Below are 72,089 nucleotides of genomic sequence, written 5' to 3'. Positions count from 1 at the left end.
CATCCAGAGCAATGGACAGTGTAGAAAAGGGGTGAAGAAGAGGTTGCAGGCAGGATGGAGTGGATGGAGACGGGTGTCAGGGCTGATGTGTGACAGAAGGATAGCAGCAAGAGTGAAAGGGAAGGTTTACAAGACAGTAGTGCGTCTTGCTATGATGTATGGTTTGGAGACTGTGGCTCTGTCTAAAAGACAGGAGGCTGAGCTGGAGGTGGCGAAGATGAAGATGCTGAGATTTTCGTTGGGAGTGACAAGACTGGACAAGATTAGAAATGAGCAGATCAGATGGACAGTGAAGGTGGAGCAGTTTGGAGATAAAGCCAGAGAGGCCAGGTTGAGATGGTTTGGACATGTGTTGAGGAGGAATAGTGGATATATTGGTCAAAGAATGTTGGAGATGGAGCTGCCGGGCACAAGGAGAAGAGGTAGACCTCAGATAAGGTTTATGGATGTAGTGAATGTGGACATGGAGATGGTTGGTGTAAAAGTAGAGGAGGCAGCCGAAAGAAGAAGATACCACAAGGAAGGAAGTGTCACAGAGCAAGTTGCAGCATAATAAACGACTGCCCCTTATCTCCTGATCATAAAACTGTATTTTAAGACGCTGTAGAAATCCAAGAAGTGGTACTGCATCTGCTCACATAAGAAACACCAGTAGGTCCTCAAAGCTGAAAGGAGTTTTTTTCTATTAAAACAGACAAACAAAACCAGGAATTTACTGTTGTACAGCTTTGATATTGTGAACATTGTGCTCCGTCTTCAAATACTGTTCCACAATAAGATACAGGCTGCAAAGTAAAACGTACACAACAGCATTATCAACTTCACAATGACAGCATTGTGGATTTTACCTTGCACACTGTTGAAGACATTCCAGTACCTCTCCACAGTTTTCCAAAGTTTGCCACAAGGGTTCATCCCTTGTTTAAACTGCATAACCATGTTTGCAGTTCTGAAATAAAAATGAATAAATTAAACATTTACACTAAATGAATAAAAGAAATAGTCTACAGTGAAAACTAGCTATAAGGATGGCACCCACTAGTCAATCTGAATAAGCTGTAATTAGCAATAAGCAAGTCAACAAATCCTGTCTGCTATTTTATCACAGATTGCTGTGCAATACCTGGAGTACATAAAACACTATGTCCTGAAAGCACTGGGAACAATACCTGTGAAAGATGAAATGCACAACTTGGGAACATATCTGAGGAACGTCATGGACTTTGGCGTCATATACCCCTGGCACACCACAATCTGCAATCCAGTCACCAAAACCATCCTGAAGATTTTTCCATGCCCCCTCAGTTTAGCGTTCTTTAATATAAGAATACAGCAGAAGACAAGGCACAAAAACCGAAACAGAAATTTAGGCTACATTAAAATAGTACAGTGTTTGTTTCTGTAGAATTTAAATGAGCTCTAACTTCAAAACCAACAAAGCAAAAAACGGCATAGTGCCAGAATACCTGCTGATGCTTGTCCTGCACAAGCTTGTCTGGCAAGATGGAAATATCAAATTCAAGATCTGGAGCCTGACCACACATTAACTGCTAAAGGATGGGATGTAATGCCTTAATGCCTGGTCCCCCATGCAACAGAGACCAGGCTATCAGCTAGTGCTGCCTGATCATAAGGAAAAAAAAAGGAAAAAAAAAAAAAAAGTTGTCTGGCTGTCCCTCGAGTATGCCCAAAGTGGACTGCAGGTCCTTCATTAAAAGCCTACCAAAGAGACGAGAGGAAAACTGCTAATACGGTATAAAGTTAACTCAAAAGAAAACATGTAATTGGGTCATCTTGTGGCAAACAGTAAGAAAGAGAGAATATGCCTTGCCTTTTATTTAACCATCCTTAATGTTGGCTCCACAGTGTATTAGAGCATACCAGGGAAGAAGAAAGAAAAAAAAACAAAAAAAAACAAAAACAAAAAAAAAAAAACCACACACACACACACACACACACACACACACACACACACACACACACACACACACACACACACACACACACACACACACACACACACACACACCACACCAAAACCCACCACCACCGTCAAAAGCAAGAAGCTTTTACATAAAACTGTTGGACAGTGAAGCACCGATCAAGGTTGGGACAAAAAAAAAATTAGCTGATTTTATTCAACCCATAGAACAGTAGAATTAATTACAAAAGCTGAAAGAATTAGACACAGCTACAACTGTATCTGGATATCAGCAGCTTTTCACAATCAACATAATCTGGTCTGGAAACTGGGGGAATCTGAGAACATCAGCAGTTTGTCTCCTTTTCTCAGTGGGCTTCTTGAAAGCTGCACATCCTTTCAGACCCACAGGACTGAGTTAACTTTTCACAATGGAAGGAAGGACAGAAAAACCTGTGGATTTTTTTCAGATCTAAAGCAAGAGTGGAGCTTAATTTTATCCACTCTCTCCAAGATCAAAGCTTTAGTCTGTTTATTGATGGGGATAGTTTTGGTGGTTGTTAGGGGAGTCCCAGATAAGCCTATTTATTCTGCACCTTTCAATTAAATTTTGAACTCCAATCTCCATGAAAATGAATTGCTTGCACATATTGCCACTTTGACTGCAAATGAAATAAATGATAGACAGTTGCTGACTTTTGCATGGCACTGTATAAAATGTTTAAATATGATAAGTTTGACTACAAGTACAAAATTAAAAAAAAGGGAGAATGTAACACTGACCTAAAGAATTCTCTTGTAGGCCCACCGTAATCAGCCATCTCACCTACAAATTCAATCTGGACGTTTGTGCCAGTCAAAATAGCCCTTGTTTAGAGCTTTGATGGCGCTTTGTAGAATTCACCTCCTTCTTGCCACAACCGTCAATGTAGAATGCTCACTGATGTTCTCCCTCTTGAAGTCTCTAATGATATCTGCAAGGTTTGCCATCTCCTTTAAACAAGAAAAAATAGCCATAACAATAGTAAACATATAGGTTGATTACAATGTTTTGTCTTTCTGCTCTGATCCTAGCATATATTGAGTATACAGGTAAATTTTTCACTCACATCACAGGGACTATGGGGTGTTTGAGAGGACAATATCTGGGGGTCCTCATCTGGTTCACTGTCAAGTAATATCACTATAGGTACATAAAAGAAAAAAGCTGAATAAATAAATAAATAAATAAATAAATAACTATGTTGCTATACATTAATCTACATGCATTAACAAACATGGTGTGCCAAATATACATCATGCTCCATTTGCAGTTTTGCAGAAACATTTAAACTGTGGTTCAGTTAGACATAGGCCGCAGCATCAGCTTGAGACATATCTTCTCAGACTGCTCTGTAAATAACCACCATGGTTTATACTTTTAAGAAACAGTGAGCTCTCTAAAGAACGATAAGTAAAATGAAGGTGTCATGTGTAATGTTTCACACAAACACCAAAAATCATGAAATTCAATGTAATATAAACAAAGTTCACTAGCTTTAGTGACTTCATGAAGGACAGAGATAGGTTTTCTCTGGAAAAGAAAATATGCAAAACGGTAGCAGATTAATAAATGTTTGAGAACCTGATTGTTGGGAAATGGCTATGAGACACTCCTCCTGCTACTGCCAAGCTCCCCCTTATCTGCTTGAAAAAAAAAATTAATTAGGGGTCTGCATTATAAACCCAAGGCAGACCTGCTGCATATTTACTAACAAAGTCATTATGCGTATGTGTAAATAGTGTGTCTAAATGTCCAAGTACTCATGTCTGGTACTCACAGGAGAACTTGTTAGGGGACAGTGCACTAGTGTGTCTTCCAGTATACTTTCAGAAAGAGAGGCCTGGTCAGTTCTGCTGGGATGGAACAAAAACAAATACACAAAACACATGCACATGCACACACATGGGAAAAAAAGCTATGTAGGCTTAAAAGGTACTTAATATCAACCAACAGGTCTAACAGTACTTAATAGGTCTTTAGTAAAGAAAAATAATATTGCAATCTTGAAATTAGATATACCTGTTCTGGGTAGTTGTCACATCTTGAATTGGCCAATCAGTTCTATAGAACACCTGATTCAGAGGATTACGTGTCAATTTTAAGATAGTTATAAGTTATTTATGTTGGTAAAAAGAAATGTAGCTTACACAGGTATTCTACCAAAATTTAACATTTCAAGCAATGTTCACAGATTTACAAATAAGGGGAACAGGAAGAGGAAGGAGGAACAGGAAGAGGAAGAGAACAGGAAGACGCTATGCTGTAGTAACGCAGACCTCAACGCGAACCGCGGCAGTATTGAGCAAGGCAGCAAGTCAGTAAGTCAGTAATCTATACACTACATGGATTAGTTTTCTTAGCCAGCCTAGTTATAAAACAACTTTAAAAGCTATAAAATTTATATTAATAAGCTACTCACTACCGGAAGTACACTGGAGGACGGTGAAGAAGATCTGGACAGTCTGCAAGCATACATCGACGAGTGTTTCGACCGAGTCGTAATGGGAAAACCAACCAACACGCCGACTCCGTCCAGCAGCAAAGGAGCTCCATCCACCAAGAGGAGTCGCCCAGAGGATTCACCAGGGGCTTCTTCTCAGTCCAGCGAAATGGCGGATATTTGAGTTGATATTGATAAGAAGCTGTCCAGTTTCGACGCTCGCCTCTCCATTTTGGAAATTCTTCACAAGGAGTTTCAGGCTCTCCGGGAGTCGGAAGAGGTCAGCCAACAGCACTCGTGGAAGCACTCGCTGTGGAGAACGCTGCTCTCAGAGAGTCGGTGAATTCCCTCACCAAGGGAATGACCCGGCTCTCGGAGGAGAATAAAAGAAATCAGGGAAACCGTCACCGAGCTCCAGGCCCGCAGCATGAGGGACAACCTCGTGTTTTCGGGACTACCGGAGAAATCGGAAGAAAACCCGGAAACGACAGTGAAGGAGTTCATGCAGGCCCACTTGAAGCTCCCGGAGGACACCGTAAAAACCATCAACTTCAATCGTGTTCACCGTATAGGAGCTAAGCGACCCGGGGCACACAGACCCAGACCAATCGTAGCCAAATTCGAACGTTTCAAGCAGAAAGAGCTGGTGAAGAGCCGCGGACGGGAGCTGAGAGGAACGGACTTCAGCGTCAACGATCAGTTTCCTAAAGAGATCCTGGAGCGACGCAAAATCCTGTTCCCTCTCCGGAAAAAGCACATCCAAGAAGGTTCACGAGCTATCATCGCGGTGGACAAACTCTACATAAACGGACAGCTCTATCGCGACCAGGAAACCACGCCATGGCTATACTGATCAGGTGACCTGTGTACACAAACTCCTTTTTTCTCTATCTTTGTTTTTTTTTCTTTTTTTACATGTCTGTATATAATAATTAATGCCGGTTCAGTCAGCATAGTGGACTTTGTTATGTTAAGTAATTATTATTATTATTTTTTTTTTTTTCTCCTCATTCTTTTGCTATATTTGTCACTTTGGAGCACCCTTTCCTTTTCTTTCTGCGCCCAACATGTTTGCTACACAACACACACAATGCTATACAGGACACACAACATGCAACGTACACTCACACACACACACACACACACATTCAGTGAGCACACAACACTTTCTCGATTAATTTCAATATGAGCATACTGAGGTTTGTTTCATGGAATGTGCGTGGAGTTGGTTCAAGGGAGAAGGTGAAAATTATTAACCGGTTAAACGATTTACAGGCTGACATTGTGTTCCTACAGGAGACACGTGTCCAGAACATCTGCACACACTCTCCTCTTCACAGTTTCCTCATATGTACTCAGCCTGTTACAACTCTAAACAGAGAGGTGTAGCTATATTAATTAACAAAAGGATAAACTTCTCTATTAGAAACACGATATCAGACCCCGAAGGCAGATTTATAATACTTAATCTATCTATTCAGAATATAGATTTATGTATTGCCAGTATATATGGACCAAAAGTTGATGATCCCTCCTTCTTCCATACCTTCTTCACCTCACTTGCTGATCACTCTGACACCACACTTGTAATAGGAGGGGACTTCAACCTGGTAATTAATGCAGAGATTGACAGGCTCAGTACAGCAGTGAGTCAAAGGAACTGGCAGTCTGCAGACATTCTTAAACAATACATGAAGGATTTTGGTCTTTGCGATGCTTGGCGCTCACATCACCCCACTCTGAGAGATTATAGTTTCTCACAAGTACATCACCCCCACTCCCACTTGGATTACTTTTTAGTCAGTAGCTCCATGATGACGGAAATCACAGACACTCAGATACTTCCTATCACTATTAGTGATCACGCACTTGTATCTATGTCTGACACAGAAACGAGTTACACCACCAACTAGGAACTGGAGATTTAATACATCATTACTTAAAGAACAAGATTTCATTAATTATTTTAAACGAGAGTGGGCTATATACTTAAAACAAAATAATCTGCCGGAAATATCGCCATGTGTTCTATGGGAAGCAGGAAAGGCAGTAATGCGGGGTAAAATAATTTCTTACTGCGCACATAAGAAAAATAAAGAAAAAACACTTATTAGAATTAGAACAGAAAATTAAATCTTTAGAAAATGCCTATGCTGCATCACCACAAGAAAATCTAATTAACAGCCTGAGGAAACTTAAATTGGAATTAAATGAAATACTTGATAAGAAGACAATTTATGTTGCAGAGGTTGCGTTTGGAAAACTTTGAACATGGAAATAAATCTGGAAAATTCCTGGCCAATCAGTTAAAACTGAATAAAGAAAAAACAGCTATTCACTCTATTAAAGACTCGGTCGGTAATATTACTCATGACCCACAACAAATAAATAACTCCTTTAAAGACTTTTATGAAGCCTTATACACATCACAGATTAATCCATCTGATGCTGAAATTGAAGAATTTCTTAAAAAAAAAAAAACAAAAAAAAAAAAAAACACTCCATATATTATACATTCGGACCAAACAGGTTTTATCAAGGGCCGGCACTCGGCCGATAACACACGCCGACTAATAAGTATAATAGATTACTGTTCCATTAACAAATTAGAAAAAAAATAGTAGTCTCTTTAGATGCAGAGAAAGCATTCGACAGGGTAAATTGGAAATTTCTGTTAGCAGTTCTACATAAATTTGGATTTGGCCCATCCTTTATAAACTGGATCGAAACATTATACAGCTCCCCAAATGCACAGGTTAGGACAAATGATCTTATCTCACAAAGCTTCAGTCTGCAAAGGGGAACTAGACAAGGTTTCCCACTCTCTCCCTCAATGTTTATCATCTTCATTGAGCCACTAGCAGCAAAAATCCGACAGAATGTAAATATCAAAGGAATCCAAACAGAAAATACAGACCATAAAATAAGCCTTTATGCTGATGATGTATTACTTTTCCTTGGGAACTCACAAACCGCTCTTCTAAAAACAATCACACTTATAGATAAGTTCTCATCTGTACCAGATTACTCCATTAATTGGAGTAAATCAACAGTTTTGCCTCTGAATTGTAAATTTCAGAACATCATAACTACATCACTACAGTCAGGCAACATTAGATATCTAGGTATAAATTTTTCTCCCAGGCTGTTAGATCTGGTACGACTGAACCATATTCCTCTACTAAAAACAATAGAGGACGATCTCAAACGTTGGAACTCTCTACCTATATCTCTCATGGGGAGAGTTGCCACAATAAAAATGATTCTGCCTAAAGTAAATTATCTGTTCTTAATGATCCCTAATAAACCTTCTATTGCTTGGTTTAAGTCGCTAGACTCATATATTTCTAAATTTTTATGGAAAAGTAAAACATCTAGAATAAGCTTGAAGACTTTACAAAAGCTAAAATGCAGCGGTGGTCTAGAACTACCAAATTTTTATCACTATTTTTTAGCCAATAGACTACAGTATGTTTCAAGGTGGATGAAATCAAACCGTTCAGACAGTCCATGGCTGGATCTGGAACAAACACTCTGTGGGAAATTGAAAATATCTGACTTGCCTCTCATTAGCTCCAGCATTAAACATTACAACTGCTTTAAAAGCCTTACAATAAGCACCACCCTGATAGCCTGGTGGGAATTCTTAAAGATGGCTAAGTCTTCACTAATACCTTGTAAATTAACACCCATTTGGAACAATCCCGATACATGTTGGAAAAAGACAGTACTGAATTTTTCAGAATGGCAAGAAAAAGGAATAAATAATTTAGAACATGTTATTCATGATGGGACCTTTATTTCATTTGAAGATCTTATTTTAAAATATGAAATTAGCAGTAGCAAATTTCTGGAATATCACCAATTGAGGTCCATCATACAGGCAAGATTTAATCTAAATAATCTAAATCTAGAAATCCCTGTGTGGATAACAGACTTTCTAAACCTCTATACCCCTAAACTGTTATCAAAAATATACAAGTTATTATTAAAAATTAATGATTCAATATCCCTTCCAATTACAAAATGGGAGAGAGATCTTTCAATCATCCCAGATGAAAACTTCTGGACACAGATATGTCTAAACACTTTTAAAATGACTAAAAATCCAAATTTACAACTTATACAATACAAAACTCTCCATAGAATACATTATACAGGGCACAGAATGTTCCAAATGGGCCTCAGAGAAACAAATATATGCACTAACTGCTCAGGTAATTATACTGAAAATTATATGCATGTTATATGGTCTTGCATGCCTGTTCAGAGATTTCGGCAGACGATATGTGAAGACTTATCCACATGGTTCCATTGTGATATCCAAATCTCACCAAAACTGTGACAAAACTTTTAGACCACATTAGTCTGGAAAGAACGTCTGCTACCACTAAAAATCAATTGAGTACATTTGAATCCCTCTGGTCCCCACTGATCAGCTCCTTCACGTGATGGGGGTAACCGGCTGTAGTCTTGTCTTGTGGTGTACCTAGCAGGTGGCTGGGGGTCGCCTAGGTGTTTTGGGTGTCTGATGGCTCTTGGACTGGATACGGGGGCTACAGCTCTGCGGTTTCTGTGTGCGGGCCCTGGTTGTTGATGGTGGGGGGCCTGGATGTGTGCGCTCACAGTCTTGGGGTGGGGATCTGGGGGCCCGTGGGGGTGGGTGCTGGCCCCGTCCGGGGGGCTGGCCTCCTCTGTGTGGGCCGGGGTGCGGGGTCTAGGGCCTTGGCGCCTGGGGTCGCCCGTCTCCCGTTTGGGCTCCTCCCTGCGCTGGAAGGGTCTGTGCCCCCCTGGGCGCACCGCCGGGTGGTGGGGGGTCTGGGGTGCACCGGGTGTCTGTCTGGCATTCCGGGATTCTGGATGCCTCCCGGGAGGAGGGGTGGGGCACTCAAGTAGGGGGACAACCACATAGGGCCGGTTGGTTCTGGACCCAGGACCACTGTGTCTGCGTGTATATGGGTGGGTGTGAAGTTTGTTGCGGGTGAGTGTGTTTGTGTTGGTATGTATGTGTGTGTGTTTGTATTGTCATCGTGAGTATGTGTATGTGCGATAATTGTTGTCTCTTGTGTGCGTGTATGTTTTGTGCTGTGTCAGCTCTGTTGGCGCGGTCCTGGGCGCCGGCCTGGAGCGCGGTGGTGTCCTGGGGGCGTGGCCGCTTCGGGCCCTGGGCCGGCCTTCCCTGCGCCGCGGCCGGGTGTAGGAAACCGGGGCGCCTAGTGAGCTAGCGTTAGCTGGCTCTCTTCCTCCGAGGGGTAGTCCTCTGCCTCTCGGTTTTCCTTATCCTGACCCTTCCCCACCTCCCACTCAGTCAAACATCACACTACACATTCTGGGTTCTGGGGGAGGGGGGCCCATGCTGCAGTGAGTAGGGCCACCTACCTGGCTCTGCTCGCTGTGATGTCCACTCCTCCCCTTCCCCCCCCCCCCCCTTTCTCCTCTCACACCCCGGTTTATGCACCCTGCCTGGTGGGGGGACTGGCCGGTTGTTCGGGGCCGGGGTGGCTGCCTCCCTGGGTTGCCGCTGGCCCGGTGCTGGTGTCCGCCCGCCGACACTGAGTCCATGTATGTTCCGTGTGTGCATGAGTGGGTGACTGGCGTGTGTGAGTGTGGGTGGGTGCATGTGAGCATGTGTGTGTGAACAGCTGGGCCTGGGTCTATGACTTGCTGAGCCTGGACATCTGTGGTACATGGTGGTGGGCAGGAGTTACCCCTCCCCACCGCTTGCCGATACCGCCTGTCAGTTTCTTGGATTTAAAATGCCGGTCATTCAATTACTTTGGGATCCCCTGCACTACACTCTCTGCATTTTCCCGCTTTAACACTTCATTCACCTTTTTCATCAAATTACACCGTTCTAGCAGGTCTTTAAAACTATGCCAAGCAGTAAACCTTGCCAGTAAAGGAAAGCAGACTGAATGAACGAAGTAAGTCATATTGGAGTTTCAAAGTACCTCTATACCAATAAATCACAGTTAACTAAATACAAAAACAAAAAGCACATATCATACCCAAGCCTGATTTGTCAAGTTGCTCTGAATCCACTACGGTGGTCTGGTGAGGATCTTGTAACAAGAAAAACTTAGCCTGGGCTTGAATGGCAGGTGTTCTCCCATGTCCATGTCTTTCACCTGATGTAGAAAGAAAACAATATTGGAGAACATGACGCACATTTAACTACTGTATTAAACGTGTTTGAAGTAACCACAACACAAAACAAGGTAGTACATTCCTCCGCTGATCAACTATTTTAATCAGTAACACACCCACCATTTCGCTCACTGGCTACAGATCACAGTTCAAGACCAAGCTGTGCGTATTTGTCTAGCTATGAACATTAGACATGGTAGCCAATGCTCTGTATTTACAGTCTCATTCAGACCCAGCAAGTCCAGCTAATATGACCTACAGGGCAAACATGATGACGTTAGCTATCTAACCTAGCTAGCTAATTAGCAATCATACGTGGGCTCGTGGTAGCAAGCAAACACATCTGGATTTGTCTAAACTTGCTAACATACTTGGATTCATGTTAATTAACCAACATAACCTACATTGGTTCTAGCTAACATTAGTCATGCAATTGCTGCTTATCCGTCGACAGAATGAGCTCCGTATGGATGACAACAGTTGATCCTGTGCTTGTGGATGGGCTGCCTGTGAAAAGCTGTCTTCTAGCTGCTGCAACAGCCCTATACACTCTCGGAAAATCCGAAGGTTCTTCCATGTTGGAATGAATCTGATCTCCACCCGACATGATGCAAACGTGACTCAGTCAGTGGAAGTTGAGCACCTCATCGTCCGTATAGCGGGAGCATAGTTGCCAGTCACCTTCATAAGGAATGTTACAGATGGCAAATTCAAAATGCTCCTCAAGAACCAAGACTCGAAAATATAACCTACCATGAATTTATGGGAATATCCATATATTAAAAGCACACAAATCTATAATTCTGTTTACTCTCATCCAGTCACATTTTATTACAAAAACCTTCAAATTTTAAGCAGGCTGCAGACTTGGCAACCTTGGGTCTGTGGAGAGACTCACACTAGCAGTGACAATAGGCACTATTGGATAGATTTCATTATTTTTTAGCATTATTTTTTAAAATTAAAGAGGAACCTTTCTTCGTGTGATTGAGTCCCAAGTAGCAGGTGGAATTGGAAACCACTATAATTGGGGAGAAACTCGCCTTAAAACCAACACAATCAATAGCCAACTGCACCTTTTTGGACTTTTCCTCATAGCCCACCATTAAAACCTGTCTTTTCATCATTTAATTTATGAAAATTGAGACAACCAGGTTTTAATGGCTGTCACAGTTGGTAAGATTAGCCAATCTACCAGTGTCATTTTGTTTGACAAATCTGTTTCAGCAGCATAAAAATTAAAAGACAAATCTTTGAATAAGATCACCTAAAGGGAACATCTATAAAGAAAATAAAAGTGGACCCAAGATAGACCCTTGAGGCGCCCCACTGCTGAGAGACACGGGGCAGACATCCCGTCACCCACAGAGACCAAAAATGGCCTGTTTGATGAGAATAAAACAATTTGTGCTGTCCCAGAAATTCCAACCCATTGACTCAACCTTTCCAATAAAATACCATGATCAATTGTATCTTTTAAATAAAGATAATGAACTTGCAATTTTGACCGTTTCCATCTATGCTCAGCTTGTCTACATTTTTTCTTCAGAGCTATGATTTCCTCATTTAACCATGGGGAAGGATTTATCATAGATTTAATTCTGGTTCTAATTCTAATTCTAATAGGTGCAATCTCATCTAACAGTGTGTAAATCATTAAAACTACTGACCAAGTCATTCACATGATTACAGGGAGTCAAAATTATACACTTTAGAAAAAAGACTGGTAAAAGTATGCAGAGAATCATTATTTAGAAAACGTGAGCAAATACATTTAGATTTTGTGACTGGAGCCCAGCATCAAACAATACCGCTGTGATCTGACACTAGAGACTTCCACATGAACAGAGGTGATAGTCAAACCAGAGCAGACAGTAAAAGTAAAAAAACAATTCTAACATACGCCATTTAACATGCTGGCAAAAATTAAAAGATTGCGATGCTTAATAAATGAGAAGAAACATTTGCATCATTGTCTACATGTACATTAAAACTTGATCAAAATTAAGAACAACCTCTAATAAGTCAGCTAACTCGTTAAAGAATGCACTGTGGCTTAGGAGGGCAGTAAACAATACCGGGTCTGCATACATAATTTTAAATACCAGAATTTCAAAACTCAAATTGTCCAAAACTGAATTGAGAACATTTTATACTATTTCTATATACTGCAGCAACACCGCCACCCTGACCACAGGTTCTCGGAGAGTTTAAATACTGAATCCTGTGGACACAGTTCAACAAGCTGGTGATTTTCTCCTGCTTTGAGCCAGATTTCAGTAAGGAATAAAAAGTTTAGTTCTTGGGAAGAAATTCATTTACAACAAATGTTTTATTAGATAAGACCTTATATTTAGTAAGGCCAGTTTACAGAGTCCATCTTCATTTTTTGGGAACGTGAAAAGGTTTACACCCCTACGTTTAATAGCGAGTTTTGCCGATTTAAAGCCTTTTGATTGTGTACATCTGTATGAGCCTGCCCAGCACCCTGGAGCTCTGCCAGCCAAGTCAACAACGCAAAACCACACATACCGGTCATCCCATTAGTGTGGTGCGATGTGAGTGTTCAAGGCCCTCTGCCTCAACCAAGAAAAACTCCAGCCGGAATTGTCAGTTCACCCAGCAGCCTCTGTAGTCGCACAAGAGCACCAGCTCTCCTGCCACGCTTCCTTCTGCGCCGACGCCGGCAGCCTGCAGTCCCCTCACCGCAGCATAACAGTTTGCTGGAAACCCCAGTAACACCAGAGGATGACGAATGATTAAACTCCGCTCCAAGATTAAACTTGGGGTCAGGCGTAACAAAAGATCGAATGTGCAGTAATGTCTCCTTATCATAAACAAACTGCATGCAAGTAAATAATGATAAAAGTAACAGTCATAAAAAAACAGGTAAGAGCACACCCGAGACGTCGCCACATAATGGCACCATCTTGACTACTTGCCTTCTCACCATACTTTCTCACAGGTCAATCTCAAATGACTGAATGAAGCAACAAGAATAATTAAAAAAAAAAAAACTGCCAGCGCTGGTTCAGAGTAGCAACCGAGTGGGTACCGTAAAATATCTTTGCCGGTGGTTAGCCTCAGTCAACATAGATGAATAATGCCATAACTCCAATGGTGGAATCTATACAATAGTTTAACACTTAATAGCCATCATCAAATAAAAAGAAACAAAACACTGGATAAAAAAAAAACAAAAATGTATTCAAAGAAAACCAAGGAATAATCTCAAATCCAGTGCTACAAATTCACAATCTCTAAATGAAAATAATACAAAACATAATCAATATACAAAACTCCAATTTCGGCTAAGTGCAACTATAAATAGATCGACAATGCCACCAGGGCATAGAAAGAAGCACAGGACATTCACAAAAGACACTAATTCCACCACATTCACTTGTACATATATAAAAAACACACACTCTTGCTACTATTTGGCAGTGAAGTATAATATTAAATAGTATAAAAAGTATCCAAACGTTTAATCCGGCGGATCAGTGCTAATCAATTATTTCAGAAGACATTTAAAACAAAACAGTGGCCTGTAGTTCACCAGGCCTTGGTCCTCTGAGTAATGTCCACTCTGCCTTATACCGGAGCTGAAGTAACGTACTAATGGCTTGCTTCTGCTTCCCAAGCTCAAACAATGCAGTCACTATTGCTCCACACGGTTTAGAGTTGGCTGGAAACCCTCTCTCTCGTCTGGCTGGAACCACACGTTAAACCAATGCTGTAGTGCTAGGGCTGTACCCTATTAAGATACATTGCCTTTAGGTCCAAAACATGCCATTTAAACACAGAAATGAGACCAAACGGAGACCTACCGTTCCTCCAGCAGCAGCGTGCACTCCAAACCTACATGCTCCCCGTATACCCAAACAGAAGTGGAGTAATAATTAATTACCGGGACTTTTACTGAGCTCACCTGGCGTCCTGTGATGCCTCAGAGTAACAAGAGCACTAAAAATAAATTGATATAACTACTGGGAATGTCATTATTAACTTGTTACCCAAAATAATAAGAAAAATATATATATTTATATGCACACACACACACACACACACACACACACATCTAAAAATATAAATCAAAACGAACGTGTAAGAATTTTTAATTAATCTATGGCTTGCACCCACCTCTCAATTCCAGCAGAGGGCAGCCTAAGCTCCTTACCGGCAGCCCTACCACAGAACAAAGATCAACATCTGTTCCTGGTAGTTTTGATAATACCATCGATTTTGATGCCATAGGGATCCCAAGAGGGGTCCCTGATAAGTTCAAGACAAGAGATCAAATAGCAGCAGGGTTTGAATCACTCCTTTTCTATTGGTCAACCATCAATAAAAATGTTGATTGGATCAATTACATCTATTACAATCAAAAATGTTTTATTTATTTCACCAGAGATGCTATAGGAGGACTTTCTGAACAACTTGATGCCACTAGTTTAATGACAGGGCAAAATAGATTCGCACTTGATGTGCTTTTGGCAAAGAAAGGAGGAGTTTGTGTGATTGGAATAAATGTGCAACAGGTGGTGCCAAACACTGCCCCAGGTGGTTGTCACTAAGGCCCTGAAAGATTTAACTGCTTTAGCTAAAGAACTGGCTGTGATATGCTATTCTGGCATAGAGAACCCATTCATCAAGATGATGGAATTCTGGTTCAGGAAATGGTGCGGTTTGGCTAAATAAGTACTAGTGCTCTTAACAACAGCTGTAGGATTTCTGGTGGAGTGTATCATTCCATGTGCTTGAGGACTTATGGAGAGGCTGACTGAAATGCCCCCAACAAGGAAAGACTCAAGACGTGCACCAGATGATGACTACTGATCACAGTAATGACAAACTGTATGAAAATCTGTTCCTGTAATGACAATCTTTCAGATCATCTTAATAACACTTCCCACATCTAACTCCAGTGATCGATCAAGCAGAACTGATGTATTAATGACCTCTTGTTCTTGCTTGCAACTACCCCTTCTACTTGGCGCAAAATCAATGGGGCATAACATGGCACTCCATTGTCTAAACTTTGTAATCCTTTGTTTGTCTTGCATGTTACAAGTTAATTGTATACAGTTATCTTGTTTGTCTTTCACTTTAGTTTATAATTAGCATTTAGGCTGTGTTTTTACTTTAGTATTTGGTTTGTTTATCCTTTATCACTTTAGATGACATTTATCTTTTACATTGCTTTGTTTACTGTCTTGTCTATGTATTAGCTATTCACACTATCTTGTACTTTTGTTTCTCACGTTTACTTTGCTTGTTTCTCACTTGGCTTTTAGTCTCACCACTTTTTTACTCTTACATTTTTACCTTTTACATTTTTTACATTTTATTTTTATCCTTTAAGTTTTTGCTATATGGCTATTTGGGATACCTGTTGTGTATAATGAAGTTGTGTATAATGAAGACGAGCTATGCTCGTCACATCTGACTTTCTCACCCACATTTAAAGGTTTATCAGACTCCTAGTTTGACTATTCTATATTAAATATTATGGCAATGTGTTCATTGCTATAGGGTCCTGCTACACAGGTCGTGTTTTCCCTGGAGAAGGGAAATGGTAAATTTAAAAAAAATTTTGAACTTGTTTAAATTTTTAAAACTTCTTGATTTTAGTTTTAGAACCATTTTTAACATGTAGTTATAAAGTGTTACAGATTGCTACATCCTAAAAAGGTGCATAATTAAGTTTAATTTAATTCTTATTTGACATTCAACTTAACACTTACATTAACATTGTTTATTAATCAGTTTGATATACTTAATTTTACTTCACTATCCAGGTTTGATGTTAGTGTGACATTCACAAGTAGTTTCACAAACTTTATTTTATCACATGTAACCATGACACCTATAATCTATGCTATGTAAATGAGCTGATAAGTATGGAGTTCTCATGTTTAATCAATCATGAGAAAGGAGGGAAATGTGATTTTTGAAGATATGTCTTTAAATCATTGTTTAATAAGTTTTGTAAATCATTAACTTAGAAATTATTAAAGACAGTTATGAGCATTAAACAGAAACAGACCCATTTGCCAGAAGGCCTAACACTTCCATATATGGAGTAGAGAGAGGGTTTCTGCTGCAGAAGCAGGTAGTGTAGGCCTTGAAAGAGATCTTTAATGGTAGGGGCACCGGGCCTAGGAGCCTGAGAAACACTGCACATTCAGCGAAAACAAGCTAGCCACTAATGTGCAAAATAGGCAAGAGCCGGTAGAAACTAGCCCAGCAATCAAAATTAATGAGGAAAGTGCCCAACACTTCGTCAGGGTGACCTAGTGTGCCAGGATGAGGGAATTAAGAAATGTTGAGCTCCCTAAAAAAAACTAGAAAATGGTTCTATTGGTATCAAAGGTGATTTCAGAACATTAAAAATAGGTGGAGCGATGATCTCACCCCCAAGAAGGAGAATAACCTTGCTCAAGAGTGGTATAAAGTGCACGGTTTTTGGAGCGTCTGTACATTTTGGTTTTTCGGGCGCCATTGTCACATTGGAAGTAATAAATGAAGAATGCCTTTTCTTCCTTCGAACCAAACCTGTGGCTGAAGTTTGGTTTTTCATCTGACTGACATTTGCAAAGATTGATTTCACTTTTAACTTTTGCAAGAATGCTTTAACCTCTCCTTGGATCACCACCTTATCGTGGTGGAGGGGTTTGCGTGCTTGAATGATCTTAGGAGCTATGTTGTCTGGAGCAAAAGCTCCTGGTAGGGTCTCCCATGGCAAACTGGTCCTAGGTGACAGGTCAGACAAAGTGTGATCCATAATAACCCCTATGAAGACACAAAAACAGGACTTGTGTACCCTGCCCGGAACAGGGTTACCGGGGCCCCACCCTGGAGCCAGGCCTGGGGGAGGGGCTCGCCAGCGAGCGTCTGGTGGCCGGGCATTTACTCATGGTGCCCGGCCGGGCCCAGCCCGAAGGAGTTACATGAGTCCCCCCTCCCATCGACCCACCACCAATGGGAGGGGCAGTAGTAGGGGTTCGGTGCGTTGTGGATCGGGCAGTGTCCGAAGGCATGGGCCTTGGCGTTCTGATCCTCGGTTGCTGAAACTGGCTTTTGGAACTTGGAACGTTACCTCACTGGCGGGGAAGGAGCCTGAGTTGGTGCGCGAGGTTGAGAGATACCGGCTAGATATAGTCGGGCTCACCTCAACACACAGCTTGGGCTCTGGGTCCAATCTCCTTGAGAGGGGCTGGACTTTATTCTTTTCTGGAGTTGCCCATGGTGAGAGGCGGCGGGCAGGTGTGGGCTTTCTTATAGCCCCTCGACTCGGTGCCTGTATGTTGGGGTTTTCTCCGGTGGACGAGAGGGTAGCTTCCCTACGCCTTCGGGTTGGGGAACGGGTCCTGACTGTTGTCTGTGCTTATGCACCGAACAGCAGTTCAGAGTACCCAGCCTTCTTAGAGTCCTTGGGAAGGGTGCTTGAAAGTGCTCCTCCTGGAGACTCTATTGTCCTACTGGGGGACTTCAACGCTCACGTGGGCAATGACAGTGAGACCTGGAGGGGTGTGATTGGGAGGAAGGCCTCTCTGATCTGAACCCGAGTGGTGTTCGGTTTTTGGACTTCTGCGCAAACCACAGTTTGTCCATCACGAACACCATGTTTGAACACAAGGATGTCCATAAGTGCACATGGCACCAGGACACCCTAGGCCACAGTTCAATGATTGACTTTGTAGTCGTGTCATCGGACTTGCGGCCATGTGTTTTGGACACTCGGGTAAAGAGAGGAGCTGAGCTGTCAACTGATCACCACCTGGTGGTGAGTTGGATCAGGTGGTGGGGGAAGATGCCGGTCAGACCAGGCAAGCCCAAACGCATAGTGAGGGTTTGCTGGGAACGTCTAGCAGAAGAACCTGTCAGATTGATCTTCAACTCACACCTCCGTCAGAACTTTGACCAGATATCGGGGGAGGTGGGGGACATTGACTCAGAATGGGCCATGTTCCGTTCCTCCATTGCTGAAGCGGCTGACTGTAGCTGTGGCCGTAAGGTAGTTGGTGCCTGTCGGGGCGGTAATCCTCGAACCCGGTGGTGGACACCCCAGGTGAGAGATGCCGTCAAGCTGAAGAAGGAGTCCTACCAGGCATGGTTGGCCTGTGGGACACCAGAGGCAGCTGGCAGGTATCGACAGGCCAAGCGATCTGCGGCTTCAGTTGTTGCCAAGGCAAAAACCCGTGTATGGGAGGAGTTTGGTGAGGCCTTGGAAACTGACTTTAAGTCGGCTCCGAAAAGATTCTGGCAAACCGTCAGGCGACTCAGAAGGGGAAAGCAGTGTGCCACTAGCACTGTATATAGTGGAGATGGTGTGCTGCTGACTTCGACTGAAGACGTCATTGGGCGGTGGAAGGAATACTTTGAGGACCTTCTCAATCCCACCGACACGTTCTCCAGTGAGGAGGCTGAGTCTGGGGACATGGGAATAGGCTTGTCCATTACTGAGGCCGAAGTCGCTAAGGTAGTTAAGAAGCTCCTTGGTGGCAAGGCTCCAGGGGTGGATGAGATCCGCCCTGAGTTCCTCAAGGCTCTGGATGTTGTGGGGCTGTCTTGGCTGACACGCCTTTTCAACATTGCGTGGACATCGGGGGCAGTGCCACTGGATTGGCAGACTGGGGTGGTGGTGCCTCTTTTTAAAAAAGGGGACCGGAGGGTGTGTACCAACTACAGGGGGATCACACTCCTCAGCCTCCCTGGCAAGGTCTATGCAGGGGTACTGGAGAAGAGAGTCCGGCTTATAGTCGAACCTCGGATCCAGGAGGAACAGTGCGGGTTCCGGCCTGGTCGTGGAACACTGGACCAACTCTTCACCCTCTCCAGGATTCTGGAGGGTTCATGGGAGTTTGCCCAACCAGTCCACATGTGCTTTGTGGATCTGGAGAAGGCATTCGACTGTGTTCCCCGGGGTATTCTGTGGGAGGTGCTTCGGGAGTACGGGGTACATGGCTCTTTGCTACGAGCCATTCAGGCCCTGTACAAACAAAGCTGGAGTTTGGTTCGCATAGCCGGCAGTAAGTCAGACTCGTTCCCAGTGAGAGTTGGACTCCGTCAGGGCTGCCCTTTGTCACCGATTCTATTCATAATTTTTATGGATAGAATTTCTAGGTGCAGTCAAGGGATGGAGGGTGTCCGGTTTGGTGACCTCAGGGTCACATCACTGCTGTTTGCAGATGATGTGGTCCTATTGGGGACATCAGGCCGCGAACTTCAGCTTTCGCTGGATCGGTTTGCAGCCGAGTGTGAAGCGGCTGGGATGAGAATCAGTACTTCTAAATCCGAGACCATGGTTCTCAGGCGGAAAAGGGTGGAGAGCCCTCTCTGGGTCGGGGATAGGCTCTTGCCTCAAGTGGAGGAGTTCAAGTATCTCGGGGTCTTGTTCACGAGTGATGGTACAAGGGAGCGGGAGATTGACAGGCGGATTGGTGCTGGGTCAGCAGTGATGCGGGCTCTTTACCGGTCTGTTGTGGTAAAGAAAGAGCTGAGCCATAAGGCAAGGCTCTCGATTTACCGGTCGATCTACGTTCCCACCCTCACCTATGGTCATGAGCTTTGGGTAATGACCGAAAGAATAAGATCGCGAATACAAGCGGCCGAAATGAGTTTCCTCCGCAGGGTGTCTGGACTCTCCCTTAGAGATAGGGTGAGAAGTTCAGTCATCCGGGAGGGACTCGGAGTAGAGCCGCTGCTTCTTCACGTCGAGAGGAGCCAGCTGAGGTGGTTCGGGCATCTGGTTAGGATGCCTCCTGGACGCCACCCTTGGGAGGTGTCACAGGCGAGTCCACCTGGGAGGAGACCCCGGGGAAGACCCAGGACACGCTGGCGCGACTATATCGCCCAGCTGGCCTGGGAGCGCCTCGGAATCCCCCTTGGAGAGCTGGTGGAAGTGGCTGGGGAAAGGGAGGTCTGGGCTTCATTGCTTAGGATGCTGCCCCCGCGACCCGAACCCCGGACAAGCGGAAGATAATGGATGGATGGATGGATGGATGGATGGAAGAATGCTTTAAATTTTTACTTTGCTGCTCATTTTCACATTAGAAAAGATTAAATTAAAACAAACTTTGTTTTAACATTAATTAGTAACATTTTTCCACATCATCCAGGACTTCTGGGCTGAAGATGAGGAGCTCAGATTCCTGACACCGTTTTAAACCTAATCTTTACTCTGAAGTAAAAAATAAGTTTGAATTAAAATTCAGAATTTTCAGACAGTCAGTCTCTCATAAATCCTAATAGAGAGGTGGGATACTGTAAATGGCCAATACTGGAAGCCAGCCTCAACCAGTGGCTATGTGCAGCTAGGAGATCTTGGGATTGATTGATCTATGAAGCTAAGCAGGACTAGTCCAGAACAGAGAATGGATGAGACCAAGCTGTGCTGCAAGTAGTTCAAGGCTCATAAACCAGACCTTTATTTTAAAACTTAAAAGTGAAAAGTTTATGCTGTGGGCCTAAGCAGAAGGCCAAGGTGAGCCAACAGGAATTCTGCGTTTACTTGATCATACATTCTACTGAATTACTTTAGAAGACCTGTATAGGCCTCAACCAGTGGCTCTTTGCAGCTAGTAGATCTTGGGCTGGAGTGATATGAAGCTAAGCAGGACTGGCCCAGATCAGACAATGTATGAGAGACCAAGCAAGTAGTTCAAAGCTTTTCAACCACACCTTTGTTTTGAAACATGAAACAATTGACAAAACACTTGATATGTCTTTGAACAAGATTAAAATGACATTTGACACAAAACTAAATCACGAAACAAACCAGCCAGCAAAAGTACCAAAAAGGGTATGGCAAAAGATGTAGTCAAAACATGAATCAAGAAGGTCATAAACATGGTCAAACAATGACAGGGAAAGATTCCAGTAGATTCCAGAGAAACAATACATGGCACTGACTAAAGCCCAGGCTCTTGTACTCTGTGCTGTAATGAGGGGTGAAAATGGTTAAAAGTCTGTGGACTGAGCTCTGATAGGAGCACAAGCTTGAGTTCAGAGTCACAGGATCTCCCAGCGCATTCTGGGAGTTGGAGTCTGATCAATGAGGTCAATGCGTGACAATTATAAACAGACATTTCTAACATGAAACATGATATGTCTGAGAACTGAATTAAAATGACATTTGACATAGAAAACTAAATCATTAACTTGGGTGAAGGTACTGGTACAATTATGAAACCATCGTTTTAAATGCTAATGTGACCGCTAGTAAAGTAAAAACCCAACTACGCCACCTGGGGAGTTTCACCGCCGGAAATACCCATCAACAAACTGGAGCACTTAAGCACACAGGTAAGCCTGAAAGACATTCAGAGATGTGGGTTTGAGATAGAGACAAATTTAAGTCCATAAAAACACTGGTTTATTAATATTGATCTAAAATAAACAAAAAAAAAAAACAGAAAATATGAACTGTAAGGGGAAATACTGGCTGTGAGCCTCCCACTCCAAGTGGCCTAGCCTGGTCAAAAACCTGACATCTCAACAACCCCAAAGTGCAGTGCACACGAACACCAAAACAAGTAAGGTGGCAAACCACGAGTGAAAGACAGGAGCACCCCACCACCGGAAGGATACCATAAACACTCAGGTGTCCTATAAAAAGAAGACAGAATGTAAAGATGCTAAGACCACTTGATCCAAAGGGGGTGCTATGCAGCCAATACATTGCCCAAAACAAATAAAACTAATTTGGCTGATGTCGGAGGACAACACGTCTTCTTCTTCTTTTGGCTGCTCCCTTTAGGGGTTGCCACAGCAGATCATCTGCCTCCATCTTGCCCTATCCATTGCCTCCTCTACTTTCACACCAACCATCTCCATGTCCACCTTAACTACATCCATAAACCTTCTCTGAGGTCTACCTCTTCTCCTTCAACCCGGCAGCTCCATCTCCAACATTCTTTGACCAATATATCCACTATTCCTCCTCAACACATGTCCAAACCATCTCAACCTGGCCTCTCTGGCTTTATCTCCAAACTGCTCCAACTTCACTGTCCATCTGATCTGCTCATTTCTAATCTTGTCCAGTCTTGTCACTCCCAACGAAAATCTCAGCATCTTCATCTTCGCCACCTCCAGCTTAGCCTCCTGTCTTTTAGACAGAGCCACAGTCATCAAACCATACATCATAGCAGGACGCACTACTGTCTTGTAAACCTTCCCTTTCACTCTTGCTGCTATCCTTCTGTCACACATCAGCCCTGACACCCGTCTCCACCCACTCCATCCTGCCTGCAACCTCTTCTTCACCTCTTTTCTACACTGTCCATTGCTCTGGATGGTTGACCCAAGATATTTGAAGTCATCCACCTTTACGACCTCTACTCCTTGCATCTTCACCTTTCCACCTGCCTTCCTCTCATTCACACACATGTATTCCGTCTTGTATCTACTGACATTCATTCCTCTCCTCTCCAGTGCAAACCTCCACCTCTCCAGATTCTCTTCCACCTGCTCTCTACTCTCACCACAGATTACAATGTCATCTGCAAACATCATGGTCCATGGAGCCTCCTGCCTGACCTCATCTGTCAACTTTTCCATCACCATTGCAAACAAGAAGGGGCTCAAAGCTGATCCCTGATGTAACCCTACCTTCACCTTGAAACCATTTGTCACTCCAACTGCACACCTCACCACTGTCTCACTATCCTCATACATGTCCTGCACCACCCTAACATACTTTTCAGCTACACCTGACTTCCTCATACAGTAGCACAGTTCCTCTCTTGGCACCCTATCATATGCCTTCTGTAGATCCACAAAGACACAATGCAGCTCCTTCTGACCTTCTCTGTGCTTCTCTACCAACACTCTCAACGCAAAAATTGCATCTGTGGTACTCTTTCTGGGCATGAAACCAAACTGCTGCTCACTGATCTGAACCTCTCGCCTTAGCCTTGCTTCAACAACTCTTTCCCATACCTTCATGGTGTGGCTCATCAACTTTATAACTCTGTAGTTACTGCAGCTCTGCACATCACCCTTGTTCTTAAAAATGGGGACCAATACACTGCTTCTCCACTCATCAGGCATCCTCTCACTCTCCAGGATTTTGTTAAACAACCTGGTTAAAATGTCCACTGCCTTCTCTCCTAAACATTTCCATACCTCCACAGATATGTCATCTGGACCAACTGCCTTTCCATTCTTCATCCTTTTTAAAGCTGCCCTCACTTCCACTTTACTAATTCTCTGCACTTCCTGATCCACTATCTCTACCCCCGTTGTCCTCCTCTCTCTCGTTTTCCTCATTCATTAGTTCTTCAAAGTACTCCTTCCATCTACTCATAATAATAATAATAATAATACATTTAATTTAAAAGGGCCTTTCTCGACACTCAAGGACACTGTACAAAATGTAGGGTTATAAAAAAAACGTCTAGCCTCTCATACAGTTCATCATAGGCCTGAGCCTTTGCCACCATTCTTTTCACTATGCAAATAGCCTTGCCTACTTCCTTCATCCCTCTGGTTATCCCACTTTTTCTTAGCTGCCTTCTTCTTCTGAATACTCTCTTGGACTTCCTGATTCCACCACCAACTTTCCTTGTCTTCTTTCCTCTGACCAGACAAAACACCCAACACATTCTTGCCAGTTTCTCTCACCACCTTAGCTGTAGTTTCCCAGTCCTCAGGTAGCTCCTCACTGCCCCCAAGGGCCTGTTGCATTTTTTCCCTGAACTGCCTGCAACCATCCTCCTCCTTCAGCTTCCACCATCTAATCTTTGGCTCTGTCTTCACTCTCTTCCTCTTCTTTGTTTCTAATCTCATTCTACAGACAACCACCCTATGTTGCCTTGCTACACTTTCCCCTGGCACCATTTTACAATCTCCAATCTCCTTTAGGTGGCATCTCCTGCTAAGGATATAATCCACCTGTGTGCACCTCCCTCCACTCTTGTATGTCACTCTGTGTTCTTCCCTCTTCTGAAAATACGTGTTCACCACAGCCATTTCCATTCTCTTTGCAAAATCTACAACCATCTGACCTTCCGCATTTCTGTCTTTCACACTATACATACCCAGCACCTCTTCATCCCCTCTGTTCCCTTCACCAACATGTCCATTGAAGTCTGCACCAATTACTAATCTCTCCTCTCTAGGGACACCATCTACCACTTCATCCATCTTACTCCAAAATTCCTCTTTCTCCTCTAACTGACAATCAACCTGTGGTGCATATGAACTGACCACATTCAAAATTACACCATCAACCTCCAACTTCAGGCTCATGATCCTGTCTGACACTCTCTTTACATCCAGAACACTTTTCCCAAGCTGTTCCTTTAGGATTATCCCTACTCCATTTCTCTTCCTCTCTACACCACGATAGAACAGTTTGAATCCACCTCCAATGTTCCTGGCCTTGCTTCCTTTCCATCTGGTCTCCTGAACACACAGAATGTCTACCTTCCTTCTCTCCATCATGTCTGCAAGCTCTCTGCCTTTACCAGTCATTGTCCCTATGTTCAGAGTCCCTACTCTAACCTCCACACTCCTGCCTTTCCTTCTCTCTCTTGCTGCCTTCTAACCCGCCTTCCTCCTCTCCTCTTTGATGGTCTTTGACCTACAGTAGTCCAATTTCCACCGGCACCCTGATTGGTCAACAGCACCGGAGGCGGTCGTTGTTAACCCGGGCCTCAACCGATCCCTGAGTTTCCTTCAGGTTGACCTGGGTATATAGTAGCTTTTGAATGACAAAAGTCAAAATACCGAACAAGATGTCCAATTTCTAACAAAAAGTAGTTGCAAAGCTTTTCATAACAGAAAATGGAATCACAATGTGCTGATTGTTTATGTGTAGACAACATATGACTGCAAAAGGATTTTAAAGATTATAAGTGTTTTTGAGTGCAAAAGTCAATCTGGACTATTTGCAGATCTCATCAGAATTTCAATATTTACAATTGTTTCATAACATCAATGCCATAATTACAGGTTGAATAGAAGTAATTTTTGAGGACTATTTGCCTACAGAGGCACATGTCCAATTTTGAAAAGTTTGGACCAAAATCCAGGGACTAGTCTGAAAAGTGTAGTTGTCAAACAATGATTGCTAAAAGAATCATACTGTTTTTAAATACATTTGTTGTTTGGAACACTGTATGTGAGATTGTGACAGTCAAGCTGCCCCCCTACCATATAATAGAACCATTAGTGCTCTGTCTGAACATCCTACCATCTGAGAAGTTCACTTAACCGAAAAGAAAAAATGTTTTGAGTTTCCAACATTCCTGAGCTTTGACCTCCGTTTGTTTGCAGGGAAGAATAATTTCAGATGGAGTAATCTGATCATTTTAAGATGTTTTAAGAAGACTCTGTGCCATTCTCTTTAAACATGCATCATACTTTTCCTGGAGCCACTAAATAAAGAAAATACATTACAACTGTAAATTCGACTGTTGTGGCAGATTTGATGTCAGTTCTTCCATTAACCAATGAACACATAGCACCTTCAAGTCCCAAACAACTGCATCTTAAAACACTAACATTCATCAACAGCTGGGCATTATTTGACACTTGTACAGAAATAACAATCACTTGAACATGGCAAACAATTTAACAAAATTTAATTGCCCCCAGTCAGGGATTATAAAACCTCCATGTCCACGCCAAAACACCTGCTGAACAAAAACAGTGTGTTCATCAACTTTATTCAGTTATGATGTACAAGATGCCTACATTAAAAAAAATTATAATTTTTAAAATAAAATGTAATAACCTTTTAAAGGTAAGAGTTGCAGTCACGCTCAGCTTTAATTCCTAACTCTCTAAAAGACAAGCGGTTTAAAGTAAAAAAACCTTTATTTCACAGTTAAAGAAAGCAAGAGACAAAGCATAAGGAGAAATACTTGGCAAGTCCCACATAAAACAGATCAGAAGCGAATACTTTCTCAAAAGTTAAGAACTACGTAAAAAGGCATTTTCATTTCAAGAAAGGTAGGTCCAGGATTATTGCAGGCAATCAGGAAGAGTTTTCTGAGAAGATTTCAGATGTGACACTATCCAAGGGCTGCCAGTGGCAATTCATGAGTGAATCGTAGAGCTCCTCACTACGCTCCATGTACTGCTTATTCAGTGTTTCCACATCAAGCTGTGGGTTTAGATCTAGAGGAAGAGAAAGAGAAGTGTCAGTTAAGCAGGGTTGGGATAGCTACTGAAAAATTATTAGCTAGCTTCTTTGTAGCTACTTTTCTAAAAATTTGTAGCTAGCTACAATTGAGCTACTTTTCCAAAAAAAAAAAAAAGGCTACTTTTTACCTACTCTCAAAGCAAGTTTGTCAGAATGTGTTTCTTCACCTGATGCACCAAACAAGCCCAACAAAAAGTGCGAACAAGGCACTGCATTTAATCAAGTGCCAGAAAGAAACATGCAATTGAAAAGCTACAAATATACACCAAAAAGATCACCAAAAAGTGAGTTTCATCATAACCAGCGATCTAACTTGCACAACCAAAGGTGTGATTTTGCAGCTTTGCAGGTAAAAATAATCTTCCTTTGCTCTAAAATAAAGCTCTGCTGATTTTTCTAACATAACATTTTTACTCTATTTTTGCAATAAATGATTAGAGGATACTTTTCAAATCTACTCTAGATAAATGACAGAAAAAGGTTGCCCCATGGTATAATGATAACACTCTAGGTATAAAACAGTCCGTTAGACAACTAGCACAAAAATGGCGCCTGACTAAACTAGAAGTATTCCAGAGAGAGCCTTAGAGACTACATAAGAGCACTCACTGCAGCACGCTCGACCTCTCTCCTCTCTCATAGAAAATAATAGGAATGATCCTAGATTATTTAGCACAATTTCTAAATTTCCTCCACTAAATCTTCTACTTGTATGTTAGATCTGATTACTACAGGATTATGCAAAGAAATTGGCTATATCCCCCAAACTCTTAAACTAGCAGTAATTAGACCTCTAATTAAGGAAGATAACCTTTATCCCTAACTATCAAAAAGACCTCTTCTGAGTAACAGGAGTTTTTCTTTCCTGGCTCAGATCTTACCTCACTGATTGCTATCAGTTTGTAAATGTAAACAGTGAATCATCTGTCCTCGCAAAAATAAAGTATGGTGTTCCACAAGGCTCTGTTTTAGAACCTAAATTACTCACATTATATATGCTACCAGTAGGCACCATTATCAGTAAACACAGCATCAATTTCCACTGCTATGCCGATGGCAAAGAGTGATATATATCAAGCAAACCAGATGCTAAAATTCAATTTAGCAAGACTGTTGACTGTTCAAAAACATAAAAGACTGGATGTGGACTAACTTTCTTCTACTTAACTCAGATAAAGGCAAAGTTTTGCTTCTTTGTCAACTGTCTAACCCATTTTTAATCGTTTCTCAGTTGCGTCAAGTTCATCTGTAAAAGATCTTTACATGATCTTTGTCACAAAAGATCCCGAGCTGTCCTCATCTGTGCACATATAACGAATATTACTAGAATAGCATTCCTGCATCTCCACAATAATGCTAAGAAATGTGTCTACAGGATGCAGAAAAGCTAGTCCTCATATTTATTACCTCAAACCTAGATTACTGTAATGCCCTGCTGTCTGGATGTTCCAGCAAAAGCTTTAACAAGCTTTAGCTAGTCCTGAACGCTGCAGCCACAGTCCTCACAAGAACCAACAAGTTTGACCATATCGGCCCAGTTTTATCTAACCAACTGATTACAAATTTCTTTTTCTGACCTACAGCGCTCTAAATGGACTCACCCCTCAGTACCTGAGTGAGCTCTCATACTATGAACCAACATGCTTACTTCACAACGTGCTGGCTTACTAACAGTACCCAGAATTAATAAAGTTTCATCAGGGCGGAGAGACTTCTCATACAAAGCCCCCCCAACTTTGGAATAATCTTCAGTCAGTGTTCGGGACTCAGACACAGCCTCAGTCAAAGCCTACTTGTTTAGTCACGTCTTTGGTCATTAGTTTTCCCTGTTAGATAAAAGGTGCAGATCTGGAGGTTCATGGACAGAGTATTATGGTAAACTGGGAGTGTTGGTGCTGTCGTCCTGTTGCTCTCAAACATTCACTCGATCGCTGACATCTCAAAGAGCCCTCAAGTTTCTGTTACCTTTCTGGTTTCTACCTTTTAGTTAGACCGTAATATTTAGACCTGCCGGTGTCTGTGCTGCACTCTTGAGTTGAACAACTCCCCATTCTGTGCAGCCTGATGCTGTTGCTTTTTCTGACTTGATCAGGTACCCACTGCTTGTCAATCTTCTTGGCCGTTTCAGCCTTCTGGATCGTTTTGCTTCCCACTGAGCTTCACGCGGTACAATGCTGTGCAAACATCACCTTCAATGAACTGACTCTCCTGACGCTGCTGCATAAACTCAAATGAATTAATTAACTATTAAACTGTCAAACACTAAGAAGCTGAAATCTTCTTCTCTTTCTAATTTCCCTGTTCCACCTTAAATTGCACAGCAGTACATTCTGCCACCTCAGGCATCATTTAAGGTGGAAATCGAAAATTTGCACAAGAAGCTGGTGAATGAGAAGTTGATTTCAGCCTCATAAGAAGTTGAATGGTGAGGGACAAGAAACTCTACTTTGCCAGAGAGTTTTCTGACGGACACGCAAGAAAAACAGCTACAGCTGACCTAAAGCTTAAAGCATATCAAAGTATGTCTGCGTTTTTGTTTATATTTTTATTCTATACAAGTACATCAGCACATACTGAGACTTATTTACAGCCATGATAGTAAAACAGACATACAAAGTTTCATTTTTGTTGAAAGGAAAAAACGGCTGCTCTTAATATTTTGGTTGCCAACCCCTGAGCCAAACCAAGTAAAGGGTGATCAGTCTGAAGCTCAGTCAGGATTGCACAATAATCACTAGCCCAGTTAACAACCGCGTTCTATGGTTCAAATTCAAATATATTTCAACACTCTCTGTTCACTCACTAGTACATTTCCCTCTCTATCCTTTATCAGCCTAACCTGCTGTACATCCTTTCCAGCTCTATATCTCTGTTTAGCCAAACGATACAAGTCCTAATAATTTTATTCATACATGAAAATAAATGTATAGAACTAAATGTAAAAAACTACACACTCCCTCAGTACTTTATTAGGTACACCTCCTTGTGTCTACACTCAGTGTCCATTATATCAGCTCCATTTACCATATAGGAGCACTTTGTAGTTCCCCAATTACTTACAATTACTCTGCATACTTTGTTAGCCCTCTTTCATCCTGTTTCAGCAGCACTGCTGTCTGATCTACTTATACCAGCTCAACACCCTAACATGCCAACACAATGTTAATTCTCACTGCAGTGCTGAGAATGATCCACCTCCCAAGTAGTACCTGCTGTGTGCTGGTGCGGACCATAGAAAAACACAGTGAAAGGGTACTAGAAGTAAGCAGAGAAACAGACGGACTAGAAGTCTGTAATTGTAGAACTGCTCCTATATAGTCTTCCTATATAGTAACTGAAGCTAAAATCATGTCAAAGTTTATTTATATAGCACTTTTTATAAGTCTATTTTTTTTTTTTTTTTTTGCATAGCAGCTTTACCAAAAAATCTGGTTCCAGGCTCCCATGAGCAAGTCAATGGCGACAGCAGTTTAAAAAAAAAAAAAAAAAAAAAAAAAAAAAAAAAAACACCACCACACACACACACACACACACACACACACACACACACACACACATCATAACAGCAAAAACAAGAAACCTTCAGAGGAACCAAGACTTTGCATTGAGTCAGAAGGGTACACAGTACAGTTTGTCACTGGCCCCTTACTGATTTCTCAGCCAAGGGTCACTGTTCACTACCTGGCTTCTGTTTCTGCCATATCTGGATGACTGGCTATGCACCCATTCTGAGAAGCAGGCATTTGGGGACGCACACAGGCAGCTGGAGCATGCTCAGGCCTTGGGTCCAACCGTAAACTGAGAGAACAGCCCAGGTGCACCGTACTGGACACTACTGCGCCTGCTGCACTTACTCTCAGCAGCTGCACAAGTAGTTAGCTGCTAATGCTACACATTTGTAGTTTGATTTTTTTTTTCTCAACTCTGAGTGAGATGGTAAAGACAGATACCTCCACCACTGGATGGAACACCATCTTGCAACACAGATGGGTGCAAGACAAGACGCGCAGCAGCAGATCAACATTCTCAAGCTACATGCTAAATCTTACATGGTGCCTTGGACATGGCTAAACGAAGGGCTCTCTTCTAGAGAGTCTCTCATGTGGGTGCAACCAGCGAGATGCCCAACCACTGCCTCCATCCAGAGCTAGGTTACCCTGATTAGTTCCACAAAAGGGAAATTTAATTTTAACCCATGTGTACAATGAAACACCCACATACCCACTTGTGAATGCACACACAAGGGCGTACTGTTACATACTGTCGGCTCAGGGGATTGAACCATTGACCTTCCTGTCACATTTCTTGTTTCCCAACCTCCAGCGCACTACTGTGGTCTTGTTAATGTGGCAGCAGTTCAGACATGCACGGGAGGACCTTCTTGACTTATCAGACAGCTGTGGTTTTCAGACCATGTCCAAAATAGAACATTGGGTCAGGACGTTCTGGCACAAAAGAAGTAGAGGGAACTGCTGTAAACCTTCTCTCCACTTCCCCTCATTTGCACTCTGTTCAACATTGCTGAAAGGGAGAGACATTGCGTTCTTGTAGTAGCACCACAACAGCCATATCAGCCAGATCTCAACCGAGGGTTCACTGATAAGTGCTTCAGCCTAGCAGTTTACACAAACCAGACTGAACCCAATTCGAGCTCTGAGGACCTACGTCACTGCAACAGCTGGGCTTTGTATGTTGGATATACTCCTCAGTTTTCACGCAGTCTGCCACTCTTTAGCCCATTCATCATTGGCCAAGTTCTGACCACACTGCTTTTATACACACCTTTTATATTTATACTCAGACCAGTCTTATAATTTTGGCTGTTTTTTGTCCAAAGTGACCCTTTAAGCACTACAATCCCAAAGAAATGCTAGAAACATTACCTTCATTGTCTTCTTCAACCTCTTCAGTGGCATCAGGAGATTGCTGCAATGACAAACTAAGCATAGGATTATAAAAATATTTAAACAACTTTAAATTCACAAAAATAGAGGGAAAACATGTCAAGAACAAAAGCTGGAAGTTACTGCAAATGCCCTGCATTTATAATAGTGACTTTATCTGCAAAAGTATCTCTATTGGTGAATTCATGTCTTGAGTGTGTTGCTAACAACCCTTTTATGATAAGCCTGTGTTAATAATTGTAATATACCTCCAAAGCAAAATAGTAAATTTATGTCAGAAACTGCAGAATTACTATCAATAGCATCCACAAACTACAATAAGATTCTTCTGTCTGGTGATTTCAACTTGTATATTGATAGTCCTTCATATTAGAATTCATTACACTTCTAGAGAGAATTGATTTGAAGCAGCACGTAGGCAGCTCTAGCCAAAAGCTAGGTCACATCCTGAATCTGGTCATCACCAAAGGTTTGAACACAAAAGGTGTCTCAAAACTTGGATGTTTTCATATCAGATCACTTCTGTATTTTCTTTCAAATCAATTTAGAAGATGAAAGTACCTGAAACTTACTTTTAAAAACGCTACATTGACTCAGAAAACAGTTGAGAAGTTTAAAACTGTTTATAATAGTTGAGGGAATACAGATACGACTCCATCCTGTAATGATCTAGTCTCCAATCTAAGTGCTAGATTACGGGAAAACCTTGACCTTCTCACCCCAGTAAAAATGAAGAAAAGCTTGCACACTCTTAAAAATCCATGAATGAATGTGGAAATATGCCAGCTTAAGAGAAATTGTTGTAAATCGGAGCACTTATGAAAGAAAACTAAACTGCAGGTACATTATGATATTCTCAAAGAGCAGATCAGTCTATAATAATGCTATGAAAATATCCAGACAGTCATATCTCTCCAGTGTAAGCAACAGACACAAAAATAATACCAAAATCCCTTTTTCCACCATAGACAACTAAATAACCCTAACTTGTCTGCTGGTGCATTTAACGATGATTTATCTTCTAAAATCTGTGAAGAGTTTGCAGTTCATTTTCAAAATAAAATAGACCTGATATGACAGGATGTAGCTCTGCAGACTCAAACAAGCTCCTATAATGTCCCTGATAAGCCAGCGACATCAATAATGACATATTTTTCTGTTATCAACTACAAGGAGGAGTTCACAACTATTTTAAACAAAGTTCATCCGATAGCTGGGATAGGCTCTAGCAACCGGCCGCGACCCTGAGGGGGAAGCGGCTTAGAAAACGTGTGTGTCTAAGTTCATCCACATGTGATCTTGACCCTGTTCCTACTTCATTCCTTAAGATGGTTTTTGATTGTTTGCACAATGATTGTTTTACTACTGTAAATTGTTCTCTGTCACTAGGTGTTTTTAAAACTGTCCTGGTGAAGCCTCTGCTTAAAAAAAAAAAAAAAAAAAAAAAGTAGCATGGATCCCTCAATACTAAATTTTAGACCAATTTCAAACCTACCTTTTCTAAGTAAAGTCTTAGAAAAAGTTGTTTTCAAACAACTAAATACATATCTAATATCAAAATATTTATATGAGAAGTTTCAGTCAGGTTTTCATTCCAACCATAGAACAGAGACAGCATTGATTTGCATTATGAATGACCTCAGCGCTGATGCACAAAATCCTTCTATTTTGGTTTTATTAGATCTTTGTGCACCCTTTGATGCCATTTCCCACAATATTTCACTCCAGCATCTTGAATGCTGGGTCGACCTCTCAGTCACAGTTTTCACAGTTTTAGAATGGTTTAAATCATATTTAAGTAGGCAGTTCATGGATCAACTTGGAAATCATTCATAAAACCCTGCTGTTTCTTGTGGAATCTCCCAAGGTTCAGTCTTAGGGCCTTTACTTTTCTCTTTGTACATGCTACCTCTAGGTGATGTCATTAGGAAGCACATTATAAATTTTCATAGCTATGCTCACGACACCCAGCTATACATTTCTTTTCCTTCTGAAGATCAAGACCCTGTCGACAGACTAACCAGCTGTGTGTCAGATATTTCTCAGTGGATGTCGCAAAATTTGTCACAAAGTTAAATCATGAAAAAACTGAATTACTGATTGTTGGTACAGAAACTCAGAGAAAAATTATTTGAGAAACATGGTTCTTCAACTTCATATACCAAAACTGAAGTACAAAACCTGGGTGTGACCTTTTACTAAAGTATCTTTTTATCATTTTAAAAATATTGCTAAAGTTCGGCCTTTTCTATCTCAGAGCGACACAGAGGAACTTGTTCAGGAATTTGCTAAAAGCAGACTTGACTACTGTAATGTTCTTCTTACTGGACTTCCTAAGAAAACTATACATCCCTTACAACTCATACAAAATGCAGCAGTGTGCATCCTAAAAAAAAAAAAAAAAAAAAAAAAAAAAAAAAAAGAGATCACTTCACTCCCGTTTAGAAAGAACTACACTGGCTGCCTGTATAATTCAGCATAGATTTCAAGGCCCTACTACTAGTCTTTAAAGCTCAAAACAACCTAGGACCTGCTTACATCACAGAGTGTCTGTCTGTTTATGTTCCGGCATGTGATCGAAGATCTGCAGATAGTGGCCTTCTACAGATACCCTCTGTATACAGAAACCATGGAGAGGCCTCTCTCAGTTATTATGCTTCTAAACTGTGGAACTCTATTCCATCTTTTACCACAATCAAGCTCAGTGCTCACTTAAGAAGCACCTAAAAATGTATCTCTTTAAATTAGCATTTAACTAAAACTGAATGTCTCGTGGTTTTTACCTTGTAATTTAATCTTCATTTTCTTCTGATTCTAATTAAATACTAATCTCTTCTGTAACTGTTTTATCACCTGTCTGTAAAGCACATTGAGCTGCCACCAGCATGAAGTGCTATATAAATAAAATTATTATTTAATTATTAATAATTATGTCTTCCAGAATTCCTATTAAAAGTTCAAAATGACATGTTACCAAAGTAGCTTTTGAAAGGACTTCTAAAGACTCCAAAGATTCCATGAAAGTTTCAATTATGATTGGAGCCTGAATTTTTAAAGGGTTGTTCTTTTAGAGCTTCACACTCCACTAAGAATTCCCAGCAGTATTAAGCACATTCCATATACCATATACAATGATCTGCTGAGATTTCAATTCTTAATGACATGAAAAGTTCTTCATAAACACCTCTTAAAATATTTTAAATCAGCATAGATGAGTGAGCTAAGGGGCATGACTACCCTGCCTCGTCCTGACAAGGAGTAGTCTCCTGAAATCACAAAACTAAAATTATATAACTTTTTACATTACAGTGAACATGCTAAAATAGTGACATCTACTTTGAGGAGAGATCTTCAGTATGACCAGTACTGCCAGTGTTTGTCTATGGAAACTGTATGGCTATATGCTTTATTTTATGCACCCCTTAAAAATGTTAAGAGGTGCATAAAGTAATATGCACTTGAAGAATGTCCAAATACTTTTGACCTCACAACAGTGCCTTCTTACCTCTGTGGTTGCATGCATGTCAGGAGGCATTGGGGGCATTCCCATTGGTGGAGGGGGTCCCATCATCCCATGAGGAACCGGAGGAGGGGTGGCATAAGGATTATATCCGTAATTGTAACTGTTGTAGTGATCGTAGCCCCAGTGCTGATAGTAATTACTGTATGGCTGTTGATAGTACTGCTGCTGGTAATTGCTGTTATAATTGTGATTCTGATTATGGTAGTTGTTTGATTTGTTGCTGTAAAATAAACAGACACTGTTAAGTAATGGTGTACATACAATTTAAACTTGGATCACCTACAGGGGTGAACAAAATGAACAATATTAACAAAATCACATGCTACACTAGTCGGCTAAAATATACTGCCTCATCTGAAGGGGACAGCACTGTCCCTCAAGCCTCCTCATCTAGCAAAAAAACCCAAAGGTTTTAAATATTTTTAATTAATGTTAAAACCTTTCATTTACATTAACATTTTATCCACAATCCATGGGTGTATAATCTTATGCAGCCTAAAAGAACAGGACTCTGAAAAATGCTTCAATATCCCACTATACACAATTCAGGACTTGTAACACTATGCAATGAGACTGAACCTGTTCTACAAGTGCAGCTTTCCCTTTATTTAACTCCATATTCAAGTTAAGAGATTCAATACTTTGGTTATTTTGTCCACTCCCTGTAAGATTAAGATTTTTAGGACAATTTTACCTTTTGTTGACTGCAATGCTAATCCTGATGGGCTTGCCTCCCAGGCCAGTAGCATTCTGAAACTCCTCAAGGGCTTTCTTCTGCTCGCTTTCATCACTGAACTTCACAAAGCCATAGCCCCTATTTAATTCAGTACAAAACTAAATTGTTGGCATTTCTCTTTTAGTTTCAACATTGTGAATCTTGCATTATATAAGCTTATTTCAAAGTTTTCAAAAAAGGAAAAAAAGCTTAAATTGATGGTAGAACTTAAACTTTTATTTTACTTTTAACATGAAGTAGCATCACTTCATTTGTGAGCTGCTCTTGCTTACCCTATGTGGGGAAAACAATAGTTTTAGAGGATTTGTAACAAAGGCAAATCACATCAATGTATAGTGTTGTCCCCATTTTGGAACAGCAGGATAAAAAAAATTAAGCAAAATAACTGGCAGATAAACGGATTAAAACGAATTATCATACATCTCATCAATAATAAAGGACATCTATAATAGGGCAATAATCTTATCTTCATATCAGTCACTAGAAATGACAATGGAAGCAACAGAAAGTTGGCAGAATTCGTTTTCATACCTCGAATTTCCATAGGGATCAGTGACAACTTTGGCTCCTTTGCAAGAAGGGTATTTTTTCACAAAGAACTGATGAAGCTGATAATCATCCACTTCTGGTGTGAGGTCTCCAACAAAAACAGAAAATTCAGGTCTGAGGAATAACAAAGAAAAAAAAACCCAGCATAATATGCTTCACCATTTTGTTAGGTTACAGTAGGTTTGTTTAATGGTAATAAAACAAAGAAAAAAAACAGCATAATATGCTTCCCCATTTTGATAGATTACTGTAATTTTGTTTAAATGGAACAAAAACAATAGATTAATCAAATTAATGCCGACAGCTCAGTCATTACCTCAAACACTCAAAAGGGTCTTGAAGAGTGTACTGTAATTTGAATCAGTACACATGAAAAAACACCATTCAAGGAACCATACAGGAGTAAAATGAACTCACCCAGGTTCAGGCCTTTTCCCATACGTTGCATAATTCAGCTTGAACTTCCTGGGCTAGAAACAGACAAATAATTAATAATGAATATACAACCTTTAATCGGCAAGAATTAAACATTTCCTGTAGTGAAGAAATTTCTCTCAAAAATAATCTTTAGAGTAAAACAAAAACATTTATATGATCACATACCTCCATCATTCAGTACTGGCTTTTTCCCCTTCGTCAGCTAGATCCTAACAGAGTTTATTCACCAGTTTCAAACAAAGTCATTTATAAAACAGCCTCAACCACCTTTATTTGGTAAGAAATTAAACACTAACTTGCTCACTACTAGTTGTACATGGGATTGCTGTTTAATTCTTTGTTTAAATATAAGGTGGGAGCCATGCTGTTTAAACTTAAAAAATAAATAAATAATAAATTATATTTATATATATATATATATATATATATATATATATATATATATATATATATATATATATATATATATATATATACACACACATACATACACTACCGTTCAAAAGTTTGGGGTCACATTGAAATGTTCTTATTTTTGAAGGAAAAGCACTTTAAACTAGTCCTAACTTTAAACAAATACACTTTATACATTGCTAATGTGGTAAATGACTATTCTAGCTGCAAATGTCTGGTTTTTGGTGCAATATCTACATAGGTGTATAGAGGCCCATTTCCAGCAACTATCACTCCAGTGTTCTAATGGTACAATGTGTTTGCTCATTGGCTCAGAAGGCTAATTGATGATTAGAAAACCCTTGTGCAATCATGTTCACACATCTGAAAACAGTCTAGCTCATTACAGAAGCTACAAAACTGACCTTCCTTTGAGCAGATTGAGTTTCTGGAGCATCACATTTGTGGGGTCAATTAAACGCTCAAAATGGCCAGAAAAAGAGAACTTTCATCTGAAACTCGACAGTCTATTCTTGTTCTTAGAAATGAAGGCTATTCCATGCGAGAAATTGCTAAGAAATTGAAGATTTCCTTCAACGGTGTGTACTACTCCCTTCAGAGGACAGCACAAACAGGCTCTAACCAGAGTAGAAAAAGAAGTGGGAGGCCGCGTTGCACAACTAAGCAAGAAGATAAGCACATTAGAGTCTCTAGTTTGAGAAACAGACGCCTCAAAGGTCCCCAACTGGCTTCTTCATTAAATAGTACCCGCAAAACACCAGTGTCAACATCTACAGTGAAGAGGCGGCTGCGGGATTTTGGGCTTCAGGGCAGAGTGGCAAAGAAAAAGCCATATCTGAGACTGGCCAATAAAAGAAAAAGATTAAGATGAGCAAAAGAACACAGACATTGGACAGAGGAAGACTGGAAAAAAGTGTTGTGGACGGATGAATCCAAGTTTGAGGTGTTTGGATCACAAAGAAGAATGTTTGTGAGACGCAGAACAAATGAAAAGATGCTGGAAGAATGCCTGACGCCATCTGTTAAGCATGGAGGAGGTAATATGATGGTCTGGGGTTGCTTTGGTGCTGGTAAGGTGGGAGATTTGTACAGGGTAAAAGGGATTCTGAATAAGGAAGGCTATCACTCCATTTTGCAACGCCATGCCATACCCAGTGGACAGCGCTTGATTGGAGCCAATTTCATCCTACAACAGGACAATGACCCTAAACACACCTCCAAATTGTGCAAGAACTTTTACAGCAGAAGCAGGCAGCTGGTATTCTATCGGTAATGGAGTGGCCAGCACAGTCACCAGATCTGAACCCCATTGAGCTGTTGTGGGAGCAGCTTGACCGTATGGTACGCCAGAAGTGCCCATCCAACCAATCCAACTTGTGGGAGCTGCTTCTAGAAGCGTGGGGTGCAATTTCTCCAGCTTACCTCAACAAATTAACAGCTAGAATGCCAAAGGTGTGCAATGCTGTAATTGCTGCAAATGGAGGATTCTTTGACGAAAGCAAAGTTTGATGTAAAAACAATGTTATTTCAAATACAAATCATTATTTCTAACCTTGTCAATGTCTTGACTCTATTTTCTATTCATTTCACAACGTATGGTGGTGAATAAGTGTGACTTTTCATGGAAAACACAAAATTGTTTGGGTGACCCCAAACTTTTGAACAGTAGTGTATATATATATATATATAAAAAAAAGAAAATGAGTACAAATATGGTTAGAAAATGAGTACAAATATGGTTACTCACAGGATTTGATCCTGGAACCAGCTTCCCATTGAGCCTCTGAACACATCGATCAACACTGGCTTCATCTGCCAGTTCCACAAAGCAATATCCAGCAGAGCCTCTGGAAGAATTAAACACGACACATGGGCTGACATGAAAATCTCTTTTACTATAAAGAAAGCTTTTGAGAGTAAAATGAAGAAAGCATTTGACACATGAAAAATGTGCTGACAAACATGGGCATTAAGAGATGAAAAAGAAAAAAAAAAAAAAGTCAGAAGTCGGATGGTCTTACCCAGTAACTCGGTGCGTGATAATTTTAACACCATAGGCTGTCTCCCCCATAGTGCTGAAAGCTTGCTTGATGAAGTTTTCATCCATGTATGGGTCTAACTGTAAGACACAAGACAGCTTATTACATATGAATCCAGACAACATTCTTAAGAGTACATCACAGATGAATCCAGAGATTAATTACTCTTACAAAATTTCACACAATACATCCACCCATCAGGTCCTGCAACCAACTGGAAATTACTACACAATTCCACAGCCAACTGTTCTGATCAAAGTACTTTCATAACTCAGTGCATCCACTACAGAGAAGATCACATTGGTATCACAACTTTGTTACATTTTAAGGAAAGTGAACAGCCAAAGATTAAAATCTTTTGATAGGAACAGACATTCGACCTCAAAACAGGTCAGGGTCTGTGAAACATATGGCCAAATAAAGTGCCAAAAAGAATTCCTTGCATGAGGCCATTAAAAAAAAAAAAAAAAAAAAAAAACCCACACATTTGGTTCCCAATATAAATAAATAAATGAATAAATTTAAAATAAATAACAAAAAAATAACATGGTTCTTTGAAGAAAGATCATCTGGGGGGTGATCTGAAAAATACGTTTTTCCTTTCTGAGCAGCCAGTATCGGTGATTACAACAGTTATCTGGCTTTTGAACAATTTCTTGTTCATTTTGATAATTACCTCGAGTAGAACTTGAGCTAAGTAAAAAAGTGAGGATTTTAAAATGTTACATAGCCATGTAAAAACATTTTCAAAAGTAATCAAACAGCATATTTATTGTGACAAACATTTATTTATTAATACTTGATGGATGGATGTTTACTAAAGTTATTTTATTACTTGAAAATATCAACAAATATCAAAGAAGAATTTATCGAGCCACCAAGAATATAATCCAACTTAACAGTGACCCATGTAGGTTTTATCCTAATAACAGTTTTGGACTTTTCATGGATATTCTTTTTCATTACACTCCAACTCTCCTGTTTCCTAAAGGATTTTTTTTCTTTTTCTTTTTTTTAAAATCAACACTAAGTTTTGGTGCGATTTGGTGGGAGCTGAACTGTCACTTATCAAAACATTTCAGCTTAACGAATGGAGGTTTGTGCTGTTACAAGAAACATTTGTGCCAGTGTTATCCTCCATTCGTTAAGCTGTAATGTAATTTAGATGTTGATGAGGGGCAATAAACTGTAGTGTTTAATTTCTCTAAAACAGTGCCAGCACAAATGAATAGTAGTATTTTTATTCCACTTCTGATCATATGGGGGTCAGGCTTCATTTCTGCCATATTGCCCACCTCTACTTTAGGGATTTCTAAGTTCTGTGCCACACATTTTTATCTCACCAACACAAAACACCTCAAAATATAGCAAATAAATTTGGTTGAGAGGTCTGAGGCCCAGGCCCCAAGTATTGTACTAAATAGCCTGCCACTTTGACTCGAAAGAATTAAATCTGGGACATCGTTCTGAAGCAAACCCAGAGTCATCCATTGGATTGCCAGATGGAGAAGTGTGATTCATCACTCCAGAGAACACTTCTCCACTGCTTTCGAGTCCTGCAAGCTTTACACCACTGCATTCAAATCTTTGCATTGCACTTATTGATGTAAGGCTTTGATGAATCTGCTTGGCCATGGAAAGTCATTCCATCAAGCTCTCTACACTGTTCTTGAGCTAATCTTAAGGCCACATGAAGTTTGGAGGTCTGTAGTGATTGACTCTGCAGAAAGTTGCCGACCTCTGCGCACTATGCGCCTCCGCATCCACTGACCCCACTTGGTCATTTTATGTGGCCTACCACTTCGTGTTGCTGTCGTTCCCAATTGCTTCCACTTTGTTATAATACCACTGACAGTTGACTGTGGAATATTTAGTAGCGAGAAAATTTCATGACTGGACTTGTTGCACAGGTGGGATCCCATCACATTCACTGAGCTCCTGAAAGTGACCCATTCTTTAACAAATATTTACAAGGAGTCTGCATACCTAGGTGCTTGGTTTTTAACACGTGGACATGGAAGTGATTGTAACACTTGAATTCAATTATTTGGATGGGTGAGTGAATACTTTTAGAAATATAGTGTATTTGATGTGATTCATCAAATTTGTTGTGCATCCATGGCATACCAAACTTCTCATCATAACACCTGATATCTTGCTACTTTTACATTTCAGCAGTATCACTTGCCATGTGGAAAGTGAGGCAGTAATAAGACTACATTACCATCCACATTTAGCCTAAAATTCTTTGTGTTGTTCCTAAACATTCTTATTAGCAGATTACATCTCGCATAGTATTGTAGCATTCTAAGAAGAGATTGCACTTCTGTTAACTGCCATAATGTGTAATTACTTGTAAATAGAGCTGAGCAATATGGCCAAAAATGTTATCATGATAAATAAAATCCATATCAATCGATATCAATACATATAGTGACAAATGTCAAATAATTATTTCTTTCAAGTTTGAAGGCTGATTTTTGCTCCGTTTCACAAATCTGTCATGGGACAGTGCGAGAATGTGTCTGTTGAGCTGTTTTTATCAGCTGGAAAAGCACTGTGGCAGTTTTTGTAATAGTCATAATATAAGAAGGAAAAGATTATTTTTATCTGTCTGGTGACAAGTGCGTGGCTCTCCCATTACAAATGCTAAAGATGTGGCCAACAACAGTGCAAAACTGTTTAGTTTCTCAACATCATCAACTTGGTACACACAGCAAACATTAGCTGGCTCGGTACATCAGTGATGCACCATACTGTCTCACTGCCATCACTCCTACCACATCAGAGCATATCATAGTATTCAGACACCAGGTAGAAGACAACTGGGCTTCTCTACTCTATCACAGTAATTTGAGGGGTGAACTGTAATATATCTAACACCAGACAAATGGAGTCCTCCTTTTAGCTATGTTTAAACGTTCTCTTGCTTAATTTACAGTATCATCAATTCGCCGTGTTGTGTGAGTGATGGAGCGCTGCTTCAAGTTCGCCAGCTTCTAAAAACAGCTAGCCTGGAAAGATAGCACTCTCGAATGCCACACAGCTTCCTTAGTTTACTTTCTTAGGAAAGCTTCTTTAGTTTACTTTCATTTAAATCAGGGCTGTAACTTGCATGAAGTCGCATCATTCTTTCACTTTCGTTGCTTGGGAATGCACTAATACTACAATAAATCTTTTGAATATTGTAACAGCACTTTAGCTGAGAGAAACCAATGTGATTCAACGTTGCTAAAGCTTCTTAGGATGTTCGGAAAGAGGAGGGTTCACTGTAGGGCAGTTATGCCACTTATCTCGCCACTCACACTTGGTCACAGGAGAACAGATTGCCAGTCGCTTCACTCAAACAGAGAATATATAACTACACGTTTCAGACATTGCTAAAGATTCATTTCACTCGTCTCCCCCCATAATCATGCCAAAAAATGCACCCTCTCCTGGTGACAGCAGAGTAGTGTCGCTTTTCCTTGCAGTAGAAAATGCCATGAGGGCTGTCGCTAGAATGTGGAAGTGGGAGAATGGTGTATTATATTGAAAATGTAGCAAAGCTTTCTTATAGCGTAATTATCAAGGAAAATTTATATCAATAATTTTCGTTATAGTTTTATCGCCCAGTCCTAAATATAAAAAATGTACCGTTTTACATTTATTTACTTTTTTTTGGTACTGTTTTACATTTAATAAATAAATTATACATGATTCCTGATCTTTTTCATTTCAGGCAGCTTGTAACTTCCACCACTCTGCCTAGGCTAAATGGTCCCCTTCCACTGATTTCCATATACAGCACACATGTACATTCAACACATCCAAATCTTTATCACCACATGAAATACATTTTTGGTTGAACAACAATATGAAATAAGCACGTTAACATTCATATGGCCTTCCTCTTGTGGCCTTGTACAAGTTGATGAGTTTTCACTTTATCGAATGTTTCCTGTAATATTTTAATGGTTATATTTACAGTTCTATGTATTTGTTGGTGTAGGCTTCACAGTTTTTATCCTGCATCTAGTCACTTGTACCCACTTACTAAAAAAGGCAAGTTGCATCCTGATGTGGGCCCTGATATATGTGTGCATGTGTAAATCTATTCACATATTTTTTTTTTTCAAGTTTTTGAGCTCCATTTTTCTTACAAACATCACTGACTATTAAATGTCAATGACAGCCATACAAGTTATTTTTGTGTTTGTCAAGTTATCTACACACTTTAGTACACATTTAAATGACTTAAGACCTTTTTAATTTCTCTAAAAGAAAAAAAATATATTACTGCAGCAAAAGAAATCAAAGTAGACTACAATATACACCATTAGAGTTTTATTGCAATTGACTAACAGAAATATATATATTTCTAAACATATAGTATTAAATATTATATATGTATAATAATTATACAAGTAATGTAGATTGACGGTAGACAAAGAAAAGTCAAGAATGGACATATTTACAGTAGACATATCACCTTCAGTACATACAGCCAAACTTTCCCTCAAGCCAGAAACTGGATAAAAATTTTCTTCTAGTTTAAAATGCAGATCACAGCCAAACAAGGCATACTACCATCGCCTACAAAGTGAAGTGTACAATACCGATGTAAAGCACAATGACTTTAGTGAAAAAGTGCTTCAGGTATGCCCTTGTGCTGCATTATGGAATTGTTATGCTAAAGGGTTCGTTCTTTGTTTACATGCTGCAAATACAACGTGAGAGCTTAATAATAAAACTGTTTTATTGCAGGTTTTCAGGCTTGTGATGCATTATATTGAATCAAATAAAACAGGAATGTATCCCAACCTACACCAGAGGGATGTAAAATTAACCTTATTTATGGCCTGATCCACAAACTACCAAAAACTAGCAGATTAAATTATTTGCGCATGCTAATTTTACCTCCTTCTTCATTCATAAACCTTCTAATATAGCTGCTGTGTGGCCTAAATGCCTGTTCCTTTAAGTAGGTGTAAAGATCACTCAAAGTCCATGTACAGCTTAACTCTCTGTACAATATTAAGCCACATAAAAATCTGTATCAAATCACACAAATCTTACATTTATAATGAAGAGACAGTCAACTTAAAGCAAGGCTCCAGACTGCGACTAAAATGGTTGCAATGGAAACCAAAATTATTCATTTGGGAATAATAAAAGTAATTAAACTTGCCAGTGGCAACAGGTAGCTACTTTTATTATTTTTATGGGCAACTATATATTATTATTCTTCTGTTTCCCCATGCATGCCAGAAAAAGACTAGTTGAAGCAACTTTACTATCAGTGCTGGACTATGGCAACGTTATCTATAAATATGTTCCCTCCAGCTCTCTCAAATTACTGGACCCAGTGTATCACTCTGCCCTGAGGTTCATCACCGGAGATCTGTACAGAACTCACCACTGTGACTGTATGCGACTGTATGCTGTGACTTTTCGCTGTATGCGAAAGTTGGGTGGCCCTCTTTAACGGTACAAAGGGAAACACACTGGTTGATTTTTATTTATAAGACACTCTCCAGTCATTTGCCAGAATCCATCACTTCATTGATGAATACAAGTAACAGTAATCATCAGACTCGCTCTAGTAATTGGATCAGCTGCCAGGTACCAAGAGATTTTATTGAACTGGAAAAATCAGCTTTTAGTTACAGTACACCAGCGAGCTGGAATTCACTACAGGAAACACTAAAACTCAGCTCACTGGTGTCACTCAGTCATTTTAAACTTTTAATATAAAACCACCTTCAGACAGCCTGTACCTGTTTCACTTAATCTTATTTATTCTTAACTTTTACTTTTTGTTTTAGTTCTTCTTAGTTCTTTTTTTGGTTTTCATGAAGGGAGAACATTTTTGTAAAATAGTAAGTAAAAAATAATTATGAATCAGGGCACTCAATGTACATTTTGGTTCTTCAACCACGCTTCTCCATCCTCCACTCTGCCCACCTTCACCCAGTATGTAACCTGCCACACCAGAGACAAGAAAATACTGGACCTGTTTTATGCAAACACAAAGGAGGCATATAAGTCATCACCCCTCCCTCACCTGGGAAGATCTGATCACAAGCTTGTTCATCTCCTGTCTGTGTACAAACCTCTTGTACAGAGGGAACCAGCAGTCACCCGCACAGTAAAGAAATGGTCTGAGGAAACTGAAGAGGCTCTGAAGGACTGTTTCAGCACAAGTGTGGGAAGTGCTGTGTGATCATGAGGAGGAGGACATAGTCCGTTATGCAGTGTGTGAGGCTGTCTATGTGAACTCTGCGTTGAGAACACTGTACCCACCAAGACTGTACGGTGTTTCTCTAACAGCAAGCCGTGGATTAACCCTGACATAAAGGCTCTTCTGAAGGAGAAAAAGAGGGCCTTTAGATTAGGGGACAAGGAGGAGCTGAAAGCTGTGCAGAAGGAGCTGAGGAGGAAGATCCGGTAGGGGAAAGCTAGCTATAGGAGGAAGATGGAGTAACAGCTACAGCAGAATAATGTCAGCGGAGTCTAGAAAGGCCTTAAAGCAATCTGAGTCCGACTCTCAGGCGATAGGGGACCAAAAGTGGGTGAACGATCTCAATCTGTTTTTCAACAGGTTTGATCACTCACCTGCCCCTCCCACTACACGGACATCTCTGCTGAAACCCTCCTGTCTGGCACTTCCAGCATGCTGCTCTACCCCCTCTCTCACACCCACCCCCAGCCCAACAACTTTCAGCTCACACCCACCCCCCACTGGTTCTTCTGCTGGTTGCCGTAACCCTCAGTTCACACCTTCCAACACTAAGCACCCCTCTGACCTTCACAATGGCCCAGGTGAGAAATGAGCTCAGGAAGATCAAGGCGAGGAAGGCTACAGGGCCGGATGCCATCAGCGCCAGCCCTCCAGTCCTACACAGATCAGCTGTGTGGGATAGTGGAGCACATTTTCAATACAAGCCTGTGGTACTGGGGAGAGTACCACAACTGTGGAAGACATTTGTGTGGTGCCATTGCCGAAAACCCAGTACCCAAAGGACCTCAGCAGCTACAGGCCAGTGACACTGACATCACACCTGATGACACTGGATAGGCTGGTCGTTAGACAACTCGGCCCTATGGTGAGCTCATCTATGGACCCACTTCAGTTTGCCTACCAGCCTGGCATCGGGGTGGATGACGCCATCATCTACCTGCTGCATGGAGCTCTTTTGCACCTGGAGAAACCTGGGGGCACTGTGAGAATCATGTTCTTTGATTTCTCCAATGCGTTCAACGCCATACAGCCTGGGCTCCTAAAGAACAAGCTGGAACAGGCAGGGATGGACCATCACCTAACGCACTGGATCCTGGACTACCTCACCAACCATCCACAGTACGTGAGGACAAGGGACTGTGTGTCCGACATGGTGGTCTGTAACACAGGGGCCCCACAGGGGCACCACAGGGAACGGTGTTAGCACCATTCCTCTTCACCCTGTACACTGCAGACTTCATGTACAACTCACCAAACTGCCACCTACAGATCTCTGATGACTCAGCAATCATTGGCCGCATCACAAATGAGGACGACGGAGAGTACAGAGAACTGCTTAAAGACTTTGTGGACTGGTGTCTGTGGAATCACCTACAGATCAATGCGGGGAAGACCAAAGAACTGGTGGTGGATTTCCGCAGGCGCACACATCCCTCTCCAGCAGTGAACATCCAGGGAACGGACATTGAAAAAGTGGACTCCTATAGGAGCTGGGTGTGCACCTTAACTGTAAACTGGACTGGTCAGACAACACTGCTGCACTTTACAGGAAAGGACAGAGCAGACTCTACCTGCTCAGGAGATTGAGGTCATTTGGAGTGCAGGGGCCATTCCTGAGGACCTTTTTTGACACAGAGGTGGCATCAGCCATCTTCTATGGAGTGGTCTGCTGGGGCGGCAGCATCTCCACTTCAGACAGGAAGAAACTGGACAAACTGATCAGGAGGGCCGGCTCAGTCCTAGGGACTCCTCTAGACCCAGTGCAGGCGGTGGGAGAAAGGAGGATGCTAAACAAGTTAGCATCCATGCTGGTGAACTACTCCCACCCCATGCATGAGACTCTGGCAGCACTGGGCAGGTCCTTCCTTCCTGCTGCTGTGAGACTGTTCAATCAGCACTGCTCCCAGTAGACCACATACACGCACACAATATATACACACACACAATATACGTTATATGTTCCTAAGTGCAATACAGATTTTATACAACTCTTATTTTATTATTATCCTTATTTTCCTGTAAATAGTCTAGAGATTTAGCTTTAATTTTTATTATTTATAATGTCGGTAATGTTTATAATGTTTCCAGTTTCTATTACTGAGTGCCTTACTCCTGTTACTCTGCTGCTGCAGTAATGCTGTGAATTTCCCCGCTGTGGGACTAATAAAGGATTATCTTATCACTTATCTTAAGATGAAGTTAACTGACATACTGCTGCGATGGTCAGGAAGTGTGGCATCTGGCCTACAGGCCAGTATTTACCACTGATGGGTGAATATAGAAAAAAATCTGTTTAAAGTAGGATGCAAATAGCATAATCTCTTTGTGAATGATTTGAATGATGAGTGATTCTTGATGATTATAGAAGAGCAATGTTAAAATAGCATGACGTTTCACTAAAAAATATGATTGTCACTCATGGCTCAGGGCAGGTCATTAGCTGTTAAATGCAGAGAGGGTGTTTTTGAGCTGCATGCAGTGATAAGTCTGTGTTACTGTTCATTCAAAGTTGCTGAGTTTGTTATTTAGTTTGCGATTCAATAAGTGGCACACGCCAAACAGTGCCATTTCCAGATAGAAGTGGCCACTTCCTGTGGTTAGACCTCACTAAGGGACAGAAACCCTGCTGCGGCAGTTAGCTTGATAAATCAGTAGAATTAAACAGAACTGTACCATGGCCACGTGTTATTAAAACATTGTGTGAAGTGTATATGAAAGACAAGTTCTCAGAACAAGCTCATCAGCATCTAGCAATGCTCCGACAAGCTCCAGTGTTAGCCCATCTGAAAGAGTAGTTTCTGTTGCTAAAATCCCTCATTAAATAACAAAAACCTACAATTTTATTGTCTAGCGACAAACCGATTTTCCCAATTTGATTAACGTAACCATGTTTTTGAGAACCCTTTTTGGTCGCTTTAAACTGGTCAGAACTTATTTGGTAAGTTTTAATGTAAGCCTGTAATGCAAGTGTTATGGATGTTACAAGGTAGCCGGACGACTGAATTATGCTGCCTTAAAATTGTGTTGGAAATATTGCATTTATGAGATGGACGCACGTGAACGGTACTTGTAAACTCGTGTTTAGGAGTTGGGGACGTCAAGGGAAAAAAATTAAATAAATGATAGCCTCTGATAAACTGGCCATGTTTCATAACATTAACACTGAAGACTGAAACCGTTCACACTTGGAAATAGAAATAGAATGTATGCACAACATACTCTCTTTAATAACAGAAAAATAATACTAAACCAAAAACATAATTTTCACTTATTTCCAGCCAAGATCACACAAATCAAGTCGTAAGTGGGAATTTCTGGGGAGGACAAAGTCAGCATGAGCCCCACTTATTGGTGAGTAGGTCAGCTGACTTGAACGAGCTGCGTTGGTCTGACGTCATAAAAACATTCCTTCCAAAATTACTTACAACAGAAACAGTAAACACGCATACTGCACATCTTTTGTATTATTTCGTTCCTTGTCCTTGTTGTTTGCTTTCTAAGGACCATAACGTAGTCATATGTGTGTGAGCGAACGACAGGGTGCGGGTCGGCTGCTGCCTTACGGCCTTAACGGCACGAAAATAACGTTTCAAATAGTAGCATTAACATATGATAGTAAGTTTAAAGGTAATGCTTTCAGCAAGATCACCTCATTGTGTTGGCGTACGCATAAAATAAGAATGAATTTGTCAGCTGGGTACATAAACCAACACAGCAGAAGGCCAAGCACCACCGTCGACAGCTAGCTAATTTTACCCAGCAAGTTGCATATTCTTAGCACAAACGATCCAACCACAAAAACTAAACCTAGAAACATGTAATGTTTTATTCTTCTGTTGGCAGGTCTCAAAAGAAGTTCCTAAGAAACTTAAACTAGTGGCTTGCTTACTGCTGCTGGTCTCACCAGAGTAGTTAGCTAACACATGTTGCAAACCCTTAGCTAAGTTAACGACATAGCTGTCATTCTGTTAGCTGAGCAAGAAAACAATTCAGCACTTACGTCACCCATCCACAGGCTTGTCATTCTGTTAAACATTTCGACGATTAAAACAAATAAAATCTCACTTGACACGGCTCGTTTTGTAAGACAATGTATCAGAGTTAATCGTAAAACTACACCAGAGGATTTCCAAACCGCCTGTAACTCCACTCCACTCAAAACATGGCGGAACCAGAGAATTCTGACGTAACCTTGTCCTCTTCTTCTTCTTTCGCTGTGACGGCGGGTCACATGCAAAAAGGATACTGCCACCTACTGAACCTGACTAAGTAATAGCGAAGACAATACTGAACCGCAGACTAAGGAGAAGAGGTAGACCTCCGAGAAGGTTTATGGATGTAGTGAAGGTGGATATGGAGATGGTTGGTGTGAAAGTAGAGGAGGCAATGGATAGGGGAAGATGGAGGCAGATGATCCGCTGTGGCGACCCCTAAAGTGAGCAGCCGAAAGAAGAAGAAGAAGAAGACTATTGTAGGTCTCCTCGAACTCAAACCCATCAAGCCCTAAACGTCCGCGATATTTTCAGTAAACCACCTGTCTTTGGCTAACCAGCCTAATATAAACTACAAGGAAGTCATTACCTACCAGAACTCTCTCGTTTATTTACTATCCAATTCATTCCCACACTGGATTTTAAAAACTTTACTACAGCTATTTGGTTCTTGTGTGTGTATGTCTGTATATGTATAATATAATGCATATGTCTGTCTGTCTGCCCTGCGATGGACTAAGGACCTGTCCATGGTGCTGGGATAGGCTCCAGCACCCCCCGCCACCCAGAATTATAAGCAGCTTAGAAAGTGTGTGTGTGTATTCAGTTATTAGATCTCCATTGAGTACAAATGTAAAACAAAAATCGAAATGAGTAAAATAGTTTTCATATTTGATCCAAAAGCGCTCTATTTTTTCTATTATTTTAAATGTAAAATTAATTTGAATGAAAAAAATAAACCTCTACTCATCTCGTTTTGATTATCCCATTAACTGATAAAATTGGCCAGTATCTTAACAAATTAAACATTTTCATTTCTAGCCACTAAAAAACACACAAAAAAGTGTATGCTGCATAGGATAATTTCATTTTAAACTGAAACTTTTTTTTAGCTGAATTCTATAACAGAACAATGCAACATTATCCTCAGATCCTTTCTTACTCTCTACTATTCATCAGAATTTCCAATAATTTATTTCTAAAGCATTTGTGATGCATTATATAAAGCATTCTATTGTGATGCTCTAAAAAACATTTAACTTGATTCAATGTCTACTTTCTTCCTAGACAAACCTACTTTGAGCTCCTGAAACAAAATGATTGGAAATTCCTGCTCTACACAGTACGTTGTTCTTTTCTCCCATCCCTACAGGCTCCATATTTCCTACACAACTAATGTTTGTGTTCTATGAGCCCCTCTTGGTTTTTCATTAATACTTGTATAGAAATATGTCCATCTGCTTTTGGCTGCGACACTCACCTTGTCAAACATTAAAAGGCACATCTAGGGCAACAGCTGGCAGGAAGCAAATAAAGGTTCTAAAAATTGTGGTGCAGGTAGTGCAACATGGAACACCCTTAGGAATATGCTACTTATTCCTATTGGCCTGAACACTGAATTGTTCATATTTAAAGTCACAAATGGAGAGAAAACAATGATGGGTGTATTACCTGGTTATCCTCCTGGCCTGCTGTAAATCTTGACCACATGTCATTGCATTGCTGCAGATCATGCAGCAGAGTCAAATTACTGTCCTTGCACCGTACTAACACCCATCCCAAGTACCTGAAAAACTCCAATGGTAAGTCTTGAGGAAAAAAAAAGACTTACAAGTACTTATACCTCTGAAAGATGTTTAGATACAGTAATTTGCATTAATGAAAAGATTCAGGCCCCATGCCACATGGTCTCCCAACTGATAAAGGGAGTAAACTACCCACCTAACTTCTGCTTGTTATGTTTCAGACTCAGGATAAATTTAACTTTTCAGAATCTTTAGGTTATTGTCACACATAGATGCATGCGGTCCTACTGTCTGCAATATTTAGCTGGATTTCACCACACGGTCCCTCCCCCCAAACCCCAAATTCAATAGTAAAACACAATTTGCATTAGCAGTACTTACACTTAAAAACTAAGCTTTTTCCTCGTTTTCCTTTTAATAGCCCTGGTGGAAGTAACCTCTGGAAACTAGAAATATCTACCACTAACACCCACAAGCAAGTGAACATATTCACTCCAGTTAAATACATTTAGCAGTTACTAACACAAGAGGTACCATAATGGCAAGGTTTCAAATCAATTCATTTATTTTGAACAAATGAGTCATGTTGAACACTGAACAAAAGTACTAATCAAATGACCAGATCAAAATAATTTGGCCTCTGATTTTATTGCAAATTCGCAGTACCCTTCAACAAGGGCTGAGCTCATTAGATGGCCACTGCTTCAAACACAACACATATCCCTGCAATATCTGACATGGTTTTAAGAAAGTATGTTGGTTTTTGAGCAAGTGAAGCTACAGGAAGCCATTCAAAACATTTTTTATATCAAAGGCACATTGGTAGGACGAAGGTAGCAGAGCACAGTGTTTACAAGTCAGCAGCAAATTAACTTCACCACCTTCACAAAATGTTTTGTTTTCAGAATTAATGGCAAGATATCAACAGTAAACATTTTGGTGGGATAGGATGAGAGGATGGGGGGGCATGACCACATCCACTGTGTGTCAAAAAATGTATGTAACATGATCACATCCCCTATGGACCTACTGGTAATTAATCTAAATGATCTGCAAAACAAAGCACCATCTCTTTCATTTAAAAAGCATGTTTTACAAAGCGTGCTCCTAAACAAACTAACACTTAGGTCTTACATGGACTGTAAGAATGTAAAAACTATGTACAGACATAGAGCAATAATGCAGCAATTGTGTGAGGAGGTTGGCAGGTTGACAAACAAAAAAAATTATATAAATCAAATTTTTTTTTGAAAAAAGTTTTTTGTCCAGTAAGGCAATCAACATCTAATGTAAAGGAAAGTATAATTTTAGCATTTTACAATTTTCCTGCTTGCCTGTCCTCACAGTATAAGATGTGGAGTAGCACCCTCTTTTGCCATTCTCTGCATTGGGTGCTTTTTCAGGGGGCATGAAATAGAATGACATTGAAAAATGTACCTATTACAAAATGCACAATTATTTAAGAAGAGACTTTTCATATTTTGTCAAATAAAATAGATTGCCATTGTCTCCTAAAAATCATGTACAAAAGTGAGAAAATGAGAAAAATGTATAGAATAAGGTATGGAATGTTGATGGCTACCATAATTAGCACAAAAAGACAGAAAACTGTATACACCTCTTGTACCTTGCAAATAACAGGACTAATGTGTGATTCAAAAATTGAGGAACCTCAATGGTCATTTGTACATCTTGGCTGATAAGGAAAACAAAAGTCAAATAAATAGATTCATACAAGATAAAAAAGTATAATTTATTCTTTGTCACATAAAGCTCTTTGTAACTACCAAACAAGTTTTTGTCTTGCTTTCACAACCCTATCTGCACTGCTTAGTGCTTGCTCTGACTCCTCCTATACACACATTGTGCAGTAACTTGCCCAGAAAATATCATTAAGCTATTATTTACAACTCTTCTTTGCAAATTATTGTTGGTAGCAGCACATTACAAACAGGACATATTTTATATTTTTTTATTTTAAAAAGCCCCCTTTTCATGTGACCTAACAGAAAACATATGTAAGTATGGAAAATTAAGGACAGAACATCTGTTACTAAACTCACAGTGGGGGTGATAATCTGTATGCAAAGCAATGAGAGCTGCTGTTTTCTCAGTCTAAGTAGACATATGGCAGGATATTTAATTTGGTCTCATCACCATGAGAATCCAAAGATATACACTCTGTCCAATCATACCAGTTGTCCTTGGTATCATAACAACCATTTACCCCTGGCCAGTGCTCCGTATGTATTCTGTGTAGGTCCTCAAGTGTCACCTCACGACTTACCCCAGGGAGTTCTGAGTTAGAGCCACTTGGTACTAAAACATGGGTCTTTCTCGGTTCCCGAACATCACCCTCCTCTCGTTTCAAATATTCAGTCATGAAAAAATGTGCTCCATGGGTCTGTGCTCCAGATGAAGTTAGAACATTGCTCTGAAGGCTAAGGTAAGATTGAATAATTTCATTTCTGGACAGCTCTTTCCAGTTTGTCTGCTGGAAAGGACTGGGTGCTGTTACAAGTTGCCTCTGCTGAGGTAACTCCGTCCTTGCAGTTTCAAAAATTGGTGGTCTCTGGCACTCCTCCTCGTGGTGAGATTCCTTTGGTGTGAGTGGCTTGATTTGTCCGGTCACTGGGTCAAATGTCAATCTGCGTTCTTTTAATCGCACAGGCTTTGTCCTGTCCTCTGAGACCTGTCCTTGAAGATTTACCGTATAGTCTCTGGACCTGTACTTCTTTCTTTTTTTGTTAGAGGTTAGTCCTTCTGGTTCAACCTTACTGGCCTCAAATGAGAAATTGTGCCTGTGCAGCTCTGAAGGTTCATGTGTTGTACTGCCATACAGGGACTGAGAGCTTCTCTCTGTTGATCTGTGTAGGGACACAAATTCCTCCAGCTCAAGAGGTGAGTGACTGTCAGCATGAGACACTTGCGTTGGGGATGTTAAAGGCAGAAGAGAGGGCACTTGGGCAGAATTCTGAGATGGGCTCAGGAGAGTCCCTTTCGGTGCATATGCTGAAGACCTCTTAGTCACTGTATCTTGTGTGACATTACAAGGACTTAATGATGATATTTGGGGGCTACTGAGTTGATGTTTCTCAGGTCCATCTCCAACTATTCTTGTTTGCTGCTGTAACACTGAAGTTTTAAGTAAGGAAGAAGTGCTAGGAAGTTTGGTAAGGCCAGGGGAGCTTGGATGAGGCTTAACAGCATTGACTGGGATTTTGTTTTGTCTGTCATTCTCAAAATGCTCTTGTTGGTTACTATCAGAAGGTGCATCATCTTGTTTTTCGAGGAGAGACTCAGGGCTGCCACTAAGACCATTTAACAGTGGAGTAGAAGAAAACATATTTCCAGGTGTGAATGTTTTATACACTTTAGTTGGCAGATTCTGAATATCCCTTTGGTCCCTGTGTTTTCGGGTTTTTGACTTTTCTGCCATAGGTGAGTTAGTATTGTGGATGTCATGTCTGGTTTTAAGCTCTGGAGCAATCTTAGCTGGTTGTGGTGCAGATAGGTCTGTGCGGCAGAGATGAGAACCACCATTGGCAGATCCTGGGCCACTCTGCAGTCCTCGAGATAGAGTATCACTCTGGCTAGGCTCAATTAACTTTTGCCAGTTTCGAAGGAGTTTCTTGGCACGCTTTGCAAGGTCTTCATTGTTTGTCTTTTTCCTTACATCATTTATAAGTTTTCCTAGGCGAGTTTCCTGTATTGAAAAGAAAACCTGTCATTATTCAAAGCATTTAGAACTCTATGCAAACCTGTGTTTGACCAATATGACTATAGTACAGGACTATGAAATCATAGCACTATTATGGCTACCCTGAAAGATGTCTGTTCGTAGTGTACACCAGTATGCTTAGATACTGGTAGTCAAAGGTATCAGTTCATTGGCTTACTTATTTTTGGGGCATTTCTCTTTTGGAATGTACTTTAGCCAGGATAAATAAGGCCAAAATAAGAACAGCTGTGTCCTGGTCAAATACTAAGAAATAATCATGAAAGATAATGAGAGCTTAGTTAACCTCTGTTAACTGATGAGTGTGAAAAATATTTTACACTGCATTCATTCGGGTTTTTAAAGTGTATGTCTTCTCCACTTATGTCAGTGTACCACTGACCATCACTGCCATCATCAGTAATGTTACTATTACTGTTATCTAATAGTAACCATTAACTCTATATTATATTGTGAGGAACCCTGTGGGCATATAATTAGCTGTGTAAACAAGTTCTTGTGATCTATATGTTTACCTCTAAATAAAATACTGATCACAAAAAATAAATAAATAAATAAATAAAAAATCTGATCACTCAATTATAAGTACCACAAAAAACAGTCCTGGGTGTCACACTCTGTAGATAATAAAAATTAAATGGTTTTACTTTCGCATTAATTGGCAACTTAAAATGTCTAAACTGCATCTCTGTATTATCTACAACCATGCAAACATCAGACAGGACTACATGTCAGCAGATAAACCCATTTAAAAGTAGTTGGATAAAGGGGTTAATGAGAATTTTGATGCAGTTAACTGCAATAGCTACAACCATTTTCTAGTTTGTGCCTGTCACATCACCATAAGAAGTTATGTAGTTATTTTAGGTGGCAATATGCAGCTTTTAATCTTTGAAAGTCGCCTATGCCAGGGTTTCTTGACTTAAAGTGCAGGCCCCCACGGGCCACTAGAGGGTGCTTGGGGCCTGCACAAAGAGGAAGGCAACAATTTGTTTCGGGCCAGCAACATCACTGTCATAAAACAAAAAAAAAAAAAAGTAAGGAAAAGACTGAATTAATAATTAAAAATCTATAAACTATAAACGGTAATATAAACGTACAAATAAAAACGTTACGGTAATGGGCTAATTAAACGTCATCTGTTTGAGGCAATGCACCCTCGGGTGCTCGAAGCAGACAGCTAACCAGGGATGGAGAAGATTCTCAGGGCGCTTTGTTTGGTGTGGACACCTTTTTCTTTAGTTTGGTCCGTTTTGACGTGTGGCAACACATGGCTGAACCAGTCCAGCTAAAACCTGCGGGTCTCAGTATGCTTCCAAACAAAATCCAGGTCAGTTCACTGCTGATGGAAACGCATTCTGTAATCAAACGAGGGAATTCATCAATTCTTTCTCTTTTTAGCAACAACGGCGCAGTACAGTCAGCATAATAACTGTTTTAACGACTGACTCTTCACAGACTCTCAGCACGAGCTGCTGTTAAAAACAACAGACATAAAATAATAGCGAAGAGACGGGTTTGATTTGAACTCCACATTTAAACCACATTTTCCTAACCAACGACAAAGAAGCAGACATCAAGTAAGATTTATCATTGTTGACTGTGATGACACCAATTCAAAAGCTAGGTGAATGAAACTGTTTATTTCAAATGAATCATAAAAACCTGCAAATCTGAAGAGTAATCTGGAGAACAAATGGCAGGGATTGGAGCTCCAAATCACAGTTCACATGTACCTCATACATTTATATTATTATTTCATTATACTCTCACTCTTAACTCCAACTCAAGCAGTTTCAGACTTTCATGCTTTTTTCCACAGGAAGCTAAATGGGTTGACTGAATGTGGCAATGTAAACGTATTCAAAAATTAATCACTACTATTAATGGTAAATATAACGTTAAGATGTTTACATTATTACCAACCTCAAGTGCTTCTTTGGTGATTGGGTATTTCTCCAAATTGCTGATCACATCAAGTACTGCAACCATGTTACAGATCTGGGGAAAAATGACCAACACATTAACTTCTGAAGAATGCTGAAGCATGAACATACATGCATGCACAAAGATTTTTTTTAATAAAACTGCATTGGCTATAATTAACAATGCATTTACTACTTCCAATAATTTAATGACATTATTTCCATGTATATGAGATTTTTTCATTAAAATGCATTGCATTACATTTCACTACAACTATCAATGCACCTATTTATTCCAATAATTCAATAAAATGTATTATGTGAATGCAGCATTCTACTGAAACCTGAAAATCGAGTGATTTCCACAGTGAGTGCAGTTTCCGATGTCACAGACATCCAGCTAGAGCAACAGTGGCTGCATGTTTCAACCATTGACGGTAGACATTATGTATATAGTCGATGGTTCCAACTTCACAATTGCAGCCCTCTTGCTCTTACTGTTGTCCACACAGCTTGCGTATTCTTGTTACAGTGGAGGCTCTCGAGAGTCAATATAGCTATCCACTTTGATATTGCTTTTGTTAGTCTGCTGCTCACTGATTTATTCATAAGTCTCTCACAAGCACTGTCCAGTGTAGTCTGTCAAAGCCATATAAAAGCTGTACTTCAACAAGAGTGCTACAGCTGCAGATTCTACAGGACATAGGGCTTCAGCCTGGACTACTACAGACAGTTAGGATGGTCAAACTATGAAAACATTTGTGACATGAATCCATGGAGTTATCAAAAAATGATTAAAAGAAAAGATATTACTGAGGGAAAAATAAAATATAATCAAAGATATGATGAGAAACAATTTGAAAGATTAAAATCTACACACACATATAATCAACTATTATTTAAGTTTTTTAAAGTTCATTATATAATAATACATAATGATATGACTATCTCCCGCGACCCTGACGGAGAAGCGGCTTAGAAAATGGAAGGATGGATATGACTATCTGCAAATACTGGATACAGAGTTCATGTAATTTACCCGCTCATCAGTGAACATCTGAACACCACCAAAACATACCTTTAGAAAAGGACCATGATATACAATGGAAATAGAGAAATTTACATTTTTCTTCAAACCTAAAAACTTTACCTTAAGTCTTGTCAATTACATTTATAGAGACACATGATTTTGCAAAGGGGAGGGGCTCAAAACTAAAACTCAAAAAAGTGCTGCCCAAGAGAAACAGTATGCAGTCCAATGGATTAAAATTACAAGTTTACTTGTACCACACCACAAAAAAACCTTACTTCTGACTGTTCTGTGCTAATAATTCTTAGGACTGAGTACAAATTTGCATGTGTTAGGTCAAATAAATGGCTAGTAAGCTTGCTTAATCACGGTGGCATTAATATCTTATGAAATCATGTGGTTTGCATGGGCGTAGCTGCTGCTTTTTGGTCCGATCCATTATCGTGGCAGGTTAACTCTATAAAATCAAAGCATGACTGGCCCACTACATAATTCGATTAAGCTTTTCACAATGTCAATGCCACTACAGGTGGTCATAATACAATGATAAATTATTCTCTCTCTACATTATATGATATGTATTTGTGATATTTTTTGCATCTAAATCCCTTAAAAGTCTAAAATTAAATCAGCATATTTGCATTATCATTTGAGATGTTAAAAAGACCATTAGTACTATGGTTGTCCTGCTTATATACTACCTTTAACACTAAAACATGTCTTTACATATATAAATAAAATTTAACTTAAAATAACAGAGCCAAAAATGCACAACAATGGGTGCATCCATACCAAAGGCACAAGTGCTGTTCTAAAACAACCTTGTCAGAAAGGGGTGCAAATGTTTTTATTTATAAGACTTGGTCCAAATAAAGAAATCTACTGAGGAAGCCTGGAGTCTCTGGGAAAATTTGTACTAACAGAATCAGATGAAATGCTGCCACCAATCCAGTGACTGGTGTTTCTCATCTTGCAGCATGGACACAGATGTTACATCTTGGTCTGTAGGTTGATCTGGATGCTAATGCTTGGAAAAAGGCCTCTCCAGCCCGTTTCAGTGTATTATCTGTTTTCAATAAACCTGATCTAACTAATTAGCTCATTCTGACTTTTTTTTTTGGCCACAGATCTTTATAGATTTAGGAGTTATTAGATGAGCTCCACTTTGCAGACCATCAAAAATAAGTACCAGGTCAAATTTTACTAGGTAAAGTAAAAACGTAGCTTAGTAACACTACAATTTTTTCTTATGAAAAATCCTGCCAGACCCCGCTATACAAGAGAATGGTTTCATGAACTTCAGGCCCTCAGACAGCGCTGCATTAAAAACAGACATGATTCTTCAGTGGAAATCACTGCATGCACACAGGAACACTTTCGAAAACTCCTGTCTGTGAACTACTGATCTTGCATTCACAAATGCAAATGAAAACTATAACATGCAAAAAAGAAACCATATATTAACAGGATGCAGAAACGCCACCACCTCCTCTGGGCCCCAGCTCATTTAAGATGAACTGAGGTGAAGTGGAAGTCCCTTGTGCTCCAACGAACTAAAATTGGAAATTCTTTTTTTGGACATCATGGGCACTGTATCCTCGGGTTTAAAGACTACCCAGCTTGTTATCAGCCCAGTTTAAAAGTCTGCATCTATGAAGGTATGGGAAAGTAGTAGTGCACATAGTATGGAGTAAATGGCACATCTGTGAAGGCACCATTAACACTGAATGACAGATTCAAGTTTTAGCAACATATGCTGCCAACCAAACCACATCTTTTCCAGGGCAGCTCTTGATTATTTTAAATCCTATATGAAAGAAGAATGGGAACTATTTCACTTCACAGTACCCAGGCGCACACCATGCTGTTAAAAGAAAAGGTGATGCAACACAGCGCTAAAACATGCCCCTGTCCCAACATTTTTTTTTAAGAAATGTGTTGCTAGCAACAAAATTCAAAATGGCCATGAACTTTGCAAAAAACAAGAACATTTCTAAGATTCAACATTAGATATGTTATCTTTGTACTTTAAACACAGGGTTTAAATGATGCGTACACCACTGCATTCTGTTTATTAACATTTTACGCAGTGCTTTTTTTATAAAGAGCTTTGTCCGTTTTTGTGCTCACATCTGAAATATTTTTGTTAACACAGGAACAAAAATGTCAGCAATAAAGATTTGTGCACATTTTTCTAAAAACTTAAAGTACCTCTCAATGTTCAGACAATGTCATGACAACTACACAGAGACCCCTAATCAGAGCTACTATACAACTAGAGAAAGCAGGCCAATCAGATTAGCTGCTCTGGCAGGTCAAAATCAGGGACTAAACAGGATTATTCAAGGAACACAGAAGAACATGTTACAGCACAATTACATTTATTAACTTTCTGATTTCCAAGAACTTCAAAAGGCAAGCTTCAATATGAAGTGCCACAAATTGTATAATTATATATTTACGTGTCTTCTAAACATGTCTGTAACCCTACCCACATCAGTCACAGATAATGAAAGACTACAGAATTTCCTAATAAACAGCTTTATTCTGTTAAAATGTGTAATTATTTTTTTATCCATAAAGATGGAAGTCTATCCATGTTCACGAGAATCTCCACTAAAACTCTCTAGTTGTACCTGTACAGTGTACTGTCTTAATCTGTAAACACGCACAGCAACCCTTCATTAGCATGAAGAAGAGTTTAAAATGTACTCCTGCATGTACATAGCTTCCAATTCAATGGGCTCTGTAGTTTTACAGAAAAAAAAGACAGTTTTATTTATTTAAACAAAGATGGTCGGACCTTTACACTAGAGAGCACAATTTTCCGAACTATGGTGATCAAATGCGTCAGATAATGAAAATAGATTATAAATTTTTACAAGAGAGCATTCACCTGCACACTCTAGTGATTGATTCGTTTGGAGAAGAGCTGGGTGATATGGCCAAAAAATGTTATCATGATAAACAAAATTTTTATGGTTTGATATAAATACATATCACAATAAATGTCAAACCATTATTTCTTTCAAGTTTCAAGGCTGATTTTTGCTCTTGGGTGGTTAATTGCTTTTTTAAACTACCCTTTATGGTCGGAAAACGACAAGCACTCACCAAACAATGGAACATTTCACAAATGTGTCATATGAGAGTAGGAGAAAGTGCCTGATTAGCTGTTTTTATCAGCTGGAAAAGCATGGCCGCAGATTTTGTAAGTCATAATTTAAGAAAGAAAACGGATTATTTTTAATTGCCTGGTGACGAATGCTCTGCTATCCCATTACAAATGCTAAACAACTGGTCAACAACAATGCTAAACGGTTGTTTCTCAACATCAACTTAGTATGAACAGCAAATATTAGCTGGCTCAGTACATCAGTGATGGATCACACTGCATTAACTGGCATCAGTCCTGCCACATTCATATCACAGCACATCACAGTATTCAAACACCAGCTAGCAGACATCTGGACTTCTCTATGAGGGTTGAACCAAAATATATGCAACACCAGTCCTTCTTTCAGGTACATCTAAACTAAAAGTAGTGCTTTTGTGTCGCATTTGATCTACAGTATCATCAATTCGCAGTGTTGTGTCAGTGACGGAGCGCTGCCTCAAGTTAGCCAGCTGTTAAAAACAGTGTATGTATCTCACTCCACGTTTCAGATATTGCTAAAGTATATTTGCTGACTCTTTTTTTACTCCCTCTCTAATCATGTCTAATCAAACTCGGAAGTGCGCCCTCTCTTCACAAAAAGGTAAAAGAATGCATCTCTTATTGACAACTTTTATTTAATGAATATTAGAACATTAGAAAAAAAGTGCTTTAGACAGTATAGACTGCAAAACAGTAAAATCATAAAATGATCTTTTTTTCTTTTTTTACCCAATTTTCTCCCCAATTTATTCTTTTCCAATCCCACGTGCTAGTTAGGACTCCCCCAGTCACACGATGCCATCAACACTAGGAAGGTCAAGGCTAACATAGGCTTCCTCTGAAACTGCGAGCAACCACTTCTTTACAAACTGCCACTCACGCAACGTCACTGGACAGCTGAATGTGCTCGGAGGAAAGAGCCAACCACCAGATCTGTTAGGTCAGCTAACAGACGCCTGCACTGACTGGCATCGTGCTGAGTGATGGGAGGAGAAAGGGGGGCCATCCTACCCACCCAAAAAGAGCAAGGCCAATTATGCTCTCTTGGACTCCTGGCTATGGATGACTGTAGCATCACCAGTAATCGAACTCACAATCTCCTGATGATAGGGCCAAAGCTTAGACGGTTGCGCCGCTCGGGATCCTTAAAATTATCTTTAAGACAATAAACAAACAAAAAACAACTTTGAGCTCTCAATGATGTTTAATAACCAGTGATGTTTGTAAGAAAGCTTTTTTTTTTTTAAATACAGATACAAACTGTCACTGAGTCACTGACAGTGTTGGAAGGGCACTCAAATAAACTTTTTAAATATTATTTATTATTATTATAGTGAACGTCTTCTTTTGATTTTCTAATTCGTTCTCTTGTTTTCTTGTAATCATGGTCATGTTTATTTTTAATTGAAGGCACAAACAAAATGAATTTAGCAGGTACAGGCATTTATTTGTCCTGTACAGAAGCAGCTGACAGCTCTCTTGACACTGTCTGTCAGGTTTTTATGTGTTAGATTGGTGAGATAATGGATAAAAATTCTCATTAGGTTTGATTGGGGGGGTGGGGTGGGGGGGGGTGGGGGGGGGGGTATAAAGACACTGACACCCTATGATCCAAAATGGCCCATGGATTCATCAGTACAGCTGCAGTTTGGAGGTGAAATAAGAAAGATGATAGTGGGGAAAGTCATGTGGGATGAGGTCAAATGGCGAGAGAGTTTAGATAGAGTAGAGAGAGTAGATATATTAATGTGAGGAGGTTGCATTGCTGACTATTTCTTCTTGTAATTGTGTGATGATCTCCAGCAACGCAGCTTGACGCAGGAACAGAAACCGTGCTAAGTGGCTGCGCTCTGTTAAAAATAATCATTAGAAAGTGCAATTTGGTGGAGATTGTAGTTGTAGTTTGTCTTTCTTATTTCACCTCCAAACTGCAGGTGCAATGATGAATCTGTGGGCTGTTTGCAGTGAAGAGGAGCTACAGTGTCCTCATAACCAGTCACCTAGTCAAAATCAAACCTAATGAGCATCTACATCCATTATCTCATCAATCTAACTCGTCAAAACCCGCCAAACAGACAGTAGCTACTTCTGGACAAATAGCATGAACTGGATCTACTCCATTTTCTGTTTTGTTTGTGCAGAAGAATGAGAGAACAAATTACAAGATCATGATGACAAATAAAAAAAGGACCCAAGATGTACAAAAAACAAACATGATTAAAAAAAACAAGAGAACGTACTGCTAATGTGAAATGAAAATGTACATACAAAGTGCAAAAACACTCACACATTTTTTTTTTCTTTTCAACCTTCGTCACCTCCAGGGCTCTGTAAAAATCTGTATAAAGCCTACACTATCCAAAACACACAGAACTGAAAATGTAACCCCAGTAAAAATTTAACAGGAAGCATCTGAGCAATCAAGCTTTAAAAAAATTGCACTTCTTGGTAAAAAGCAGCGACAAAGGGAATATGAATGTTATTGTGTTTGTTTAATTTTCCTGTTCAACCAAAAATGTGTTGTATGTGATAACAAGCAGTAGTTTGATGCATTATGATTTGCTTGTGAAATTGAGCTGCAAGATTGAAATAAACGTCTCATATAGACTGGGCAGGGCAGAGGAATCTTTGGTAATAGTGAGTACCTGGCATGTGATCCAACCACTGGAACAAGTCTGATAATTACCACTATTTACAGACATGATTGAAGTAATATATGCTGGTATATGGCAGGAGAGCGTTTGCTAAATAAAAATAAATTAATGCGTCCCGTGCCATGCTGCTAGTTAGGGCCGACCAGCTTTTTTATACAGTCTGCAGTGATTAGCGTTATATGGGTCTCCAGGAGTCCAGTGACTTGAGGTAATTTACAGACATGCATCTGCCAGTTCCATCACTGTAGTTCATGACAGATAATAAGGTTGCCTCATGTGAGCATGTGGGGACGAGTGGGAGATTCTGGAGACGGGCATCACCACACCTCAACAATTATTTTTTTTTTGCATACATGGGGAAACTGGATTTATTTCTATATAGATAACTGAGTTTCTGTCTATGTTTGCCAAACAATTTATTAATATGGGATTTAAAAGTTTGTTTATCATACAACCATTTGCCAGGTTATTTATACTCTGTGACTCTTTCAATGTTGTATCCTGCCCGGGTAGTTATATTTACAATATTAAAATCAGTATTGGTAGATCTGAAAAACAGCATGAATTCTGCATGATAACAGAGATTAAAAATGTATAATGTACTCTAAAATAATTGAAAAACGATCAATTATAATTAATTTACTTTTTTTACAATTACATGTTTTATTTGACTTATGTATTAATTCTATATTTATGCGTTTCAATAAAAAATTATACTGAAATACTACGATATCATGGAAAAAGTCTAAAGTTCTAAAGAGGTCATTGGCACTGTTGGAACCAGTAAGTAATGATCTGTGCAGGAGAGCCAAGGAAACAGCATTTTTTAACGATCTTAAAAAACGAAAAATGTCTTTTGTTAACTTAGTAGTGACCATATTCACAAGCTTTTTTATATCTGAGCATGTACACTCCACTGTGTTGGTCTCTTTGAATAGGTTTCATTCTGCTCCAGACAGCTTGCTAGCCCCAGTCTGGAGCAGTAGGGAACATATCTGGACTACACCCAGGTTATCACATCAGATAGTCAGCTGTTGGGAGTCTCAACAGCTGTGCTTAAATTCAAAGAGTCTGATAAGCAAGCACTAAACTTTATGAACAAACATTTGTTTACTCAAAGAAATGTGTCATTTCATAAAAGTGGTACGAGTATAATTTATTTGACTGCCTTTACCGCGTTTGAAGAATTTAATTATCAAATTTGAACAGCAGTAAGTGCAGTATACTAAAGCAAAGTTGCAACAAATTTTTTTGCTACATATGTGACTGTGTATTTCGTGTATATGTAACAATGTATTTCAACAAGTGTGTGTGGCAACTGCTGTTACTTTTAAAGATAAAAACAGTGTCATCCTTTATGGCCAGAGGTCATCACACTCTAGAGACTGCCAGCTTTTCAAACAGATCTTAGGGTCATTCACTGAACTCCATAGTAACACTGCAACTGCTCCAGCACTGACAGCCATGAATGCATCCTCCGTCTTTAGTTGGCCACATGCAAATGTTACAAGGGAGTTCCCTGCAAATTACAATTGAAATGTAGTCTTGCTAAGTTGAAATTTATGTAGGAAATGCTTTTATTTTTTGAACAAAGAGAAAGTCAACACAGTATGCATTTGGAACATCTTCCAGAAGGTTAATAAGGTAACACTTAGAAAAGTTAGGATTGAGGTTGTTGATAACCACTTGCCAATTGAAAAGTATGATGAGATCTACTAAAATGTATTGACGTGCCAGGAGTGTAAATGCATCATGAGAAATTTTATTTATGATAGAGTCACATTCTGACAGACACACAATGACTCATTAATTAGCTTTTGTTTTTAAAAACAATATGCCTTGCAAAGAGGCTTATAAATAAGGCTAATGTTAAGTTTTAAAATTTCCATGGTAGTTCTTAAAATCAACCACACAGAGCTATAAACTGCTTGCACCATACCTAGCCCTAATTCAACATTTGTAAAAACAGAGACACATGTACAGCAAACCTAGAGTTTGTACTTAATTTAGTTGGTACTTTAACTTGCATCTCAACACATTAAACATGCTTCTTGGACCAACACTAACGCACTTCCAATACAGTCATGACCACAATGAATGCATAATGGAAAAGTTGGCTTCAAAAAAAGACTTCTGCAGGAGTAAGTGGTTATGTGGTTCTTTACCTTAAATGACCAGGAATCGCAGAATTCATAAAGGCCTTTCTACAATCTATATAACAAAACCCAAAGCCAACACTGACCAGACTATCTCTGCAGCTGTGCACTTTAACTTCATTCTTGACGTTCAGATTAACACCATCAGTTAGAGTTATCCAGTCATTACCATTTAGACTGGATAACTAACTTATGGTACTGATTTGACAACTACGGAGAGCTAGTTTTGCTAATAAGGGAAAGAGACCTAACATTTATCTACTGAAGGGCTACTGAGAAGGCCTTAATCTTTACCAGCGGCATGGCGCTAGTATGAAAGTACCTAAAGCCCTCCCGTACCAAGTAAATATTTCTAGCGTCAACCCAAAGAAACTAGACCTGGTTTTTCATGTGAAAGCCTAACCCAATCAAAAACTGGACACCCAGTACAAGCAGTTAGAAAATTAGCATAATGAAAAGCAGCAATGACTTGCCAAAATAATCAGTGGTGAAGCCATCCTGTGGGTTTTCTTAGTTGTAATAATTGTTGACTTCATAAACCATCAGCTACATCAGGCACAATTTACGTCTACATAACGTACAAGAAACGTAATATAACTGCTAACATACCAGAGTTTTAAAGGCCAACAAGATCCTAACATAACATCACATGGTTTATCAGCAAACCGGACCCCGGTGACTACATATACACACACACACACACATACATACATATATATATATATATATATATATATATATATATATATATATATATATATATATATATATATATACATACACACACACACACACACACCAGAAAAATACAACGTGTGAAATACTAGTTCTTTTTCTACGACACTGCTCTTTAAGTTCTCAGAAAACAAATTCGACCTCAATGTTTCTATTAAATTAGTTTATTATATTGCACAATTCGACAATAATCACTGCAACCGAGTGTGTTAACTAAGCAACCACTTATCATTTTAAGGGTGACCAATTTGACTAGCTGCATTGACATACTACCTAACACACAGTTAGGCTAAGAGACCATTTTCTTAAAATTGTTTATATCACGAATTATTTATGGTGGCATTATAATACACGCCATGCAAGATTTTGCACATTTCCCACATTTTTAATTAACGTTAAATTTTCTTATACAGCCATTTGCTGACATACAACATTACTACCTTTAGCTGAGACTGAAAAGATGCAGTTAGCTAACTAGCAGCTAACCACAATCGTTGTGTAACTTATGTAGCTATATGACGAAAAACTTGTTAAAGAAGTTAACGTTACTAGCGAGCAAGCTGGGAGCCTCATTTGTAACACTGCTGCCACCTGAAAGTATGAATTAGTTAATCAAAGCATTAATGACAGTCACATCGCTACAAGCAACTTTCAATGCCTCATTCGCCAACTCGTCGCTTAACTTCGGCTAACAGTTAGCCAGGTTGCTTAGTCGTATTACCAGCCATTTTACTCTTTTAGGCGAAACCTAGCTGGCGATTATGATCTTTAACTTGGGTCATTACGTGTGACGAATCCAAATAATGTCATTTAAAAGCATTTCTGTATGCAAATTAAAAACAACAACGAAAGTAAAGTATTACATGCACAGAGTTTACAACGGTGGTAGCGCCCACTGGCTAGTTAGCTAGCTACTCACATTGCTCTGGCTATCGATGGCCTGCAGCAGCCGGTCTCTCATCTGCTGCGGGGTTGCTGAGGCCGTTGTCATTGCCTGCTCGGTGCGAATCGGCCGACGGGGGAAAAATCCTCCGAATACAATGGTACGTACAATGCAGAAACTCACAGACCTTTCTGGACGTTCAAAACGTAGAACAGCATGTTCTAACGTGATCCTTAGCTTCGGAATTTATAAATGATTTCAATTGGTAATGAAGATTCGACAGTCGTTTCTCTCCGCTTCATAGCGTTGAGCACCCTCCCCGATTTCATGAAGAGAATTCGATCAAAACGTTTCCTCGATGCATTATGGGAAATTGGAACTCTGAGACGTCATTACGTAACCGTACTCACAAAGCTCTATGTTCAAGTAAGATACGACTGCGTCTCCAGTTAGGTACTATATACTACACGTTACTCTAATTCTTATTTATACTATACCACTACTTTCTTACTTGTTGACCTCCACTCAAGTGAGTGGAACTTTTCGGACAAACTAAACGTCACGCCCCTCCTATCTCTAAACTTTGAACTTTTGATGACGAACGTCCTGCAAGCTGTCAAAATTCACCTCAGTGCCACATTCCTACCATTCTCTGCTCTTTCTGTGACTGATGTTGCTTGTTAAAGTATTCTATATTTTTCTGCGTAACTTTTTTTGTTTTGATTTTTTGTAATTTTATGCATTTATTTATCATTTCATAAGTTTCATAATCAACATAACCAAAATTTCATAAGCAACACACTGTTTGCTGAGTTTTTCAACAAAACATTTTTTTTTCTGTTTTTAAATTTGACAGTTAAACTTATTTGGACATTATTGCCACCTCAAACAACTATAAAAAACAATCAGAACCATGTCACCTTGTACCAGCTACAAAGTATTTGCATCTTGACATAGTATTTATTTATTTACTTTTAATTGTGGTAGCCTCTGTGGCTCATATAAGGTACGGACCATGTGTTTCGTTGGCAGTGTAAAGAAGAAGAAAAAAAGTGAAATAAAAAACTTCGGGCTGAGCGAGGATGAAGTTGGCTTCTCATTCGCTAGCTTCTTGTTCAAAGTTTCCCGTTCTACCACAAATTGTGCAGCAGATACGTTCTGACGCCTGTAGATGGCGCGTCTTAACCCTGAGACAAGAAAAGAATGAAAAGAAAAAACTCACACAGTGGCCGTCCGGGTTTAATTTTGAACGGAATTTATGAAGTATTTTAAAATTAAGCATTGTGTAAAACACTAATGTATAAGTATAAATTGTACTTTTGGATTAACGCATAACAAATTGTCTTCTGATTTTCAAAATGTCTCCAAAATCTGACATTTGGATTGAAGACACAATACAAGAAATTGTCTGAATCTTTAAAAATAATTTTTTATTGTGACCATGTGAATACAGCATGCAATATGATAAAATATGTGGCCGAACTGAACTTAATTACATTGGAATTATCTCCTTACTTTCAAAATGTCTCAAACATCTGACTGCCACAATACAACAAATAATCACAATTATGAGGAAGAGAAATTTTCATGATAGCATCATGATTTAATTGCAACCCATGAATTTAGCTTCATGTGATCTTGACACATTAGACCACAGAGTGTTGGCCAATGTCACTTTTTCTTTCATTCCTAAGGCGTTATCACATTATTTTCAAAATTTCTCATAAATTTGAAAAAAATATTTTAAAATTATATATCAGAATTTCAGAATACAGTTCTGAAGAATAAAAATTGTACTTTTTTTTCTGAGCTTGTTCATTTGGTATCTTAAACTGTAGAGCCTATTTGTTAAAGACAAGGCCTGCAGACCAGATGAGCCCTTTCCAGGGCACAAAATTACATTTTTCTATTAATATTAGCCTGTTTCTCAGTGTGCTGTACTTCAATCCCCAGCATGCACTGCAATGTAATGTGCACACCCACCCCCATTCCCAACAAAAGCCTATATGACAGCAATTCTACCACAATTCTACCACACTAGTCATATGACCAAACATACTAGCTGCAATTAAGCTGCAGTTCATCCAACATAAACATTTAGCCCAGCAGCTTAGAAATATATATATATGTGTGAGTGAAAAATAGCACTACATGCATTTTGTGAAAGGGATGTATATATAAGTGCCAAAAAACAGAAAGTCTAAAACAAACAACAAGGTGGTGGTGGCTACATTCAGCTAAAACCATTCAGTACTCCGGTAATGATGATTCTGCTCATGGTTTGTCATTGGATGCTGTAGAGTGAGCCCTAGGCAAATTCTGTGAGTTGGAGTCTGTGGTGTTTTGGGCTACAGGACCACAGGGAGGCGTGACAGTTATCTTCTGATTTTCATGGTGTTTTGTGCAGTCAGCTTGTCTGGCAATGCAAACAGAGATAACAGTATCATAGTATCAAAGTAAGCCCAATAAGGCTTTGTGATGATGTTGGGATAACCGAACACATCACCAGAACTAAGGTTAACCTTTAACTCAATCAGCATTAAGGTGATTTTTATTTTGACAGACATTTAATGGTATAAATCTAAACATCTACTTACCTGAGGTCCAGGGAGATCCAAGTAAGGTGGGATCCAGATTTCAGCTGCCTGCGTGTATGTGAGAGAAATGGCCATTGTATGTATAATATATACACAGATCAGTTTCTCTTTGTTTCTCTACATACTTTGTTAGACCCCTTTTACCCTGTTCTTCAGGACCCCATGGACCCTCACAGAGCAGGTAGGGGAGGTTGGGAGGCAGACCATTCTCAGCACTGCAGTAACACTGACATGTGTTAGTGTGTGTTATGCTTGTACAAGTGGATCAGGCACAGCGGTACTCCACCACATTGATCCAACAGTCTGTGGAGGAGGTACCCATTTAATGAAGTGGCAGCATGTGTATATTTTTTCCCCCAACATATATGTCTGCTTTTTGAAATCAGAAACAGGAAGAGAAATAAATATCCAACTAGGTTCAGTTTCAAGTCAGTAACTTAAGTAATTCTGCATTTAGTAGGATGATTACAAATATGCATTAAATTAATATTTTGTCATAACTATTCAGGTGACTTCACAAAACTCTTCACAAAATCTGCTTGACTCTTCATGGCCAAATAAATAATGTACAAGCGAGTGTCAAATGTACAAGGGTTGGTAAGTGTTACAGTGTCATTTTCAAGTTTTCCATGACCAAACCAGGAGCTGTGAGCAACTGCCTGGATATTTCAGTGGCAGAATGCTCAAAGGGTTGTCCAGCTGAAATTGACTTTTTGGGGATGCAGGTGCTACTAACAGGTGTAGAAAAAAAAAGTCAAGGCAGTTTAGCCTGTGCTCTATAGTAGGTGTGCTCTGATCTGAAGAGAGCATTTCTGTTGGAGCAATGGTTGTTCTTGTTGTTGACTTAGTTGGTGTGTAAAGAGCATAGTACAAGATGTTAGGAATGAAGTCATGTGGTTGTGCCGATACTGTTCTTGTTCAAGATGAAGAAAAATTTTACGTTTCTGAAAGATGTGAAACTGTGCATATATATGACAAATGGGGAAACTACCACCTGCCTGATTACACATCTACAACTGATAAATCCATAGAAGAAAAGAAAAAAATATGGCTAAGTTGCACCTAAAGAAAGATCTATTTTGTGAAAACTGTGTTTTTGCTAAATCTTCCTTTCTTGGCTTGCGCAATAAACAGTCCTCCACTGATTCAGATCAGACATCTACTACTGATCTATCCATGCAAATAAAGGAAACATTTCATTAATCACATGGAGATTAACAGGGAGAACGTCTGCTCTGCCAGCTCTTAGTTGTCAAAAATTTGTTCTCACTCATTTGACAATAAATGGTCTTTCACTGCGGAATTAACATGAGGCTTGTCGGAGACATGTTTGTTTGGGAGATTCTGTCCGAGTGGACTGTGTTAATTCAAGAGCTTTCCTTAGCCGCGTTATCCAAGAACCTAACACAAGTCTTTCTCATCACAGCTGATAATTCCATCCACAGATTCAACAATGCAAACACAAAACAAGAACACAACTATGTCATACTAATCACATTTCTGACTGAATTCCTAGTTGTCATGAAAAAAAAAGGCTTGAATACGAATTGAGCACAACTTGGCAGATGTAAAACCTACCACTCATAAATGCATGGATACTGAGAACAGAAACAGTGATCTTTCAATGAAAGAGGAAAGAAAAGTTTTGACTAAATCGAAGTGAGAAATGAAAGAATTTCTACTCTGCCAAATCTTTTCATTCAAAAGCTTTCACTCACTGCTTTGACAATAAATATTATTCCACTGCATTAACTGCATAAAGGCATTTTAGATATAAGGTTGATTTAGAGATTCTGTGGCAGGAGACTGGACGATACCAAAATTCCTGTTGGGTTGCATTGGCCAAGAATCAAACCTGGCGTTCCCGTATGGCAGGCGAGAAATATACCACTGAACCACCAATCCAAGTACAAAGATGACATATGACATATGATAGATTT

General features: G+C 39.9%; 2 protein-coding genes across 4 annotated transcripts; both read right to left on the bottom strand.

The window, feature by feature from the left end:
- Positions 1-26,214: 26,214 nt before the first annotated feature.
- Positions 26,215-49,730, bottom strand: trnau1apb (tRNA selenocysteine 1 associated protein 1b). 2 transcript variants are annotated; one of them, XM_017699283.2, is made up of 9 exons: positions 49,537-49,728; positions 39,296-39,393; positions 39,022-39,121; positions 36,840-36,892; positions 36,405-36,536; positions 35,832-35,951; positions 35,120-35,357; positions 31,594-31,636; positions 26,215-26,685 (listed from the first exon to the last, which is right to left on the bottom strand). In XM_017699283.2, the coding sequence occupies exons 1-9, from the start codon at positions 49,570-49,572 to the stop codon at positions 26,543-26,545; spliced, it is 963 nt and encodes a 320-aa protein (XP_017554772.1). In that variant the 5' UTR covers positions 49,573-49,728; the 3' UTR covers positions 26,215-26,542. The 2 variants fall into 2 exon arrangements, with proteins under 2 accessions (XP_017554772.1, XP_037386912.1); XM_037531015.1 differs by having other exon boundaries at positions 26,579-26,685; positions 31,594-31,649; positions 49,537-49,730.
- Positions 49,731-51,816: 2,086 nt separating this feature from the next.
- On the bottom strand, positions 51,817-68,103 carry crsp7 (cofactor required for Sp1 transcriptional activation, subunit 7). 2 transcript variants are annotated; one of them, XM_017699281.2, is made up of 3 exons: positions 67,589-68,103; positions 56,939-57,013; positions 51,817-54,979 (listed from the first exon to the last, which is right to left on the bottom strand). In XM_017699281.2, exons 1-3 carry the CDS (start codon positions 67,658-67,660, stop codon positions 53,384-53,386), a joined length of 1,743 nt encoding a protein of 580 aa, XP_017554770.1. In that variant the 5' UTR covers positions 67,661-68,103; the 3' UTR covers positions 51,817-53,383. The 2 variants fall into 2 exon arrangements, with proteins under 2 accessions (XP_017554770.1, XP_017554771.1); XM_017699282.2 differs by lacking the exon at positions 67,589-68,103 and adding an exon at positions 56,243-56,370.
- Positions 68,104-72,089: the final 3,986 nt, after the last annotated feature.

This window comes from Pygocentrus nattereri, chromosome 19 (genome assembly GCF_015220715.1).
Source record: "Pygocentrus nattereri isolate fPygNat1 chromosome 19, fPygNat1.pri, whole genome shotgun sequence".
NCBI classification, from domain to species: domain Eukaryota; kingdom Metazoa; phylum Chordata; class Actinopteri; order Characiformes; family Serrasalmidae; genus Pygocentrus; species Pygocentrus nattereri.
Note: the sequence above shows the minus strand (reverse complement) of the source record. Positions and strands in the feature narration are given on the sequence as shown.

Excerpts from the sequence above, each read along its gene's own strand:
- trnau1apb (XM_017699283.2), bottom strand. The coding sequence starts at position 49,572 with ATGTTTAACAGAATGACAAGCCTGTGGATGGGTGAC. Across the intron at positions 39,394-49,536 it reads CAAGCCTGTGGATGGGTGAC|TTAGACCCATACATGGATGA; the intron begins GTAAGTGCTGAA and ends TGTGTCTTACAG. Across the intron at positions 39,122-39,295 it reads ATCACGCACCGAGTTACTGG|AGGCTCTGCTGGATATTGCT; the intron begins GTAAGACCATCC and ends TAATTCTTCCAG.
- crsp7 (XM_017699281.2), bottom strand. The coding sequence starts at position 67,660 with ATGACAACGGCCTCAGCAACCCCGCAGCAGATGAGAGACCGGCTGCTG. Across the intron at positions 57,014-67,588 it reads CCATCGATAGCCAGAGCAAT|ATCTGTAACATGGTTGCAGT; the intron begins GTGAGTAGCTAG and ends ATTTTTCCCCAG. Across the intron at positions 54,980-56,938 it reads TCACCAAAGAAGCACTTGAG|GAAACTCGCCTAGGAAAACT; the intron begins GTTGGTAATAAT and ends TTTTCAATACAG.